The sequence below is a fragment of the Haliotis rufescens genome, unplaced genomic scaffold (assembly GCF_023055435.1).
Source record: "Haliotis rufescens isolate VD_foot unplaced genomic scaffold, xgHalRufe1.0.p SCAF_18, whole genome shotgun sequence".
In the NCBI taxonomy this organism is placed as follows: Eukaryota; Metazoa; Mollusca; class Gastropoda; order Lepetellida; family Haliotidae; genus Haliotis; species Haliotis rufescens.
In genome coordinates this window covers 28713869-28785957 of record NW_025963868.1, presented here as the reverse complement: position 1 = coordinate 28785957, position 72089 = coordinate 28713869, and the positions used below count along the sequence as shown (strand labels likewise).

General features: G+C 41.1%; 3 protein-coding genes across 6 annotated transcripts; 2 read left to right on the top strand and 1 right to left on the bottom strand.

Annotated features, from left to right (window-relative positions):
• The first annotated feature begins 19375 nt into the window (after nucleotides 1-19375).
• LOC124148895 (THAP domain-containing protein 3-like) lies at nucleotides 19376-22050 on the top strand. Its single transcript, XM_046520149.2, has 2 exons — nucleotides 19376-19495; nucleotides 21421-22050. The coding sequence occupies exon 2, from the start codon at nucleotides 21479-21481 to the stop codon at nucleotides 22010-22012; it is 534 nt and encodes a 177-aa protein (XP_046376105.2). The 5' UTR covers nucleotides 19376-19495; nucleotides 21421-21478; the 3' UTR covers nucleotides 22013-22050.
• Nucleotides 22051-22567: 517 nt separating this feature from the next.
• Nucleotides 22568-42886, bottom strand: LOC124148904. 3 transcript variants are annotated; one of them, XM_048398555.1, is made up of 9 exons: nucleotides 42800-42886; nucleotides 42070-42209; nucleotides 39625-39756; nucleotides 32694-35363; nucleotides 31480-31605; nucleotides 26239-26337; nucleotides 25023-25145; nucleotides 23856-23951; nucleotides 22568-22777 (listed from the first exon to the last, which is right to left on the bottom strand). In XM_048398555.1, exons 2-9 carry the CDS (start codon nucleotides 42206-42208, stop codon nucleotides 22614-22616), a joined length of 3549 nt encoding a protein of 1182 aa, XP_048254512.1. In that variant the 5' UTR covers nucleotide 42209; nucleotides 42800-42886; the 3' UTR covers nucleotides 22568-22613. The 3 variants fall into 3 exon arrangements, with proteins under 3 accessions (XP_048254512.1, XP_046376113.2, XP_046376112.2); XM_046520157.2 differs by lacking the exon at nucleotides 42800-42886 and adding an exon at nucleotides 42503-42780 and having other exon boundaries at nucleotides 42070-42230; XM_046520156.2 differs by lacking the exon at nucleotides 42800-42886 and adding an exon at nucleotides 42503-42780.
• Nucleotides 42887-43254: 368 nt separating this feature from the next.
• Nucleotides 43255-71841, top strand: LOC124148905 (retinoblastoma-binding protein 5 homolog). 2 transcript variants are annotated; one of them, XM_048398553.1, is made up of 17 exons: nucleotides 43255-43301; nucleotides 43394-43419; nucleotides 44004-44176; nucleotides 45869-46009; nucleotides 48200-48287; nucleotides 50120-50191; nucleotides 52730-52839; nucleotides 53965-54084; nucleotides 55301-55454; nucleotides 58222-58293; nucleotides 62177-62294; nucleotides 62932-62998; nucleotides 63343-63439; nucleotides 64854-64883; nucleotides 69251-69374; nucleotides 70095-70237; nucleotides 70603-71841. In XM_048398553.1, the coding sequence occupies exons 1-17, from the start codon at nucleotides 43283-43285 to the stop codon at nucleotides 70606-70608; spliced, it is 1560 nt and encodes a 519-aa protein (XP_048254510.1). In that variant the 5' UTR covers nucleotides 43255-43282; the 3' UTR covers nucleotides 70609-71841. The 2 variants fall into 2 exon arrangements, with proteins under 2 accessions (XP_048254510.1, XP_048254511.1); XM_048398554.1 differs by lacking the exon at nucleotides 64854-64883 and having other exon boundaries at nucleotides 43257-43301.
• The last annotated feature ends 248 nt before the right edge of the window (nucleotides 71842-72089 follow it).

Genomic DNA, 72089 nt, shown 5'->3' with positions numbered 1-72089 from the left:
AGAAGAAGGACGACTGATAGCACCACCAAGTAAGTGAATGACTAATACTCGCTTTACAGGGCATCAGCTGTCTTGCAGCAGAGACCACATACCATGGTTTATTATGCCTCAATGTGAGATTGACCAATCAGAGAGCAGAACTACTGACCCCATATGAATACCGTCAGTTAAAACTCAAGACGGTTGGTACTGACCTAATATGAGACCGTATTCGCAGTAACTGCAGAATTGGATTTTCCAACACCCTCCTCACATATTTCACATGAGAATTCTGGTAAAGAAATTCGATATTCTACACTGTTTGTGTTTTAATATAATTAATTTTGATGTAGGAGGTCATTCATATTTATTTAGATCACGTTCGTGACTTTATTGATAAAGATTAAAAAGTTTCACATTTTTCCTGGTCATTTGTATCGCCTATATTTTCTTAGATATGGTGTCTTTACTTGCTGTATGTGCTATCATATGAGGTTAGCAGAAAAATATTGGAAGAGACTGGACCATTGCAAATATTGAAGTGATATTGAACTCATTCACCCATCGATCATAGTGACATCTCAGAGTTTAAAGCCCCACGCAGCGGCTCTTGAATGACCTATGTTTGCAGATTTGAAACTTTGATGCAATTTAACGCATCTCACGGCTGACTGCTCAGTGTCACACAGCATCTTTTCGCATCAATAACTCTGATCTCTTTCTCTTAATTATCTTTCAGACAAGCCCGGGGGGATGATACATGTTGGTGAGTTATAGTGTCAAATGTAGAAAGATTTTGGCTTGCATTAAAGATTACACATTGCTAGTGTCAACACAAAAGATGCAAAAAGATACTTTGTGCAATAAAAGACTTGTATTTTTGCTTTGCTCTTACATCAAACTGAGTGCTCGAACTCAAAAATTGGAGAAAAACAGCATCAAACTAATGTCATGTGTTCACCACAGGTTCTGAAGTTTACCTAGGCCAAGTCTTCATATAATGGGGGGGGGGGGGGGCACGGGTGGCCCAGTTGCCTTAGGCGCCGCGATTCGCTGTGCAGATTTGCATCCCTTGGGCACGCCAGAAACCTATGATTGTGGGTTCGAATCCCGGTTCACCACGATTATGTTTCTAGGTTTGTCAGCACCATACCCGTGCTTTTGGGATTCACCGAAGTGGTTAATGTCTGAGACCTACATCACTTCGGTCTTTCTTCCTACATTAAGCTGATACGCCGCAATATAACTGGAATACTGTTATAAGTGGCATTAAACTCAACTCAACTCACTCACTCTGCATTTATTTAGCATATTACTACGTGATGTATTACAAATAAAAAAGAAATGATCAAAACTGTCTTCCTGGTATCAAAGTTTTTAGCCTTGTACAGATCTTACTCTATTTTAAAGCAAATTCTCGGCAGCATAAAATATCCTGTAGCCTCCTCCTGGCATGTGGTCAAGCAATCCCACTGCTACAACCACGCTGTTTTCCAATTTAAAATGATATTAGTCAAAACATGGTAGTTTTACAAGAACCTGAAACAGCGATCTTCAAGGTTTGGCCTCTAAGGTTTGAAGAGTAGTCTCCCTTTGACCCTATACGCCAACGGTTGTAAGTGTCAAGTTTTCATTTTGACATGACATGTGCAATATTGATACCAGATCGTGTAAACCTTTCGGTATAATAAATTTGTTATGACGCCTCGTCCAATATTTTTCTGCTAACCTAATGTGACACTGTATGCGGCAACTAAAGATACCATTACTTATAATATGGTATCTGCTTGCAGCTATTCGCGTCAACAAGTGAATCATAGATAATATCCTTTAGAGAAGAAAAAGTTTCACATTTTTCCTGGTCATTTGTATTGCCTATATGTTCTTAGTTATGGTGTCTTTACTTGCTGTATGCGGTATCATATGAGGTTAGCAGAAAAATATTGGAAGAGACTGGACCATTCCAAATATTGAAGTGATATTGAACTCGTTCACCCATCGATAATAGTGACATCTCAGAGTTTAAAGCCCCACGCAGGGGCTCTTGAATGACCTATGTTTGCAGATTTGAAACTTTTGATGTAATGTAACGGATCTGACAGCTGACTGCTCAGTGTGACACTGCATATTTTCGCATCAATAACTCTGATCTCTTTCTCTTAATTATCTTTCAGGCAAGAACACAGAGATGATAGGTGAGTTATAGCATGAAAGATTTTGGCTTGCATTAAAGATTACACATTACTGGTGTCACCACAAAAGAAATAATCAGTGTTTCTACTTTGTGCAATAAAAGACTTGTATGTTTGCTTTTTTGCAACATCAAACCAAGTGCTCGAACTCAAATATTGGAGAAAAAAAGCATCAAACTAATGCCGTGTGTTCACCACAGGTTCTGCAGTTTACTTAGGCCAGGTCTGCATATAATGGGGGGCACGGGTGGCCCAGTTGCCTTAGGCGCCGCGATTCGCTGTGCAGATTTGCATCCCTTGGGCACGCCAGAAACCTATGATTGTGGGTTCGAATCCCGGTTCACCACGATTATGTTTCTAGGTTTGTCAGCACCATACCCGTGCTTTTGGGATTCACCGAAGTGGTTAATGTCTGAGACCTACATCACTTCGGTCTTTCTTCCTACATTAAGCTGATACGCCGCAATATAACTGGAATACTGTTATAAGTGGCATTAAACTCAACTCAACTCACTCACTCTGCATTTATTTAGCATATTACTACGTGATGTATTACAAATAAAAAAGAAATGATCAAAACTGTCTTCCTGGTATCAAAGTTTTTAGCCTTGTACAGATCTTACTCTATTTTAAAGCAAATTCTCGGCAGCATAAAATATCCTGTAGCCTCCTCCTGGCATGTGGTCAAGCAATCCCACTGCTACAACCACGCTGTTTTCCAATTTAAAATGATATTAGTCAAAACATGGTAGTTTTACAAGAACCTGAAACAGCGATCTTCAAGGTTTGGCCTCTAAGGTTTGAAGAGTAGTCTCCCTTTGACCCTATACGCCAACGGTTGTAAGTGTCAAGTTTTCATTTTGACATGACATGTGCAATATTGATACCAGATCGTGTAAACCTTTCGGTATAATAAATTTGTTATGACGCCTCGTCCAATATTTTTCTGCTAACCTAATGTGACACTGTATGCGGCAACTAAAGATACCATTACTTATAATATGGTATCTGCTTGCAGCTATTCGCGTCAACAAGTGAATCATAGATAATATCCTTTAGAGAAGAAAAAGTTTCACATTTTTCCTGGTCATTTGTATTGCCTATATGTTCTTAGTTATGGTGTCTTTACTTGCTGTATGCGGTATCATATGAGGTTAGCAGAAAAATATTGGAAGAGACTGGACCATTCCAAATATTGAAGTGATATTGAACTCGTTCACCCATCGATAATAGTGACATCTCAGAGTTTAAAGCCCCACGCAGGGGCTCTTGAATGACCTATGTTTGCAGATTTGAAACTTTTGATGTAATGTAACGGATCTGACAGCTGACTGCTCAGTGTGACACTGCATATTTTCGCATCAATAACTCTGATCTCTTTCTCTTAATTATCTTTCAGGCAAGAACACAGAGATGATAGGTGAGTTATAGCATGAAAGATTTTGGCTTGCATTAAAGATTACACATTACTGGTGTCACCACAAAAGAAATAATCAGTGTTTCTACTTTGTGCAATAAAAGACTTGTATGTTTGCTTTTTTGCAACATCAAACCAAGTGCTCGAACTCAAATATTGGAGAAAAAAAGCATCAAACTAATGCCGTGTGTTCACCACAGGTTCTGCAGTTTACTTAGGCCAGGTCTGCATATAATGGGGGGCACGGGTGGCTCAGTCGCCTGAGGCGCCGCGATTCGCTGTGCAGAGTTAAATCCCTTGTGCACGCCAGAAACCTAAGATTGTGGGTGCGAATCCAGGTTCACCACGATTATGTTTCTAGGTTTGTCAGCACCATACCCGTGCTCTTGGGATTCACCGAAGTGGTAAACGTCTGAGACTTGCATCACTTCGGTCTTTCCTCCCACATTAAGCTGACACGCGACGATATAACTGGAATAGTGTTAAAAGCGGCATTAAACCCAACTCACTCACTCACTCACTCTGCATTTATTTAGCATATTACTACGTGAAGTTTTACAAATCACAAAGAAATGATCAAAACTGTCTTCCTCGTATCAAAGTTTTTAGCCTTGTATAGATCTTACTGTTTTTTAAAGCAAATTCTCGGCAGCATAAAATATCCTGTAGCCTCCTCCTGGCATGTGGTCAAGCAATCCCACTGCTACAACCACGCTGTTATCCCAATTTAAAATGATATTAGTCAAAATATGGTAGCATTACAAGAGCCTGAAACAACGATCTTCAGTTTCTTCCCGAACAAATTTGATGTTGAACACCACAGTATCGACTTGAGAGTATAGTTGGTATTGCTTCAAAACGTCTGGCCAAACCAGAAGCCGATTCCACTAAATAAAAAAAAAGCGCATGTTCCTGAATTTGAAATTTTCAAACACACTTATGTAACATTCTCAGCCAAAATGTCCCACAATATTTCAAATTTCAGGAACCTTCATCAGTTTCATTTTCCTATACGAACACCATTTCATCCAGGTTGTTTAACAATAGGAACGTATTGCAGAACGTGGACTTGGCAACTCCTGATGTAAATACCACTACTTGTGGTTGACAAAACTCATCACACTGCCACCAACCTGTAGGTCATGTAATCATGGGTGACTCTCAGGTGACCTCTCTGTCGTTCACAACTGTCGTCAGTTTTGTAAATATAAACCAAAATATCACTAATAGAAAATTGGCCAAAAGAGAAGATGAACCTGTTGAATGGCTTTCAGCGAATGTCGGTGCGAGACGTTGTCATTGGTAGAATGCAGAAACTGAAAAAGAGGAAACAGAACTGGAATAAAGCCATTCTGTCACAGCCAGCAGTCATTCTGGCTGCCTTTTATTAAGAGTGTGAGGCGGTCGGATAGCCTAGTGGTTAAAGTGTTCGCTCGCCATGTCGAAGACACGGGTTCGATTCCCAACATGGGTACAATGTGTGAAGCCCATTTCTGGTGTCCCCCTGCCTTGATGAAGCAGGAATATTGCTAAAAGCGATGTGAAACCATACTTACTCACGAGTGTACTGCATGCCGCATATGATGCTTGTATGAGACAAATATTTGAGACAAGTGGAAGTAATACCTTGTGGAATCTAAGAAAGCAACCACTTTCAAATATATGAAAACATTTGATTTTTCAACTTTGTACACCACTATCCCACATGACAAACCACACATGATCCATGTTTTTTTTAATCCAAAACGTGGTGACCACAAATACAGTTATGTATGTATATTCAGAGATTCAGGACAATTTGTCAAAAATGAACGCAAATGCCATCTGAGGTTTACTGAGGAAACAATATGTGAAATGCTTGACTTCCTCATTGCTAACATGTATGTGAAATTTGGAGGTAAGACCTTTAGGCAAGAAGTAGGCATCTCTGTGGGCACAAATTGTGCTCCCCTTCTTGCGGAGCTGTTTCTTTTTGCAAATGAGTGGGAATTTTCGGTCGGATTGGCAAAGTCAAAAACAAGGTAATTTGGCCTAGTTTAACTTAAGCTTCAGGTATACATTATCGTTCAATAATGGTCCAAAAGTCATTTCGCTTCCACTAAATTTACCCACTTCAAGTAAAAATACATGTCACAAGTGAAACAGACTCATATGTTTCATGTTTAGATAAATGCATAAATATTCCGAGTGAAAAGAAAATCTCCACCAGACTGTGTGACAAGAAGGATGACTTCAACTTTCCAGTTGTCAACTTTCCCTTTAGGTCGTGAAATATACATGCAGCTCTAGCCCTTGGTGTTCACATTTCACAACTACTGAGGTACAATCGAGCATGCTCTTTCTACCAAGATTTCAAAGAGCGTCATACAATTCTTGCTCAGAAGTTGTTTGATCGGGGTTACAACATTAAATGCTTCAGAAAAGCTTTCAAAATGTTTTATGGTAGACGTGTGGAGGTCATTCCCAAGTATCAGTTACAAAAATGATATCCGATGCAATTCCCTATTTTGACTTGTAGTACATGCTCCCGTGTTTTTTCAGGAGAACAATTTACTTGCCATTGCATGTGTTTGTGACGGGTGCCACCGCTGGGGCAGGGTACGCTCACCTTTTTGGAATAGGTCTTCAGCAACCAATGCTTCCCATTTATCTGTTCTCGTGTCAGTTTATGATCAGACCCGCTGACTTGGTTGATGCAAGTAATCGTATCCCAATTGCGTAGATCGATGCTTATGATATCAATCACTGGAATGACTTGTGGCGTCTACATGTCTCAGTGGCTTAGGTACTTAAGAACCTGTACATTTTATTCCAATTTCATGGTAAGACACATTTCGCTTACGGCAAAGATTATCATCCATTTCACCATCAAAGGTCAGTTTTAGTAGGTATTTGCTAAATATGACACATTGCTTGTCAACATGAGACATTGCTTTCCCACACAATGTCTTTCATGGGGAGTTTTCACTCCTCTTCACTTTCTGCCACTCACTTAAATAGTTTGACTAGTCATGTTTTGGAATTTTGTTGACCTCGTACGCCGGATGACGGGGATCGTTACTCATGATATTAATCACTGGATTGTCCCTACCCAGACTCTATTGCTTGCAGGCTGTCGTTGTATGGCAGGAGTATTGTTGGGTCAAGCGTTTGTCAACAAACAGTTTCTTTCTCATGACAATTCAGTAAGTGGCGGTTGTCACGGGTAGAGCAGGACATGCTAACCACTTTTGCTTGCTCCTGTTTTCACTGATTTTCAGTGATCCATTCAAATAATTGTCGACACTGTTTTGCCTTTTCAACCCCGTGGAATCGGTTCCCGTTGATAATTGAGACTAACTCTTCTTTACTCGCACTCTATTTTGTTTCATGTGTAAAATTGTATTATATATTACCATATGTGTGATTGTAGGCTTCCTTGCAACATGTAATACCTCAGTATTTTGTTTTCGTGGTAGATCATGGAGAAGAAGGACGACTGATAGCACCACCAAGTAAGTGAATGACTAATACTCGCTTTACAGGGCATCAGCTGTCTTGCAGCAGAGACCACATACCATGGTTTATTATGCCTCAATGTGAGATTGACCAATCAGAGAGCAGAACTACTGACCCCATATGAATACCGTCAGTTAAAACTCAAGACGGTTGGTACTGACCTAATATGAGACCGTATTCGCAGTAACTGCAGAATTGGATTTTCCAACACCCTCCTCACATATTTCACATGAGAATTCTGGTAAAGAAATTCGATATTCTACACTGTTTGTGTTTTAATATAATTAATTTTGATGTAGGAGGTCATTCATATTTTTTTAGATCACGTTCGTGAATTTATTGATAAAGATTAAAAAGTTTCACATTTTTCCTGGTCATTTGTATCGCCTATATTTTCTTAGATATGGTGTCTTTACTTGCTGTATGTGCTATCATATGAGGTTAGCAGAAAAATATTGGAAGAGACTGGACCATTGCAAATATTGAAGTGATATTGAACTCATTCACCCATCGATCATAGTGACATCTCAGAGTTTAAAGCCCCACGCAGCGGCTCTTGAATGACCTATGTTTGCAGATTTGAAACTTTGATGCAATTTAACGCATCTCACGGCTGACTGCTCAGTGTCACACAGCATCTTTTCGCATCAATAACTCTGATCTCTTTCTCTTAATTATCTTTCAGACAAGCCCGGGGGGATGATACATGTTGGTGAGTTATAGTGTCAAATGTAGAAAGATTTTGGCTTGCATTAAAGATTAAACATTGCTAGTGTCAACACAAAAGATGCAAAAAGATACTTTGTGCAATAAAAGACTTGTATTTTTGCTTTGCTCTTACATCAAACTGAGTGCTCGAACTCAAAAATTGGAGAAAAACAGCATCAAACTAATGTCATGTGTTCACCACAGGTTCTGAAGTTTACCTAGGCCAAGTCTTCATATAATGGGGGGGGGGGGGGGGGGGGGGGGGGGGCACGGGTGGCCCAGTTGCCTTAGGCGCCGCGATTCGCTGTGCAGATTTGCATCCCTTGGGCACGCCAGAAACCTATGATTGTGGGTTCGAATCCCGGTTCACCACGATTATGTTTCTAGGTTTGTCAGCACCATACCCGTGCTTTTGGGATTCACCGAAGTGGTAAATGTCTGAGACCTACATCACTTCGGTCTTTCTTCCTACATTAAGCTGATACGCCGCAATATAACTGGAATACTGTTATAAGTGGCATTAAACTCAACTCAACTCACTCACTCTGCATTTATTTAGCATATTACTACGTGATGTATTACAAATAAAAAAGAAATGATCAAAACTGTCTTCCTGGTATCAAAGTTTTTAGCCTTGTACAGATCTTACTCTATTTTAAAGCAAATTCTCGGCAGCATAAAATATCCTGTAGCCTCCTCCTGGCATGTGGTCAAGCAATCCCACTGCTACAACCACGCTGTTTTCCAATTTAAAATGATATTAGTCAAAACATGGTAGTATTACAAGAACCTGAAACAGCGATCTTCAAGGTTTGGCCTCTAAGGTTTGAAGAGTAGTCTCCCTTTGACCCTATACGCCAACGGTTGTAAGTGTCAAGTTTTCATTTTGACATGACATGTGCAATATTGATACCAGATCGTGTAAACCTTTCGGTATAATAAATTTGTTATGACGCCTCGTCCAATATTTTTCTGCTAACCTAATGTGACACTGTATGCGGCAACTAAAGATACCATTACTTATAATATGGTATCTGCTTGCAGCTATTCGCGTCAACAAGTGAATCATAGATAATATCCTTTAGAGAAGAAAAAGTTTCACATTTTTCCTGGTCATTTGTATCGCCTATATGTTCTTAGTTATGGTGTCTTTACTTGCTGTATGCGCTATCATATGAGGTTAGCAGAAAAATATTGGAAGAGACTGGACCATTCCAAATATTGAAGTGATATTGAACTCGTTCACCCATCGATAATAGTGACATCTCAGAGTTTAAAGCCCCACGCAGGGGCTCTTGAATGACCTATGTTTGCAGATTTGAAACTTTTGATGTAATGTAACGGATCTGAAAGCTGACTGCTCAGTGTGACACTGCATATTTTCGCATCAATAACTCTGATCTCTTTCTCTTAATTATCTTTCAGGCAAGAACACAGAGATGATAGGTGAGTTATAGCATGAAAGATTTTGGCTTGCATTAAAGATTACACATTACTGGTGTCACCACAAAAGAAATAATCAGTGTTTCTACTTTGTGCAATAAAAGACTTGTATGTTTGCTTTTTTGCAACATCAAACCAAGTGCTCGAACTCAAATATTGGAGAAAAAAAGCATCAAACTAATGCCGTGTGTTCACCACAGGTTCTGCAGTTTACTTAGGCCAGGTCTGCATATAATGGGGGGCACGGGTGGCTCAGTCGCCTGAGGCGCCGCGATTCGCTGTGCAGAGTTAAATCCCTTGTGCACGCCAGAAACCTAAGATTGTGGGTGCGAATCCAGGTTCACCACGATTATGTTTCTAGGTTTGTCAGCACCATACCCGTGCTCTTGGGATTCACCGAAGTGGTAAACGTCTGAGACTTGCATCACTTCGGTCTTTCCTCCCACATTAAGCTGACACGCGACGATATAACTGGAATAGTGTTAAAAGCGGCATTAAACCCAACTCACTCACTCACTCACTCACTCTGCATTTATTTAGCATATTACTACGTGAAGTTTTACAAATCACAAAGAAATGATCAAAACTGTCTTCCTCGTATCAAAGTTTTTAGCCTTGTATAGATCTTACTGTTTTTTAAAGCAAATTCTCGGCAGCATAAAATATCCTGTAGCCTCCTCCTGGCATGTGGTCAAGCAATCCCACTGCTACAACCACGCTGTTATCCCAATTTAAAATGATATTAGTCAAAATATGGTAGCATTACAAGAGCCTGAAACAACGATCTTCAGTTTCTTCCCGAACAAATTTGATGTTGAACACCACAGTATCGACTTGAGAGTATAGTTGGTATTGCTTCAAAACGTCTGGCCAAACCAGAAGCCGATTCCACTAAATAAAAAAAAAGCGCATGTTCCTGAATTTGAAATTTTCAAACACACTTATGTAACATTCTCAGCCAAAATGTCCCACAATATTTCAAATTTCAGGAACCTTCATCAGTTTCATTTTCCTATACGAACACCATTTCATCCAGGTTGTTTAACAATAGGAACGTATTGCAGAACGTGGACTTGGCAACTCCTGATGTAAATACCACTACTTGTGGTTGACAAAACTCATCATACTGCCACCAACCTGTAGGTCATGTAATCATGGGTGACTCTCAGGTGACCTCTCTGTCGTTCACAACTGTCGTCAGTTTTGTAAATATAAACCAAAATATCACTAATAGAAAATTGGCCAAAAGAGAAGATGAACCTGTTGAATGGCTTTCAGCGAATGTCGGTGCGAGACGTTGTCATTGGTAGAATGCAGAAACTGAAAAAGAGGAAACAGAACTGGAATAAAGCCATTCTGTCACAGCCAGCAGTCATTCTGGCTGCCTTTTATTAAGAGTGTGAGGCGGTCGGATAGCCTAGTGGTTAAAGTGTTCGCTCGCCATGTCGAAGACACGGGTTCGATTCCCAACATGGGTACAATGTGTGAAGCCCATTTCTGGTGTCCCCCTGCCTTGATGAAGCAGGAATATTGCTAAAAGCGATGTGAAACCATACTTACTCACGAGTGTACTGCATGCCGCATATGATGCTTGTATGAGACAAATATTTGAGACAAGTGGAAGTAATACCTTGTGGAATCTAAGAAAGCAACCACTTTCAAATATATGAAAACATTTGATTTTTCAACTTTGTACACCACTATCCCACATGACAAACCACACATGATCCATGTTTTTTTTAATCCAAAACGTGGTGACCACAAATACAGTTATGTATGTATATTCAGAGATTCAGGACAATTTGTCAAAAATGAACGCAAATGCCATCTGAGGTTTACTGAGGAAACAATATGTGAAATGCTTGACTTCCTCATTGCTAACATGTATGTGAAATTTGGAGGTAAGACCTTTAGGCAAGAAGTAGGCATCTCTGTGGGCACAAATTGTGCTCCCCTTCTTGCGGAGCTGTTTCTTTTTGCAAATGAGTGGGAATTTTCGGTCGGATTGGCAAAGTCAAAAACAAGGTAATTTGGCCTAGTTTAACTTAAGCTTCAGGTATACATTATCGTTCAATAATGGTCCAAAAGTCATTTCGCTTCCACTAAATTTACCCACTTCAAGTAAAAATACATGTCACAAGTGAAACAGACTCATATGTTTCATGTTTAGATAAATGCATAAATATTCCGAGTGAAAAGAAAATCTCCACCAGACTGTGTGACAAGAAGGATGACTTCAACTTTCCAGTTGTCAACTTTCCCTTTAGGTCGTGAAATATACATGCAGCTCTAGCCCTTGGTGTTCACATTTCACAACTACTGAGGTACAATCGAGCATGCTCTTTCTACCAAGATTTCAAAGAGCGTCATACAATTCTTGCTCAGAAGTTGTTTGATCGGGGTTACAACATTAAATGCTTCAGAAAAGCTTTCAAAATGTTTTATGGTAGACGTGTGGAGGTCATTCCCAAGTATCAGTTACAAAAATGATATCCGATGCAATTCCCTATTTTGACTTGTAGTATATGCTCCCGTGTTTTTTCAGGAGAACAATTTACTTGCCATTGCATGTGTTTGTGACGGGTGCCACCGCTGGGGCAGGGTACGCTCACCTTTTTGGAATAGGTCTTCAGCAACCAATGCTTCCCATTTATCTGTTCTCGTGTCAGTTTATGATCAGACCCGCTGACTTGGTTGATGCAAGTAATCGTATCCCAATTGCGTAGATCGATGCTTATGATATCAATCACTGGAATGACTTGTGGCGTCTACATGTCTCAGTGGCTTAGGTACTTAAGAACCTGTACATTTTATTCCAATTTCATGGTAAGACACATTTCGCTTACGGCAAAGATTATCATCCATTTCACCATCAAAGGTCAGTTTTAGTAGGTATTTGCTAAATATGACACATTGCTTGTCAACATGAGACATTGCTTTCCCACACAATGTCTTTCATGGGGAGTTTTCACTCCTCTTCACTTTCTGCCACTCACTTAAATAGTTTGACTAGTCATGTTTTGGAATTTTGTTGACCTCGTACGCCGGATGACGGGGATCGTTACTCATGATATAAGATTTTATTATATATTTCGATGTGTGTGATTGTAGGATTCCTTGCAACATGAAATACCTCAGTATTTTGTTTTCGGTGTAGATCCTGGGGCAGACGACGGTCTAGTACCAAGTAAGTGAATGAGTAGTTATCCCTTAACATCGCATCAGCTGTCTTGCAGCAGAGACCACATACCATGGTTTAGTATGCCGCAATGTGAGATTGACCAATCAGAGAGCAGAATTACTGACCCCATATGAATCCCGTCTGTTAAAACTCAAGACGGTTGTTACTGACCTAATATGAGACCGTATTCGCAGTAACTGCAGAATTGTTTTTTCCAACACCCACCTCACATATTTCACATGAGAATTCTGGTAAAGAAATTCAATATTCTACACTGTAGTGTTTTAATATAATTAATTTTGATGTGGAAGTTCATTCATATTTTTTTAGATCACGTTCGTGACTTTATTGATAAAGGTTATAATTAAGATTATCAAGGTTTGGCCTCTAAGGTTTGAAGAGTAGTCTCCCTTTGACCCTTTACGCCAACGGTTGTAAGTGTCAAGTTTTCATTTTGACATGACATGTGCAATATTGATACCAGATCGTGTAAACCTTTCGGTATAATAAATTTGTTATGATGCCTCGTCCAATATTTTTCTGCTAACCTAATATGACACCATAGCTAAAGATACCATAACGAATTTATTATGCCGAAAAGTTTACACTATGTGGTATCCGTATCGCACTACTCATCTAAGCTTTGTACGAGGACGTTAAAGGTCAAAGGGAGACTACTCTTCAAACCTTGTTGACAATTTTAACTATAATCTTTTTCAATCTTTGCACATCACAATTAATAAAATTAAAACACAAAACAATGTCGAATAACGAATTTCTGTCCACGGATTTGTATATGAAATATGTGAAGAGGGTGATGGAAAATCCAAGATGGCTGTTACTGGCGGTGTACGTCACATATTAGGTTTGTAACAACCATCTTGGATTTTTACTGACGGTATATGGGTATATGGTTCTGCTCCATGTTTAGTCGATCTCACTTTGAGGCATAATAAATATTTGTATGAAGCTCATCTCTCAGGTATAAGTAAACTGACGCGTAAAATAAACTTCTCGCTGAAGAATAGTTCTTCTATTAAAATCGATAAGAGTCTCTCAAACGCAACCAGGCCGAAAACATTCGCCCAAACACTACCTCAACTTGTAGAGGTGAGGTGAGGTGAAATTGGGTTTAACGTCGCGTCCAAGATTATTGCACTTATATAGCGACGTGCATGCACGTGCATGTGTGTGTGTGGCTGCTTGTACTAGTCCGGACTGATGCCGATTTATAGTGCTAGCTCACTGAGATACCATGCCGCAGTTTAACATGAATACCCCACTCAGACACAGTATACTGACTCCGAGCCGACCAGTCCTTGTTTTAGCCCCTTAATGCCGAGCGCCAGACAGGGTAACAACAAGTACAATCTTTTAACGTCTTTTGGTATGACGCGGCCCGGGATCGAACCCAGGACCTTCCGCTCTCCGGGCGGACGCTCTACCACAAGACCACGGAGGCGGTCATCTCCTGTAGAGACAATATTTGGTTGAAAAGCATGTGTAATTTATTTCCAGTGCCCTTCAAGTAACTTACATCCTATCACCACCTCCTTTACATAAACTGGAAGAAAGAGGAGACAGTGTCGCGGCCATTGGAACGTCACTAGAATAAACGGTTTAAATAAGCAGTTTTGTTGTTTGTTGTGTTCTATTTACTAATGTTCTGACTGAAGATCCTGGGTAGAATAGGTCTTCAGCAGCCCATGCTTGCCGTAAAAGGCGACTTTGCTTGTCGTAGGAGGCGACTAACGGGATCGGGAGGTTAGGCTCGCTGACTTGGTTGATGCATGCCATGATGCATTGCGTAGATCGTTGCTCATGATGTCAATCACTGGATTGGCTGGTGCAGATTCGATCTACAGACCCCTGTCATATGGCTGGAATATTGCTAAATCCAGCGTTGAACAATAAAAAAGGTGTTTATTACTTTTAATCTTTTACGGGATATATCAATACCTAGGGACTCTATAAACTGACGTCCAAAAGAAACTTTACCAGAGTTTGAAATCACTCTTGCTCAAAAACAACAAAACATACATGCATGAAGTAAAGTGTATTGAGAAGATCAATATATCAACATAATCAACACTGAAAATGACAATCATACCGCGACCGAGAATGACGTCAGAGCCCCCCAAAGTTGGCTGTGGTACAAAACTCGAGCCTTCAGATTCATGGACAATAGGCAGAGTACATAAACAATCGCTCACGTTCAATAACAAGTCACTAGTAGCGTGTGTGACCACCAAATGCCTTAATAGACGCTCTTCGACGCACAGAAAAAGTCAGTCGTCTGATGAGGTCACGTGGGATTTGACGCCATTCTTCTTGGAGGGCCAAGATCAGTTCTTGCCGGTTGGCTGGAGAGTGTGGTCGTTGTCGAACACGACGATCCATCAAGTTGGTAAAGTTTCTTTTGGACGTCAGTATATAAAGAGGATATGGAATAAGTATTCGAATTTCAATACAAGCTAGTTGTCATCTTGATGCTTCAGTTGCTATTTGCACTGTGTCACTATGTCGAATATGTCACCATGTCTGATGGGGGCATTTACGGATAAATACCATATTCGACATTATAAGCGCACGGGGCGCTCTCAAAATTAGAAATAGGGGGCGCTTATTAGATAATTATTTTGGTGAGAAAAAAAAGAGTTGAAAGATCGTAAATTTCGTGGTTAATGCTGACAGCCTGAAATGTTTATATACGACAGATGTATTTTTGCAAGAATTTTAATTTCCCATAATTAAAGATTCATATAAGACACGTATTACACGTGAATAAATAAGTCTTGTGTACATTGATCAAACGGAAGGGGTGCTAATTGGGATTGTTCACTAGCCAATATATTAGAAGATATCGCCGTGGGCGCTTATTAGAGAGGGCGCTTATTACGTCGAATACGGTTCTCAATTTTCAGTGATCCATTCATGCAATGATCGTCACCAATGTGTCTTCTATGCGCACATTCGTCACCACTCGCCCCTTTCCGTAACCTGCAAGAAGACTCGTCCCCCTATCGATGAATGTTATGTGCGAAAATACGACAAACCAATCATGATTTCAAGTTCTTCGTCAAAGAATCCCTCAGAAATAATTTTGATTTTACATATGTCTTGCATCTAAAAATATACCAAAGACACAGTTAAATGTGTTCAATCATACTGTATAATTCGGGAAAGCCCGATGTGCTGTAAATTGCATCTGAAATATATATAATATATGGGGAAAATGTGTGAACCATTACGCAACGAGTTGACAATTGTTTTAGGTATGCCCGTTTGCGCAAAGACGGAACCCGGTCGCAAAAATGGCCACGAGGGGCACGTGTCGCTTTTCGGCTTGTCCCGGAATAACACTAGTTGGTCACGAATGGAATGCTACGCGCAGTGCAATCGTCTTGGGTAGATAATCGTGACCGATTATACTCTAGCGTTGACCTTTACCTCTTTCTCAAATGCAAACCATTGATTGTTGAATATCACAGACACCAATTCGTGTACATTTATTCGTGTATGATACGCACTCGTGTGTTATATGCACCTTTAATTACGGGCAATTAAATTCTGGAAAAATATATCTGTCGTTTATAATACGCACAGACTTTTCTTTTGTATCATTTCAGGCTGTCAGCAGAAATCATAAAATTTACCCTCTTTCGACTCTTTCACCAAAATTATATTCTAATAAGAGGCCCTATTTCTAATTTTGATAGCGCCCTGGGCGCTTATTACGTCGAATACGGTATGATGCTTGTGATGGTATAACTAAATCATAACGACACGGCCAATAAATCCTTTTTTGACAAACCCCTTTTATCAGTGAGCTGTCATGAGAAACGTGTATTTGGCTGTTCTAAGACAGAATAAATACTTCAGAAATATATTAAAAATGTTTGACAATACTCGTGCTCGTGGGTTTCGCAGAAGTGGTAAACGTCTGAGATCTGCATCACTTCGGGCTTTCCTCCCACATTAAGCTGACACGCCGTGATATAACTGGAATACTGTTAAAAGCGGCGTTAAACCCAAATCACTCACTCACTCACTGACTCACTGATAAAAACATCAAGGTAAGCTACAGACCCAAATAAATAAATATTATTTTACGCAAAATCATCAATTTTACAGCACGAGATCAGGTTGATACTAAAATTTGAAATGCAATAAGTGCAGTCAAATATCACAGAAACGAAAAAAGTTTGAACTGTTGAGGGGGGGGGGGGGTCGTCTAGGGGGGCACGGGTGGCCCAGTCATCGCCCGGTTCGCCCCGCCGATAATGTGTCTAGGTTTGTCAGCACCATACCCGTGCTCGTGGGTTTCACCAAAGTGGTAAACGTCTGAGACCTGAATTCACTTCGGGCTTTATTTACACGTCATGATATAACTGGAATTGTTATAAGCGGCGCTAAACCCAACCCACTCACTCACCAAGTCGTGTTAGGCGCCGCAATTCTATATACAGAATTGCGTCCCACAAAGCCACATGAGGAAGTTCACCATGAGATACGGGATAGAATAGGTCTTCAGCAACCCATGCGTGCCGTAAGAGGCGACAATGATTATCGCCAGAAGCGACTAAATGGATATGGCGGTCAGGCTCGCTGACTGGTTGATGCATGTCATCGTATCCCAATCGCGTGGATCGATGCTCATGATGTCAGTCGCTGGATTGTCTGGTCCAGACTCGATTATATACAGACCGCCGTCATAAAGCTGGAATATTGCTAAGTGTGTGGTGTGGTGTGGTGTGGTGTGGTTTTGGTGTGGTGTAGTGTGGTGTGGTGGGGTGGGGTGGGGTGGGGTGGGGTGGGGTGGTTGGTGGTTGGAGGAGGGGTTTGTAGCCTTCGCTACACGAGTTCGCTCGTCACGCCGAAGACCCGGGTTCGATTCCCATCATGGGTACATTGTGTGAAGCCCATTTCTGGTGTCTCCCGCCGTGATATTGCTGGAAAATTGCTAAAAGCGGCATTTGACAATTATCAGTCGGCTCCACCGGAACAATTTGAAGAAGATATGGCAGATATCATACTTATGTGTCGACATCTGGTGTAGTCAAAACACCTTTTTTGAAAATAAATTTGATTCCATTTCCAAGTACATGTTTACAAATATATAAAGTGGGAGAATACATTTACATTCAAGGTAGAAGACATAATTAAAACAAACTAGCGGCGGAAGGCCTGTCCACAGGGTTTGAGGTGAGGTGAGGTGAAATTGAGTTTAACGTCGCGTCCAAGATTATTGCACTCATATAGCGATGTGCATGCACGTGTATGTGTGTGTGTGGCTGCTTGTACTAGTCCGGACTGATGCCGATTTATAGTGCTAGCTCACTGAGATACCATGCCGCAGTTTAACATGAATACCCCACTCAGACACAGTATACTGACTCCGAGCCGACCAGTCCTTGTTTAAGCCCCTTAATGCCGAGCGCCAGACAGGGTAACAACAAGTACAATCTTTTAACGTCTTTTTGTATGACGCGGCCCGGGATCGAACCCTGGACCTTCCGCTCGACGGGCGGACGCTCTACCACAAGACCACGGAGGCGGTCCCCACAGGGTTTGAAGTGGACAGGGGGCGGTTGTGTAGCCTAGTGGTTAAAGCGTTCGCTCGTCACGGCGAAGACCCTGGTTCGATTCCCGACATGGGTACAATGTGTAAAGCCCATTTCTGGTGTCCCCCGCCGTGATATTGCTGGAATATTGCGCAAAGCGGCGTACAAACATACTCACTTTACTTGAAGTGGACTGGACTTATATTATATTATATAAAATATTTTATGAACGCTTCGCTGGTTATCGTGACCATGATGAGGTGAGGTGAAATGGTGTTTGACGTCGCGTCAGAGATTATTGCACTTATAAAAACGACCTGCATGTTCGCGCGCGCGCACGTGTGTGTGTCAGATTGTACGAATCTGGACTGAAGCCGTTTTATTAGTGCTAGCCCACTGAGATACCATGCCGCAGTTAACGTGAATAGGTGAGATGAGGTGAAATTGGGTTTAACGTCGCGTCCAAGATTATTGCACTTATATAGCGACGTGCATACACGTGCGTGTGTGTGTGGCTGCTTGTACAAGTCCGGTCTGATGCCGATTTATAGTGATAGCACACTGAGATACCATACCGCAGTTTAACATGAATACCCCACTCAGACACAGTATACTGACTCCGAGCTGACCAGTTCTTGTTTTAGCCCCTTAATGCTGAGCGCCAGACAGGGTAACAACAAGTACCACCTTTAAACGTCTTTTGGTGTGACGCGGTCGGGAATCGAATCCCGGGCCTTCCGCTCTCCGGGCGGACGCTCTACCACTAGATCACAGAGGCGGTCTGTTAACATGAATACCCCACACGGACCGGGCGAAAACGGCACCGATTGGCGAAAACGGCACCTCGACTCAAGCGAAAACGGCTACGATTGCCTGGCGAAAACGGCACCTTATTTTTTTTTTACCTTGGTCAAAAAAGTGCTATTAAACTTATATGGTAACTTGCAAACACCAATATAATTGTGAGATGCTAAAACAAGTTTACATTAGCCTCTACTCCAACTATAATCCAACTTAGCTTATACACAACACAACATATTGTGAAAACATGACATGCTTTGAAGAAAAATAATAGAAATTAAACTCACGTCGTCTTTACAAACACAAATAACTGTGAAATTGTGAAATAAAACAAGTAAGAAATTAGACCCCTACTCCAATTTACTCGCCGACTGATTGGGAGGCGCAGTTAACTTAATGTGAAAACACTATACGCTTTATCGATTATGTTGATGTTGTTTTCAGAAACATTCCGAATAAACTTTAAGTTTCTTAAGTTTACAGATTGATGAGAAAAAGAAAAAGACTAAGCTTTTCAGGGATTCGATACCTAAACGCTAACTGCCAAGAGCAGAATATTGCCAACGCATCGAGGATCGCCAAGATTTATGCCCCTTTGCTCCGCGCGCGCTGTATCAAAACGAGGCTAAAAAGGCAAATTCTTTCTCTTTGAAATAATTGTTGAAAGTAATTGTGAAGCTTGATTCATTGAAGACATGAATAAGCACATGATGTAAGTATTACGGTGATCATGTAGCGTCCTTAATTACACCAGATTTCATCAGGGAAAAGAGACGGAAATGCTGAAATGCGGAACTTCGCGTCTTGTTCAGTTTTCGATCACCTTACATGCTTAAAATTTGGTTTACTCGTACTGATATGTAACTTGAATGGTAACAGGGGTATGTTGGTGATTGCATATTGGCAGATTGGTCACGCAACCTAGCTGTATGTTGGTGATTACATATTTGAAGATTGGTCACGCAACCTAGCTGAATAATTGAGACTTCCAAAAACGTAAATCACACTCATTAATCAACATGGATGTGGAGACAGTGTTAGAAATTGGCACTGGTCCTATAGTCGTTGCCAAACAGCTCAATAGTTAAGGACCATTAGAAATTTGCCTTTTTTTAGGGTTTTGCTATATATGTTATCATTATAAGGACTTGTGTATCAAACCTGTAGTTTCTACTGCTGAAATTATCCTATTCATGCACCAGTGCAACACGCGGCTCTGGGTTTTTTAAAAGGGGTCTGGAGTGTCACTTTTTGAATTGTAACTTTGGGGAGAATGTCATATATTGAATATTTCATCCAGTTTTTGTATTTTTAGTAGATTTGACATGAACCATATGATTTATGTGAACATTTAGAAGAACTGACTCCGAGACATGAATGTAAAGCATATTTACTTTCATTACAGTTTGGGGCAGTAAAACATATATAGTAACACGATTCAAGCATATAGAAGAGAAAGTAGGAGAGGTTGATGCATGTCATCATATCAGATAGGTCTTCACCAACCCATGCTTGCTGTAAAAGGCGACTATGGTCGTCCTAAGAGGCAATGGGATCGGGAGTTCAGGCTTGCAGACTTGGTTGATGCATGACATCGTATCCCAAATGCGTAGATCGATGCTTATGATGTCAATCACTGGATTGTCCGGTCCAGAATCGATTACTTACAGACCTCCGTCATATAGCTGGAAAATAATATTGTTAATCCTTTTGCTGAGAGCGTTAAACAACAATAAAAAAAACCAAACTTTTCTGAACATATAGGTAAGTTGTTCATCTGACAAATATTAATATTTCATAACAGTCAATTTTACTCTTCATATTTAAATAAATATTTTCCTATCTAATGAAACCAAGCAAAATTCTGAACTCATTTCATTCAAACGATAAAAGTTGTCGATAATGGATTATTTTGAATGTTTAGACAATTTGTTTCCTATGATGCTTTTAATTCATGATGATGTGGTGTCTGCTATAACTGGTTGCCATGGCAGCCATTATCTGTATGTTACCGATTCCACAACTCACAATTATCACTAGGAATACCTTGCTGAAACCCATATACCGTATTCGACGAAATAAGCGCCCAGAGTGCTCTCAAAATTAGAAATAGGGGGCTCTTATTAGAATATATTTTTGGTGAAAGAGTTGAGAGATCTTAAATTTCATGGTTTATGCTGACAGCCTGAAATGATACAAAAGAAAAGTCAGTGAGTATTATACACGACAGATATATTTTTTACAGAATTAAATTGCCAGTAAGTTAGGGTGCATATAACACACGAGTGCGTATTATACACGAATAAATAAGTCTTGTGTAAGGGGTGCTAATTGGGAATGTTCACTTGCCAATATATTAGCAAATATCTCAATGGGCACAAGTATCGTGCAATGGATGAAAATATTTACGTTTTAACTACTCATTTTCACTAGTAATTAGTGTTTGGTGTAACATTTATTAATGAATACATTTAACGTAAGGCTCGATACTTTTCACTATGTGTGCGATTGTGATCGATACTTGTATCAAGAAGTAAAAATCGCGATGGATCGGTGCATCGTTCCACCACTAGATATTACCATGTTGAATTAACTATAATTTAGGTGAATAATTTCGTTTTATTTTATTTATTTCAGATATGCTAAACCCATGGAATATAGTGATCTAGTGTTGCTTGAGGTTAACATGTGAAAGATGGTGATCTATTGCGTAGCCTATGGATGCTACAACTGTGAAAATAGGAAAAAGCCAAAACCAGGCAAACGAGTCTCCTTCCACCGACTTCCATTCAGTGACCCTGACCTTCTCACAAGATGGATCAAGGCCATCAACAGAGCGGATCTCCCTCTCAGCAATAGTACACTCCTCTGTAGCGAACACTTTGAGCCGTCATGCCTCACTCGGAGCCTCGGCGGGACACGGCGCCGACTGAGACCCGGATCGGTCCCATCCAGATTTAACTTTGACAGGAAGCTGTCCAAACCTACCACGAAGAAGCTTGCATTCGTGGAGGGGGAGAGTGAGTGTGGGTTCAACGTGGCCTGTGGACATGGAGGCGGGTGTGTGTGCGGCAATCAGAGGACTCAGTCCGAGGAGGACTATGCTGTGTATAAGTGTGGACAGATCATTAGTGAGCTGAAGGAGAAGATTGAAGGATTAAAGAAAGACAAAAGGCGTGTTCTGTACTTGAAACAAAAAGCCGAAGCGATGCTGCAAATATATTTCTGATACATGCTTTGAAATGAAAATAAACCTTTGTCATGTTTTATGAGGTGTCAGAATATCCTTGTCAGGGTTAGAAACTAACAGTTTTCGTCCACTAGTCCTTATAATGATAACATGTAGAAAAACCCTTAAAAATGGCAAATTTCAACTAGTCCTTATGATACCTTTGCCATTGGGCAGTTTGGCAAGGACTATAGGACTAGTGCCAATTTCTAACGCTGCTTGTGTGTGCACAGGACAGGGTTTACACTTTAACACTTTTTTAGTAAAGTACAGATTCTCATACTTTTTTGGGTTGAGTTCCATCCGGGATTCGAACCCACACTGCCAGAGTGAGGCACCTAATCGCCAGCACACAAAGTCAGCGATCTAACCCACTCAGCCACCGAGGCTTCCACTAAAATGAAACTCTGACAACTGATAGTCTAGATCACATACTTTGTGTTCCCCTCTGACAAGTGTAAATTGGCACATTGAATACACAATGCCATTTAGAAAGTGGTCAAATGTAACAAATGTTATTACTTCTTTTGGCTAGTATGGAATACAACTCATGACTAGAAATTGAACATTTATTAACAAGTGTCAAATATAATGTGAAGAATCATTTTCCAATTTGATTGCGAGACTTAAGTCTTCTGGAGGGATGTTCACACGTATATCTGTCCCGAGCTAGAGTCAGCCCCGGAGGACACGAACAATGATAGCCGCCATATTTGTTGTGGCACGTGTGACTGCATCGGTGCCTACCTGAACACTCGTTCACATCTGAAATTAAAAGGAATTGTGAAATGAGTGAGAGCATTGTTGCAGTCTGATTAATAATTTGTTTGTTTGTTGTTAAATGCCGCACTCAGCAATATTCCAGCTTTATGACAGGGGCCTGTAAATAATTGAGTCTGGACCAGACAATCCAGAGATTGACATAATGAGCATCGATCTAGGCAAGTGGGATACGATGACATGCATCAACCAAGTCAGCGAGCCTGACCACCCAATCCCGTTAGTCGCCTGTTACGACAAGCATAGTCGCCTTTTAACGCCTATTTACAGATGTGCATTTTATTGCAATGATTTGTGCAGAATCATTCACGCAAAGTGTTGACAGCTGTCAGATGCACATCTGCGTGTTGACATCACGTGACAGTCACGCGATGCAAAATCATGCCTCTAAAACTGAAGAGTGCTAATTCACTTTACTAAGCTAAACATATGACATGATAATGTGTAATTGGCAAAGAGACATATAGCAGACCTTTCAATGACAGATATATGTGTTATCCTTGTGTCTTCAGTAAACAGGACTGGTTGATTATTACGTATAGAACTGGTATTGCGCTTGTGCTAAGGTCTGACATACCCTATTCAATGTAATAAGGGCCCAGGGAGCTCTCAAAATTAGGGGGCTCTTATAAGAATATAATTTTGGTGAGAAAAAAAAAAGAGTTGAAAGATCGTAAATTTTGTGGTTTATGCTGACAGCCTGAAATGATACAAAAGAAAAGTCTGTGCATATTATACATGACAGATATAGTTTCCAGAATTTGATTGCCCATAATTAAGGGTGCATATAACACACGAGTGTGTATCATACGCAAATAAATAAGTCTTGTGTACATTGATCAATCGAAAGCGTGCTAATTGGGATTTTTCGCTAGCCAATATATTAGCAAATATCGCCGTGGGCGCTTAATACGTCGAATACGGTATGTCAGATCTTATTGAGAGAGAACAAGCGCAATACCAATATAAGCATATTACATGACGTGACATTGTTAGAACGGTGGACATTTAATAACCTTGCCCCCTCCCCCCCAGCTGTGTTTATAATAATGTCGTGTCTCACCTAGCTGGCAGATGACCCCCTGAAACTGGGAGGGACACACACATCGGTGGTTCTCGCAGTGACCCCCGTTCCGACACTCGGGCTGACACGTGGTATCTGAGGGAGGAAGCAGATTGTACAGAAACTCCCCATCCTCATCCATGACTGGAGCAAAAATGTCACCTAATATTTATTGTTTAGTTCAATAATATGTTTGTTTGTCTGTTTGTCTGTTTAATGTTTGCAATATTCCAGCTGAGTGAGGGTGGCATGTACAGACAATCCAGTGATTGTTAAAATGTTAGTGTGACCAACGATCCACGTCGTCAGGGTAAGATGACACACTATGAGGTGAGGTGAAGTGAGGTGAGGTGAGGTGAGGTGAAATGGGGTTTAACGTCGCGTCCAAGATTATTGCACTTATATAGCGACGTGCATGTACGTGTGTGTGTTTGTGTGGCTGCTTGTACTAGTCCGGACTGATGGCGATTTATAGTGCTAGCTCACTGAGATACCATGCCACAGTTTAACATGAATACCCCACTCAGACACAGAATACTGACTCCGAGCCGACCAGTCCTTGTTTTAGCCCCTTAATGCCGAGCGCCAGACAGGGTAACAACAAGTACCATCTTTTAACGTCTTTTGGTATGACGCGGCCGGGGATCGAACCCCGGACCTTCCGCTCTCAGGGTGGACGCTCTACCACTAGACCACGGAGGCGGTCGACACACTACGAATGAGTCACCAAACCTGACCCCAAATCAGTAAGTCAACCAGCATAGGTTGTGGGGAACAAATTTTATCCAGCATCCCCATGAAATATTTTGTTTGTTTGTTGTTTAATGCTGCACTCGGCAATATTCCAGCTATATGACAGCGGTCTGTAAATAATCGAGTCTGGACCAGACAATCCTGTGATTGACATCATGGGATTTGATTCGGATTTGATGACATCCATCAACCAAGTCAGCGAGTCTGACCACCCATCCCGTGAGTTGCCTATTACGACAAGCGTAGTCACCTCTTACAGCAAGCTTGGGTTGCTGAAGACCTATTCTAACTCCGAGACAGACACAGGTCCCATGGGGGAGTGAGGGTAGGATACCTGATATTGCTAAAAGCGGCGTAAAACCATACTCACTCACTCACTACAACAGCCTTGACTCAAGAAGATGCTACACTTACTCATGCAGGACCTGTTGTCCCCCCTCAGTCGAGAGCCTGGGGGACAGATACATGCGTAGCCTCCGTAAGTGTTGCGACAGTAGAACTCACACAGGCCACGCCCACCAGCGCACTCATCTATATCTGGGGAAACAAGGTCATATTAAACTACAAATAGGCTTTGCAATTGTTTATTACATAATTTTGAAAAAATAATTATTATAATGTTGATTTCAATTTACAAGTTTTTTTCTATAAATTAAATGCACATATTCCGCAGGGTCGGCCAGATCATACCGAAACATGTTAAAAGATTGTACCGTATTCAATGTAATAAGCGCCCTGCTCTAATAAGCGCCCACTGAGATATTTGCTAATATATTGGCTAGTGAACAATCCCAATTAGCACCCCTTCCGATTGATCAATGCACACAAGACTTATTTATTCGTGTATAATTTGCACCCGGTTGTTATATGCACCCTTAATTATGGGCAATTAAATTCTAGAAAATATATCTCGCGTGTATAATACGCACAGACTTTTCTTTTGAATCATTTCAGGCTGTCAGCATAAACCACAAAATTTACGATCTTTCAACTCTGTTTTTTTTTCTCACCAAAATTATATTCTGATAAGGCCCCCTTCCACCACCCCCCTCCCCCCCTCATCTATTTTTGAGAGCGCCCTGGGTGCTACATTGAATACAGTATTTGTTGTTTTGCTGCTTGGTGCTTGGCATTTAAGGGTGGAAACAAGGAATGGTCACCTCCGAGTCGACATACTTTGAGTGGAGGGTATCTAAGTTAAACTGCAGCATGGTATCTCAGTGGGCTAGCACTATAGAACTGGCAATAGTCGGACTTGTACAAGCAGCCACACACAAAGATACATGTACTTTACTAAATAAAAGCAATAATCTTGAATGTGGCATGAAACCCCATTTCTCACATCATCATCATCATCATCATCATCATCATCATCATCATCATTTGATCCTTACTTTGTTAGCTGATTGGTTGGTGATTGAAATACAAATCTGAAATGTCTTTTTAAGAATTGATCTCTTGAAAGTAGAAAGACAGTCGTGTGAAAAAATGAGAAATTTGGAGTAAGAAGACATACTGACATTCTGATAATAATCCACTTCAATTTTTTCCTAGAAGAAGATAAAAGACAAACACAAAATTTCTGCTTGAATTCATGAAACTCACTAAGATAACTTTGTAGGAAACTTACCACTCTCACATAAATCTCCCGTAAAGCCAGAGGGACACACGCACACGCCGCTGTTGCTGCATCTACCGCCGTTCAGGCAGTCGGGCACACATCTCAACACTGAAACCAGATGCCATGGTATCTATTGTCCAAAAAATAAAGATTCAAACAAAATCTTTGCCGTTTATATACTGAACAAACAAGTCCATTTGCATAATATTATCTTTTAATTCTGCACTGATGAGGATGGTAGTTTACTGTTCAGTGTTGTGCCAGGGCTATTAAACTGATTGTGTATACCTACCCTGCACTGATGAGGATGGTAGTTTACCTGGCTCACCTAAGCATGTTCTCTTGTCACTGTTCAGTGTTGTGCCAGGGCTATTAAACTGATTGTGTAAACCTACCCTGCACTGATGAGGATGGTAGTTTACCTGGCTCACCTAAGCATGTTCTCTTGTCACTGTTCAGTGTTGTGCCAGGGCTATTAAACTGATTGTGTATACCTACCCTGCACTGATGAGGATGGTAGTTTACCTGGCTCACCTAAGCATGTTCTCTTGTCACTGTTCAGTGTTGTGCCAGGGCTATGGGCGATCTTTTTGTTCCAAAGGACGATAACTCTCCTTTTGAAATGATATAAGCGACGGTCCAACCTGTCGCTTCCGGTCTGGTTCCCGGATCAATAAGCGCTGCGACAACTACTGACATGTAGAGACGGAGCCAAGCTAAAGAGTTATCCTGTTGCACCTTCGTTCAAAAACGGTCGTTTACAACTGAATATTTTTAACTAGCACATATTTTGTAGTGATTATTAGTTTATATTATCAACATGTGTTGAGTCTTCAACTACAAGACGAATTGTCACTTTGGAATATAGCGGGGAAAACGTCATGAAAAATGGTATATTGCCACGGTATTTTCTACGTCAGAAAAGAGCGAGGCATTAATCGGTCTGGGCTAACATATTGCATCGATGAAATAATGCAAACTCATTTTATTTATCAGCCTTTGTGTTATTACCCACAACAATTCAAGCATTCAAATCTCAACAAATACTACCATGGACTTCAATGTAATAAAATTAGAGATACGCCAACATTTGCAGCACACAGACATCTTTGACAGGCCTTTACCAATGATCTATATAGTAAGTATACATCCCTGCCTTTACAAATATTTTAAGAAGAAATAACGTTCAAAATAATAAAACAACTGATTTTAAATGTTACTTTTTTTATATCAAAGTTAAAGTTGCATCTGAATATTTAAATTTATATTATTTTTGTAGAAATAGGCCTCATGAACATCTACCATGCAGCTATTAAGCACTCAGTTACTCAGTTGCAATATGCATACTAGTCATCATACTTTGAAATAAGAGATTTACCCATATTATTCTGCCCCTTATAACATGTGTCCCATCATTAAGTGCTCTGAGTCATCACAGGTGTTAATTCATTGATCCATCATTTCTTACAGAATTCTGATACTCATGCTCTTAAAATAGTAGTTAATTACAGAGATTTGTCCCAACAAACAACAAATCATACTGAATACCCCACAAAATGTGTATGATGCATAAATAGATCTAAATCAAAGTTTTATCTTCTTGTTTTAGTAACATTATATTTTTTTTAATGTTGACAAATTTCCCATACAAACCCACACACTATCCTGCTGTATCTAAGTATCCTGATTTTCATTCAACAGTACTTCAAGACACCTGTATTTTAAAGTATATTTTGTAGTTATTATTATCATATAGCAAATATGAATTTTATATGAAAATATGAATATGAAAGTTTATCATCAAATCTTCTGATAGTTAAATAAATGGAAATTGAACCCCACACTCATTCCATGTAGATAAATGGATTTATTTATGTTATTTGTTTTTGCATATACCAGATTATACTTACATATGTTACTGTCAGTGTCTATAATCAGGCCCAATATGTATTTTGACTGAACATTTCAGTCAATATGCATATTTACTGATTCACTCAGGTAAGGTATATTTTTTCTTAAATTTTCATTCATTTATTATTGACTAAAAATAGGACCGGATTTTAGACAGACTGGCTGAAATGTATAGACTGCATAATTTAATCTTCTCAAATTAATTTGGATCTAGTTTGATCTTATCAAGATCAAAGTAACTTATGTAAGAAATTAAAAATGTTTTCACAATGAATTGATTGATTCTCCAAACCTGAAAGAATACAAGAGTCCCAATACTAGTACACATGCACAAGTGTGCCAAGATATTAAATAAAATAATAAGAGTCATTGTGCAATGCAGATATCTTTTGGTGTGAAGTGAAAAAAGAAAAACATTAATAATTTGTTTGTTGGAATTTGAAACATCAGTTTAGAACAAGGAAACATAAAAAGCAAGGCCTAATGAAGTTAAGAATGAGCTTTATCTGTGTCACAATCATATGATTATTGTCAATGCAAACTGGATGTAGACACTGCATTGTTAATACACAAACAACATTATAGAGATTGGCAATTAGTATGAATATATTGTTTTATTTTATAAAAATTGTAGTTGGTACAAATACTCTTGAATATGTATTTTAACTAATTTATAGGGTCCCCTGTGTCTGAATTGGTTTTTTTCTGCTTTGTAAAATTAAAAAAAGCTAAAATAATATATATCTTTCATTGATCATATTGAAATATAATCATTGTAGTATTTGGCAACAAACAGCTACCATTCATATACATAAAATCCTTGTATACAACATGCACCATTTAACCCTTAAATATCAAAACAGATTTCAGTGATTTCCATTTCTTTTATTTTGAAGATTGTATCATGATATCTAGTTGATGACGTAATTTTTCAGAGCCTGTTACTCTTACAATTTCTTGAGAACATTTCTCATTGCTCTCAGTTATATATCTGACAAATACTTACATGTGTTGCTGTCAATATTCACAACATTGAGCCTACGGGCAACGTTGCATGAGACCTTCACATTTCGTGTAACGTATCGCCTCACAGTTTAACATAAGGAAATGCATGCATATGATGTGGCCTGCTCGGCGATGCTACAACATAGATATAGGAACGTATACAAAATCTACTTAATTTTCATAATCATACATCAAGGGCAACACTTTCAGTACCAATTGCAAAACGTCAACAAAGCGACCTGGGAGGAACGATCAGCTGATTTCACCGCATCGCTTCGAACGCCTATCTAGTGGTTAACTATACAATACAATCAGTCGTGGTCATCCCTGATGTATCATTAAATCAAGGAACATTTATTTCCGGACATGGCAATAGATAAATAATTGTTTAGGCGAAAAGATATACTGTCCGCACACAAGTGTGACCGTTGCCGACAGAGGTGAAGGTTGTACTAGTTAACTGTCTATAGACGTCATAGTAACATGTAGTGCTTGTATCGCGCATACCACATGCGCCGTCAGTTTAAGGTTGGACCGTCCGGGTCAGCGCACCTAGCGGGTTAGTGAAGGGAAGATAAATTGAAAAAGATCGCCCATTAAACCGATTGTGTAAACCTACCCTGCACTGATGAGGATGGTAGTTTACCTGGCTCACCTAAGCATGTTCTCTTGTCACTGTTCAGTGTTGTGCCAGGGCTATTAAACTGATTGTGTAAACCTACCCTGCACTGATGAGGATGGTAGTTTACCTGGCTCACCTGTGAATGTTCTCTTGTCACTGTTCAGTGTTGTGCCAAGGCTGTTAAACCTATTGTGTAAACCAACCCTGCACTGATGAGGATGGTAGTTTACCTGGCTCACCTAAGCATGTTCTCTTGTCACTGTTCAGTGTTGTGCCAGGGCTATTAAACTGATTGTGTAAACCTACCCTGCACTGATGAGGATGGTAGTTTACCTGGCTCACCTGTGAATGTTCTCTTGTCACTATTCAGAGTTGTGCCAAGGCTGTTAAACCGATTGTGAAAACCAACCCTGCACTGATGAGGATGGAAGCTCACCTGTGCATGTTCTCTTGTCACTGTTCATAGTTGTGCCAAGGCTGTTAAACCGATTGTGAAAACCAACCCTGCACTGATGAGGATGGAAGCTCACCTGTGCATGTTCTCTTGTCACTGTTCATAGTTGTGCCAAGGCTGTTAAACCGATTGTGAAAACCAACCCTGCACTGATGAGGATGGAAGCTCACCTTTGCATGTTCTCTTGTCACTGTTCAGTGTTGTGCCAGGGCTATTAAACCGATTGTGAAAACCTACCCTGCACTGATGAGGATGGAAGCTCACCTGTGCATGTTCTCTTGTCACTGTTCAGTGTTGTGCCAAGGCTGTTAAACCGATTGTGAAAACCAACCCTGCACTGATGAGGATGGAAGCTCACCTGTGCATGTTCTCTTGTCACTGTTCAGTGTTGTGCCAGGGGTATTAAACCGATTGTGAAAACCTACCCTGCACTGATGAGGATGGTAGTACACTTTGCTCACCTGTGCATGTTCTCTTGTCACTGTTCAGTGTTGTGCCAGGGCTATTAAACCGATTGTGAAAACCTACCCTGCACTGATGCGGATGGTAATTTACCTGGCTCACCTAAGCATGTTTTCTTGTCACTGTTCAGTGTTGTGCCAGGGCTATTAAACCGATTGTGAAAACCTACCCTGCACTGATGCGGATGGTAATTTACCTGGCTCACCTAAGCATGTTTTCTTGTCACTGTTCCGTGTTGTGCCAGGGCTATTAAACCGATTGTGAAAACCTACCCTGCACTGATGAGGATTATAGTTCACTTTGCTCACCTGTGCATGTTCTCTTGTCACTGTTCAGTGTTGTGCCAAGGCTGTTAAACCGATTGTGAAAACCTACCCTGCACTGATGAGGATAGAAGCTCACCTGTGCATGTTCTCTTGTCACTGTTCAGTGTTGTGCCAGGGCTGTTAAACTGATTGTGAAAACCTACCCTGCACTGATGAGGATTATAGTTCACTTTGCTCACCTGTGCATGTTCTCTTGTCACTGTTAAGTGTTGTGCCAAGGCTGTTAAACCGATTGTGAAAACCTACCCTGCACTGATGAGGATGGTAGTTTACCTGGCTCACCTAAGCATGTTCTCTTGTCACTGTTCCCTGTTGTGCTAGGGCTATTAAACTGATTGTGAAAACCTACCCTGCACTGATGAGGATGGAAGCTCACCTGTGCATGTTCTCTTGTCACTGTTCAGTGTTGTGCCAGGGCTATTAAACCGATTGTGAAAACCTACCCTGCACTGATGAGGATGGAAGCTCACCTGTGCATGTTCTCTTGTCACTGTTCAGTGTTGTGCCAGGGGGGCACTCACACTCGAAGTGGCCGAATGTGTTCTTGCAGCGATACTGACAGAAACCAGGTGGCAGCTCTTGACACTCATCAATATCTGTCAACATCAACATATACATTTGTCATCATCATCATCATCATCATCTGTAAACAGCAACACCAGTCAACATCATCATGACACATCAACATTGTCAATATCAGTAAACATACACACATCAATATCTGACAAAACCAACATAATCAATCTGCCTCAGTATCAATATCAGAAATATCAGTCCTCATCAAACACACGTCACACATTATTTACTGATTGAATGCAGTCATCACACACACACACATGAACTTTTATAAAGTGAACAATGCCTAAAAGTGTTACGCCTCATTAATGGTAAAATATACTAATTAGACGTGCCCCTTTCATTTTAAGAAGAATTATTTTGAAACAGACCAAGTCATTGGTTTTAACCATGTTAACATACCCAATAGGTGAGGTGAGGTGAAATGGGGTTTAACATCGCGTCCAAGATTATTGCACTTCTTTTGCAACGTGCGTGCGTGCGTGCGTGCGTGCGTGCGTGCGTGCGTGCGTGCGTGCGTGCGTGCGTGCGTGTGGCTGCTTGTACTAGCCTGGACTGAAGTCTGAGACACCCAAAATGGGCTTCACACATTATACCCATGTTGGGAATCTAACCACTGTTGTCGGCGTGACTACGAACGCTTTAACCACTAGGCTACCCTATCGCCCCTATGTCACTTTGAAGGTCATTCGCTTATGAAATGACTTCAATAATGGTTGCGCTCAAAAATATTTCAGCTATATGACAGCGGTCGGTAAATAATCAAGTCTGACCAGTCAATCCAGTGATTGACATCATGAGCCTCAATCCACTCAATTGGAATGCGATGACACGCATCAACCAAGTCTGTGAGCCTGGACAACCGATCCTGTTAGTCGCCTCTTACGACAAGCATAGTCGCCTCTTACGAAGAGCATAGTCGCCTCTTACGACGAGCATAGTCGCCTCTTACGACGAGCATAGTCGCCTCTTACGACGAGCTTAGTTGCCTCTTACGATGAGCATAGTCGCCTCTTACGACAAGCAAGAATGGGTTGCTGAAGACCGGTCTGAACAAACACTACCCTGATAGCTATGTCAAGACCCTTTCTATAACTGATCATCTTACCTTCCTGGCAGGTACTCCCCATGACTCCCGCGGGGCAGACACACGTCCCGTTTAGACACGTTCCTCCGTTGGCACACTGTGGGTTACATCCCCTGAGGAAGCCACGCAGAAGGTCCTTACAGCTCCGTCGCTTGTGTCGGTCCACCCGATCTATCTTACAGTTCTCCACAATTTCTGTCCGGCATGTGAAGTCATCGCAGATGACCTCAATAAACTCCTCCAGCTGACACACCAGCCCGAATGTGGTATTAACGAGTCCGTAGCCCTGTTCACATGGCGACAGTGGACCCCCGCGAGGAGGACATGGTTCTGTGTCGCAGTCGTATTCCGCTGCGAGGGGGTGGCACTTGGGGGGTGAGGAGGACAGATGGTACCCTACGGGACAGTCCAGGTCCAGGGTGAAGGACCTGCACACAACCCCATCTTCAGTTTCTACGGGGCGGGAGTCCTCGTCACAGAGATTGGTATTCTTGTCCAGCGTCCTACACACTGGTCTCGAATCGGCAGCGATGAGGATCTGCCCAACAGGACACCTCAGTCTCGAGTTAATCTGTACCTTCTCGCAGAAGAACCCGCTCCCGATCCTCACCATCCTCTGTCCCTTATGACAGCTCAAGGTCACTTGCGATTTTTTCACGCACTCAAACCCATGATGCATTTGGACAGGAATCATATTACGAGGGCAGTCGGGAAGCAGGTCAACCTCTGACACCTTTAGATCCCGACAAACAAATCCACCAGGTGTCGCTGTCCTTATCTGACCTTCAGGGCATGAGCTGCCGACCTTTCCAGCAAGGGTCACTTCAGACGTCTTCCGCGTTGTCCGCCGGTACTTACATTCCAGCCCTTTGTTCGTCCTCACTAACTCCAGCCCAGAGGCACAGGGGAGGCCTGTCAGTGTGGCTCGGTTTGTTTTCTTACACCTTAGACCCTTTGGCCCTTCCTCCAGTCTTTGTCCAAAAGGACACTTAACTTTTGTGACGTCTTTCTTTGGGGGCAACCCACACGCTTGGCCTCTTGGTGTGTCAATGATGATCTGTGGGGGTCTGCAGACCAGGGGAGGTCTGGTTGTCATGGTGAAGGCCGGACCAACATACTGGCACACAATTCCTATTGATGTCTGAACTCGCTGTAAGCCAACAGGACATGGTGGGAATGTCGTTGTGGGCGTTGGAGTTGTTCTCAGGACACAGATAGCACCGGAAACTGCCATAACAAGGTCTTCATTGTCTTGACAAGTCAAAGGAGTTGTAGTAGTAGTAGTAGTAGTAGTAGTAGTAGTTGTAGTAGTAGTAGTAGTAGTAGTAGTAGTTGGTGTTGGAGTAGTAGTAGTAGTTGTAGTAGTTGTAGTTGTAGGAATATCCTCACATACAAATTCCCCCTGCACCTTTACAAGCGTCTGTCCTGTGAGACAGGATGGTGGAGCTGGCGTTGTTACAGCGACACACTTCCTCCCCATCTTCGTCTCAACAAGCACCTGCCTTGGACCACATGCCAAACTGTCTTCATCAAACACACACTCAGCACCAGTCTTACCCATCACAGCCTTATAACCAGGGGGACAGTTCTTCGACTCAAGTTCTTTACGAGCACTCTCGCGCAATGGTCGACACACAACGATGCCATCAAACAGACCCTTCTGGTAGCCAGTTGGACACTTGACCCGTGTAGCATCCACCAGAGTGCTTGGTTGAGTTGTCTGCAGGTTACCTAGTCGGTTCTTCTGGTTGCAGAGATCCCCGCGACATGTCCATTCTCCATCTTGCTGCATGTCTTCAAACACAGTTTCCTCCATCTTATTACTTTTCAACTCATTTTTGTTCTTTGGCTTCATCTGATAAGGAAGTTGCACAGATGCTTTTGACTTTCTGAGTTTAGAATACGACGGATGATTTCTTTGCCTGTTGACAACATTTATAAATTGGTGTTTGCTTGTAATTGGAAACCCGGATTTCATCCTTGTATGTTCTCTTTGGCTTTTTAAATCTCTTTTCTTATGTTTTTTTGTTTTTGGAATAATTTCAGCTTTCTTTCCAGAAGAGTTTACATGCTGTTTTGAATTCAGCACATTTGAATGTTTATTCTGGGCATCGTGATAAGCATCCTTCAAGTCATCAGTGTTTATCAAATAGTCCCTCTCAGTGGGGAACACCCCCCAGGATTTTCTCCCATCATAACCATCCTGGCACACCCTCCCATGACAACCATCCCCCCTAAGTGCCCCTCTCATTGCCCCCTCACTTGGGATCCCATCTTCCTTAGGGTCAGCTTGACCACATGGGGGATGCAAGCATGATACAATGTGGCCTTGACCTTTTGTTATTTTCTTTCCTCCACAGCCTCCATTATCACAGGGAGACAACTCCGTCCTTCTCCTTCCTTGATACACTGGCTTGTACCTTTTACACTTATTACCTACACAGGGGAGGAACATTGGCGGTGAGATTGTTCTTGTCAATGATTCAGCACTGCTGTATCCATGGCGACGACGCTGTCTGGCAGGAGTGGATGTATCACAACCTTGACCCCTGCAGGGAACTGTCCTTGACCCTGAGATAGGTCTGGTTCCGCGTGTATGAAACAGTCTTTTACTTGAAAATGGCCTGCGGATCCTATGATGACTGAGTTGTCTCCCATGGCTACAACTCCTGCCACTGCACTGAGTATTTTCTGAAGACAAACAAATAACAACAAATAAAACTAAATGAGGTAAATTCTTCTGTTTTGGTTTATAGAAGAGTTAGTGAAATTAAACCCCAAATAGGAAAAAAAAATGAGCGTGGCTCACTAATACCCCCGACCCGCCTAGCGTGTCAGTAGTTTCAAATCGAATAGCGAGGATAGGGTTAGGGTTTGAAAAATTCATAAAAAAAATGGAAAAATAATAAAATCAAGTTTTTTCTTTTGACTGCACCTCTCCATATGACACAGATTATATGTACTAAGTTTGAGATAAATCCACTGAATAGTTTAAGAGAAATCGATGTCCCTAACTTATGTTAAATTACGTGGTCTCCTACACAAGCACTTGCTTGATAAAGGTGTTAGGATCTACACCGAAACGTCGCACAAATTGTAATAAAGAAGTTGTTCATCCATAGAACTTGTCTTTCTTCATCACACAAACTTCTAAATGCCACTGAAAGTTATGGATAATGTACCTGAGAACACCACAGACTAGATAGAGATCCACCTTCAGTTAGTGAATATTGTGTCTCGTATAACTGATAATTACAGATATACCAATCAGGACTCTGTATTTTGTAATAAGATGTCTACTGATGTTTCTACATGGCCAATTTGCGCTCTGTGTACATGCCCTGTGGTCATAGTGTTTATTCACCACTCAAAGGTTTAAGGCAAGTGTCAGAAATGAATTGATTGCACAATCAACCCTTTAATCTGGTGTACAACACAGCTGGTGCTAATTAACAAACATCCTCAGCACTGATGGTTTATAACAACAGTCAATTGTTTGCTAGGCATTACTTAGAAGTTGACGGATGACAAGGAAGACACAATTTTATGGATTACAACTTCTTTAATACTGTAAATACTGATGGTCTATGACAACAGTCAATTGTTTGATAGGCATTACTTAGAAGTTGACGGATGACAAGGTAGACACAATTTTATGGATAACAACTTCTTTAATACTGTAAAAAGCGACGTTTCGGTATAGATCCTTATACCGTTGTCATCCGTCATCCGTCAACTTCTAAGTAATGCCCATCAAACAATTGACTGTTGTTATAGACCATCAGTATTTACAGTATTAAAGAAAATGTAATCCATAAAATTGTGCCTACCTTATAACAGGGTATGAAACTCCCAAAAATTTCAGCCAGACCACAGGACTGGCTAGCTGAAATACTTGCCAGCAATGACCAAAACCTGCCTGCCCACCATAATCATATGTTTGTCAGGATAATTTAATTAAAACTTTAAATCGAATTCATTGAACATGAAGTAATGCAAGAAAAGAAATAGCAAACACTTTTTAGGTCAGATTTGTATTTAATATCCTAGAATACATCATGTAAATAATGCTTATCATCGGGAAATATTTAGAATATTTTTACATATGAAATATAACCCGACCGTCGGGCAGGGGGATTTGAAAATCTGGCAGCCCGAGTTGAAATCAACCCGTCTCGGACGATCGGGCAGGCAGGTATTTCGAACACTGATATAGATCGATGCATTTAGAGCATGTAGATCTCTCCTTGAATACATTATTTGTTAGAATGTAAACACAGAGCTAAAGGCTCAAAGTCTTACTTACAAACTGACTTTTCTCGAGACTCACAAATTATTTTTCAGGGGTATTACAGTAAATATAAATGAAGGGAGCCTATGGCAGTGTTCGAAATACCTGCCTGCCCGACCGTCCGAGACGGGTTGATTTCAACTCGGGCTGCCAGATTTTCAAATCCCCCTGCCCTTTTTTCTTTCAAGGATCCGGGAGTAGGGATAGAGTTTTTGGTAACTTGGGCAGGGACTAGTCCAAATTTACTACCCGGGTACCCAAATCCCTATTACCCGACCCAACCCTAAGCGGGTAACCAACCGCTTTTGGTGTCAAGAGATAGGTACAAAATGTCCGATTGGGAATAGTTTGACAGTAGCCCTGGCAAAATGTATTTAGTTACACCTATAAAATAATGTGGTCATGCATACACTGAAGTTGAGTGAAGTTTTAGCTTTGTTCAAACATATATAAGTCAGAAGGAATGCGTTCATAGTCATGAAGAAAAGCGAACATTAGAGACCTAAAGTTGTTGGGTAACCATGTAGTTATAGTCAAATCCCAGAAGACACCTGTTGAGTTCAACGTCCTTATCAAGAATGAAGATCATTGCAAACATCACAACACAATGTCTTGTACACAAACAATTAGTGGATGTAGGCATTAGTGGATGCCGCCCAAACAATGGATGTTTATCTGATTCTTCTACCAGATACTGCCCACCCTACCATGACACTGAAGAATGCTTGTTTGGAATACAAACTACTCTGGAAAACCTCCCCTTGTCTAGCTGATCACTGAACTTATAAACCTCCGGTGATGTCATCCTATTGTTCTCTGGTCGGGTTAAATCTCATAAACAGGGATGTAGTAATGTCCCTGGGATTTTATATAATATCCCTGGGAATTTATAGGATATTCAAGCCATATTTGCTATATATAGTGTTTTAATATCCCAGGGATTTTATACAATGTCCTGGGTATTTTATTTATACAACTTCCGTTCAGATCGTTACATGTAAATGTAAAATCAAATGACAAATGTTTTCTTTATATTCCCGAGGATCGAACTCGCAACCTTCATATCTGTAGCCAGTGAGTGTACCACGAGGCTACAGAGTTGTTGATAAGCCACACTGTTTTTTAGAATGTCCTTTTCAAGATCCGTACGCCAGCAACAGATATTTTACGCGCGTTTCCTAAGGTTCATGGAAAGTATGTTCGAAACATAAAAATGTTGATAAATGTTGTTTAAAGTTTCTTTTTTCGGTTCATAAGTTAGATAAAACACTTCCCTCGGGTTTTTAGGATATCTAAAACCGTTATCCTTAGGATGCGTGTTTTAAATGTGATAAACACCCTCGGACGTGCCTTATCATACACATAACACACTGATAACCCAAGCAATACCATTGCCTAGTAACAAAGACACAATCAGCAGATCCTGCAGATAGCGTTGCATGTTTACAATCAACTTGTGTACCCAAGTGAGACGTGTTTTATCTTCTTATATCAGTTTGATGGTGCCATCACAAATCTCTTCTTTTCAGAGGAATCGAACCACTGACCTTCCTGCTTGCTGGACAGACGCTCTATCCACTACACCACGGAGGCAGTCAAACAAAAACACCCTCTCTATCCACTACACCTAGGAGGCAGTCAAACAAAAACACCCTCTCTATCCAATACACCTAGGAGGCAGTCAAACAAAAACACCCTCTCTATCCACTACACCACGGAGGCAGTCAAACAAAAACACCCTCTCTATCTGCTACACCACAGAGGTAGTCAAACAAAAACACCATCTTTATCCACTACACCACGGAGGCAGTCAAACAAAAACACCCTCTTTATCCACTACACCACGGAGGCAGTCAAACAAAAACACCATCTTTATCCACTACACCACGGAGGCAGTCAAACAAAAACACCCTCTTTATCCACTTCACCACGGAGGCAGTCAAACAAAAACACCCTCTTTATCCACTACACCACGGAGGCAGTCAAACAAAAACACCCTCTTTATCCACTACACCACGGAGGCAGTCAAACAAAAACACCCTCTTTATCCACTACACCACGGAGGCAGTCAAACAAAAACACCCTCTTTATCCACTACACCACGGAGGCAGTCAAACAAAAACACCATCTTTATCCACTACACCACAGAGGCAGTCAAACAAAAACACCCTCTTTATCCACTTCACCACGGAGGCAGTCAAACAAAAACACCCTCTTTATCCACTACACCACGGAGGCAGTCAAACAAAAACACCCTCTTTATCCACTACACCACGGAGGCAGTCAAACAAAAACACCCTCTCTATCCACTACACCACGGAGGCAGTCAAACAAAAACACCCTCTCTACTGTAGACACTTTTACACACATTTTGTTCTATTGCAGATGTTTTTTTAGCAGACCCTGAAAGCGACTGGGCCACCTAGAAACCTAGAAACATAATCGGGGCGGACCGGAATTCGAACCCAAAATCATAGGTTTCTGGCGTGCCCAAGGGACGCAACTCTGCACAGCGAAATGCGGCGCCTTAGACGACTGGGCCACCGTCGCCTCTTACGACAAGCATAGTTGCCTTTTACGGCAAGCATGGGTTGCTGAAGACCTATTCTAAATGGGATCTTCATGGGACGAAGAGGACATGGTATTCTGGTAGATACTCACTGTTGTGTGGTGTACAACTGCGGCCGTTCACTGCCAGGACAAAGCCTGGGTGGCAGGTACAGACATAGCTCCCCGGAGTGTTGACACATTTGTGTTGGCAGATGGACGAGAACAGATAACATTCGTCCAGGTCTGAAACAACAACAATTACATCTTCCTTATCTAGTTAATATGTCTCTATTTCTTTATTTATTTGGTTAATATATCTCTTTTTAATTATTTATTTATTTATTAATTTATTTATTAATTTATTAATTTATTTATTTATTTATTTTTTTAAATATTTTTTTATTTATTTATTTTTAATATATATAAACAATTTTTTACACAACCAATTTGTAAGGATTTAGCTTCACACTTAGTTGATAAATATGGCAAATATTTGCCCGTTTTCACCATTTGTAAACTTTGATGGACACCTGTAGCGAACTTAAACTTGCTGACCTGCTGTCTGCTGTATAAGTAACCTATACCTAACAAGTATGCCACAAGACGTGCTACTCCATGTATAACTCTGTAATGTCATATACTGAATTGAATAAAAAATATTAAAAAAACCCTAAAAAACCCAATTACATCTTTGTCCATAAGAGCTGACATATTTACATGTAAAGAGAGGGACATGACATGTTTTCAAGTTTTCAAAACTATATTTCAGTTGATATCTAATGGAAAGACAAAAAATCGAATACTCATTTTTGAAAAATTAATTCAGGAGCAAATATTTAAAATATAATCATAAGTCAACATTAATCAAGAAATTAGAGTATACTTAGGCCCATGTTTGTGTTTCCGGTTTAGTCACTTGTTTTTATACAAAAATCCTGGTCGGAAGGTGGGAAAAAACATAATAAAAAATACATTTCAGATTTTAATTTTTTTTTGCGAATATGTGACCAAGCATGCAGTGTTAGCAAACCTTGTCTTGTCCAGCCCTTGTAACATAAGGTCTTGCAGTTTAAACCTTTGTACGCATAAGTATTTGTAATGGACACTTGTAAGTTTAATCAATGTAAAAACATAGTGTGTTTTTTAACACTTTTTTCATTATTTCTTTTATTTTCTTTAAACTCTTCAATTTTTTAGGGATGGTGAGATCTGTATTCCAGTTATGTTGACATCATCTCGCTTCAAGTTTCAATTTTTTATATATAATAGATTTATATGGAAAAAATAAATCATAGATGGAGAGGTCACTCAAACACTATATACATATTGGCTTCTAGAGTTACCATGGTTACCTCAATGAGAGCAATTACATCTTAACCATGGAAGAACAAAGAGATGATCAGCTGAGTGTGTTTCATATCATACATAATGAAATATAGTATTATGCCAGGCTTCGCATTAGGCTCCAAATACAAGATATACATAAAATACATATACCGTATTCGACAAAATAAGCGCCCAGGGCGCTCTCAAAATTAGAAATAGGGGGCACTTATTGGAATATTATTTTAGTGGAAAAAAACAGAGTTGAAAGATACATTTCGTGGTTTATGCTGATGGCCTGAACTGTTTATATACGTCAGAAATATTTTTCCAGAATTTAACTGCCCATAATTGGGTGCATATAACACACGAGTGCGTATTATACACGAACAAACAAGTCTTGTGTACATTGATCAATCTGAAGGGGTGCTAATTGGGAACGTTCACTAGCCAATACATTAGCAAATATCGCCGTGGGCGCTTATTAGAGCAGGGCGCTTATTACGTCAAATACGGTATTCAATGTTTCAACCCCAATCAAAAGGAGAACAAATATTGTTTTAAATCGACAGGAGCTTGCAAGGAGTGTCAACAGTCAAGCGGCTTGAGGCAAGTCCACCTTTACCTTAGCTACCTCTCATGATTCATATTACCTTATTATTTTTTTAGAAGAATCAGTGTTCCCGTCTACCGGTAATTACCAGTTTTTTACCGGTAAATTTAGGCTTGGACTGGTAATTCAAGTGACTGCCAGTCCCTCTGAACTGGCAAATAAAGATCCTTATAAATCTTTGATGTAGAACAAAACATCAGTGATATTGATAGAAATATATTTTTTTAAAGAAGTCAGCTTAATTGTCTGTTAACATCAGGTCATCCCCTTGTCTATTTTTAGTGCACGGAAATAACATTTCACTTTTTCTCGAAATATTAAAAAAAGTGAGAGAAAATTGTGACTGAAGTTTGTGTGAATGACATGTAAATCTAACTAAGTTATTTCAGAGATGACTCATTGCACTGAACATGATGCTGAAAGAATTAAACCAGCTAATTTTCATACATTTTTTATTTGTTGAAAGTTGTGACTGACAAAAATTAGGGGGACTGGTAATTTTTATAGTTGCCAGTCCACCAGGTTTGGCAGTTTCAAAAGCCAGTGGGAAAAATTCTGAACACTAAAGAATTCCAATAAAAAAATAGTTCAGGTATTCACTGGATGGATAAGACTCAAACCTTTGCAAGATTTCCTGTCCTGCTGCAGTGAGAATCCTTTCCAGCAAGTGCATCTTGGGAAACGCGGACTCTCGGTGCAGCTGTGTTCACAAGACAGTTGTTGACAACTCACAGATGACAGGCTGGGGGGGTGAGACATTCTGTTGTTGACAAATAATACACTGGTGATAAACATGGGGACATTTATGAATAAACGAACAGAGATGATTAAATGAGATAAAAATACAAAGCTAGGATAAGAACATCACAAGCAATAAAATTGTGCTTCATTTATTTTGTTATTGTTTATTTATAATTGTTTTGACCATAATCCAAAACACCATAAGGGTCAGATCTATCCAGTCGTACTGAAATATCATTTGAAATACATGAATAAACCAAAGAATTTCTTGCTATTTCGAGGTAAAACAAACAATTTAACTTCAAGACTTACCTTTTCCTCAATCGCATTTCAATTTCACGAGAGTTTGCAATTGCTATTAAAATCACAAAAACAATAAATGTCGCTTCCATGTTAACAGATGTGGTTGTTCCAAAACAAACGTCTAAAGTCCAAAATCAGTGAAGATTTACGTCTGAATTCCACTACATTCCATGTTCAGAGTAACACTGAAGCTCATCCATGTTGCAAACTATCTACTGGCAAACGATCTGATAAGACAAAGATATAAACTTCCCGCTGTGAATGGACCGAGTGACTCTAGCTTAGGTTCATGAGGTCATTCCTTACCAGCTCTTAGCTTCTTCCATCTGGTTCTCGTCTACGCTTCCATCAGTCGGTTAATTGCAACTTGTAACTTGATAGTCCCGGCTGGACAACTTCCGGTCTTTGATAAACCGGTTTATATCGCTTATACTATAAACACCTGTTTTTTTATATCCGTAAAATACACTTGACGAATTTTGCCTGTTTCTTCAAACATTCATAACTCAACGATTAAAACAACATTTTTTTACAAGAAAACTCATATATTTCATTGTTTTCTTGAATTTATATTTCTCCAGGACCAATTCCTTAGAGAACACGTGTTTCTGATTATTTTCATCACAAACCATTCGGGAATGGAAAAGCTTTGATGCTATTGGTCAATTTTGGCATTGTCCAATCAGTGGCGAGAATAAGCAAACGGGGTTGTACGTAAAAAACAACGATTTCCACGCAAGCGCACTGGGGTTCGAGACATGTTTACTTCCGGTTTTTGGCGCGGTCACAATGAATCTCGACCTGCTTGGTACGTTTCTGTGTGCAATGTCTATTTTCGATGTCTTTTCGAGTTTCTAATCATTTAGATATATTCATACAATCTTTCATCTTATTTTGCAGAGACATTTGGCCAGAATTATCCAGAGGTGAGTGTATAATATACGTTATTTACTGTCAGTCGGTCGTGCAGGATAACCTGGATCTACATTCAAACTATGGACAACGACGCTTTTAGAATAAATGTTCAGCACGATCTTATGACCTAGTAAATCAACACCATCTTTTCCTCGTCTGCTATTTCATTTATGTAAGATTCGTACCCAACGCAATAACAGTAGTTCTATTCCAAAATGTAGTCAAAACATAGTTTGTAATGTAAGCAGTGTGATTTTGAAACATTCGAAATTTAAACCAAAACACAGACTTCATTTAACATGTTTTAATAAGGGCGCATGATAATATACTAGATCTTGCTTGAAGCACTTGGAGTTGTAGTTTCGAAAATATATATAATATTGTGCAAAATGTTTATGCTCCCATGATACAAAGCCATGATTTATGATTAATACAGCCAAACCTTCCTTTGGAAATTGACACTTTTTGCAGGTTCATAACTTTGGCAAAGTACATTTTGCAATCAAAATATTTGGTACACTTAACATACTGAAGGATAGATATTTAATCTTCTCATGCTACGCTGATAGAATTTGTCCAATTCCTTGTTTTCTAGGACTTTGATGGTGCTCTGGACTGTGTGAGCATTGCTGTGACCTGCTCCTTCAACAGACAAGGAACACTCCTAGCTGTTGGCTGCAATGATGGCAGGATTGTTATCTGGGATTTCCTCACTCGGGGAATAGCCAAGGTTATCAATGCTCATGTCCATCCAGTCTGCTCCATCAGGTATGTGTTTCTACAGCTTCTTATGGTGATGGTTTATGTTGTGTGACCATACGACAATGTTAGAAAATCAACAGTTATATTTGTTTTGGTGAGAAAACAGGAGCTTTATATGTGCTGGTCATCATGTTTAGGGATATTTAGGGATGGTTTTAACTATTTTAGTTAATTTACGCAATGTTTTACGCAAAATGTTCCTGTCCTTTCCTTTTTAATGTATCTTAATTCGAAGAATCTTCTACATGTTCTATATATTATGAGTGAAGTGTCTGTCTGTCCTTGTTAAATGTAATACATTTTGTTCCACAGAATACATATCAGTATTATCTAACTTATCAATGTCATACTATCTACATGGTCCTACAAATCTTTCAATTGTTATGAAACAGACACATGACAGATGTATCATTAAATTGAGAATTGTCAGACACATTGTGAATCAGAAACTGCCTGTCACATTGTACGGTGTTGACATGGTTGAGTAATGTGTTTTGGGAACACTTGTTAATTTACATCTTCTTAATGCCACACAGGGTTATGATAAACTTGATGATTATTACGTATAGGATAAAACATGCCTCTGAGGTTTTTTGTTGAAAATGTCCGAGGGAAAAACCTGGGGGCCGAACGCCCGAGAGCTCTTCTTAAGCTGAAGGTTTTACATTTTCAACTGGAAATGAGGAGGCATGTTTTATCCAATTTATCATGCTAATGAACCGTCTAAATCCAAGAAATACCAGAAAAAATAAGAAAACATTGACATACCTTTTAGTGAAACAATACAGTGTATCGCTGTATAAAAGGAATTCACTCAAAGCGTGTGAAAGAAAAAACATGTGCAGCATGGACTAGGTGGAGTCATGGCATGATAAATTTAACAACTGCTCATCACCTGCCTCGGTAGCTCAGTGGATAAAACAGTGGGTTACAGATCATAACGTGATATGTGAGGTTGGAGGTTGGATTCACATCATTAAATTTTCATTTGTGACTTTTAGCCAATCATGAGACAGAATTGTGTTCACATCAAGAAGCAAGTTTATAAAACATTAATTGTAAAAGCTTGGTATTACAATTGAAATGTAAACCGCAAATAGGTTTAGAAGTGATCTATTTCAAAACCAAGGTTTGGAAGAGAACCCCTTCAAAACCTGGGCTTGGAAGATGAGCTGGTTACTAGGTTTACCCTAAGTTGTCAGGAACCTAATGCAATATAGGGTAATAGGTTTATAAACACAGTTACCGTATTCAAGGTAATAAGCGCCCCGCTCTAATAAGCGCCCATGGCGATATTTGCTAATATATTGGCTAGTGAACAGTCCCAATTAGCACTCCTTCCGATTGATCAATGTACACATTGTATTATTTATTCATGTATAATCCGCCCTCATGTGTTATATGTACCCTTAATTATGGCCAATTAAATTCTGGAAAATACATCTGTCGTGTATGATACACACATACTTTTCTTTTGTATCATTTCAGGCTGTCAGCATAAACTACGAAATTTACAATCTTTCAACTCTGTTTTTTTTTCCACCAAAAAAAGAGACCCCAATTTCTAATTTTGAGAGCGCCCCGGGCGCTTATTACGTCGAATACGGTATGTCTCTTATTTAATAATAATAAACTGGCAGTGCTGTGTTGTTCATGCTGATGGTGATATGTGTGTGATGTGTGTGTGATGTGTTCCAGCTACAACAGGAATGGTCGGAAGCTGCTGAGTGCCGCCACAGACAACACTGTCAGTGTGTGGAACGTGCTGACCGGGGAGTGTGACAGGGTCTTCCGCTTCCCGTCCCCCGTCATCAAAGTACAGTTCCATCCCAGAAACAGGTGCTTGTTTAACTTCACTTATAAAAATAAAAGAATTGGTTCTCAGGCAATGACTTTTGAAAATATAGTGCAGGTAGGCGGTGGTTTTCTTTTTTTTTGCTTCTTCAAACTAGTATGTAGCCAAATTAACGGTTGTGTACCATCAAACTGGGAAAGGGCCTCCCTACATAAACAAGCATACACATTCCTATTGCCGCCATCACCATAAGACGAGATGCGCAGTAAAGCAGTGCCCATGTAAACATGGTAAAGGGAAGTAACTGTGTACTATATTGGATCGCATTATTTTTTAGTATTTGCATTTTTTTATACTTTTAAAAAAAATGGAAATAAAACCGAAACCTGCAGCAAACTGTATGATGCTGTGGGCGGTGCCTGAGGACCAAGACTTTTTTATATATTTTAGGCTTAACTTATGACATGCAAGACTCGTATATGTAACAGGCCAAGAGGGACTAGCCTCAAATCAAAATAGTAGTCCATTCAAGTTATTGATGGGTTTATTATCTAGAGTCAGTTTGGCGACACTCTACCTTCAGCATTTTCTTCATAAAAATTGTCAAATTTGTGTTAGGTAGAGAGCGACTCACAGCTGAGACATGCATTCTTTTGAAAATATCTTTGCCATATTCACCGTCCAATGCTGTTCTGGAAAATTTGTATTTGTTTCGCTGCTTGATGAGCTCCTTGTATTGCCTTTCACAATTCAAGTGTTTGTGACCTTTTTCATAATATTTACAGGGCGGTTGGGTAGCCTAGTGGTTAAAGCGGTTGCTCGTCACGCTGAAAATCCGGGTTTGATTCCCAACATGGGTACAATTTGTGAAGCCCATTTCTGGTGTCCCCTGTTGGGATATTGCTAGAATATTGCTAAAAAGCGGCGTAAAACCATACTCACTCACTCTCTCATAATAATATTTTCTGATCTCTTTTGTAAATGTCATGATAAACTAGTAAATTCCTTCTTGACATGTTAACCATGACGACATGTTAAATCTTGAAACTATGTGTGAGTTTCAATCAAGTTTGTTCCTTTCTGAGAAATTTATTTTCAGCATTAAAATATGTGTGTATTTGTTGTTAAATGCTGCACTCAGCAATATTTCACCTAGAAGAAGGTGGCCTGTAAATAATAAATCTGGACCAGACAATCCTGTGATTGATATTATGAGCAACAATCCACCGCGTTAACCAAGTCACCAGGTCTTACCACGCAATCCATTTAGTTGCCTCTTACAGTCAGCATAGGTTGCTGGGGACCAATTCTAACCCCAATCCCACCAGGGTGACCTTGAATACATACGTGTCATGTTACCGTGGTTACACGTGATACACAATCCTGGCACCTTTTAAACACTTTTGAGCATGTAAGGCAATTTTCTAGTACCCATGTAGATCTGGGTTGGAATAGGTCTCCAGCATCCCTAGGTTGCCATAAAAGACAGCTATGCTTGTCTTCAGAGGCGAATAACGGGATCGGGTGGTCAGGCTCGCTGACTTGAGAGATACATGTCATCGTACAGAGCTCCAGATAAGCTTTTGGTGTTGTAGGTATTTTACCCATGCATTTTAAAATCATTGGGTATCAGTAATTCTATCTGCGTATTCAAATTTCTGTTACCCACTAGTTTTTACACATGTGGGTATTTAAGTTAATTATTTAAATACACTATTCATCTAGTCCCTGCAAACTGGTGTCATGTGGGTTTGAGAGCTTTATAGGACTCAAAAATACCACGATACTTCCACAAGAAAGTGTGATGCCAAATGATCATGATGTAACTGTCATCGTGGAGTTTGGCAAGGTTGACGGAATGCCCGTTTATAATTTCAAAATAAGTTGCTGATTTGCTAATCGAATACGCAGGGTTACTTCACAATATTTTGATGGTACACACAAGTTTTATTTTAATGTTCGTTGCGTACTTGATATGCTTGGATTATATTTTACTGCGTATTTCTGCATTTCTGATGCGTATTTCACGCAGATACGCAGCTTATCTGGAGCTCTGTCGTATCCCAATTGCGTGGATCGATGCTCATGATGTCAATCAGTGGATTGTCTGGTCCAGATTCGATTGTTTACAGGCTGTCATCATATAGCTGGAATATTGCTGAGTGCGGCGTTAAACAACAAACAAGAACAATTGTTTCGTGTTGGAGTATAAATTGTGTTTTTGTGTGTTCCAGTGACCAGTTCCTGGTTTGTCCGCTCAAGCATGCAGCCGTGTTGATGACTGTTGAGGGCTCGCATGAACTCCTTCCTCTAGATGAAGATGTAAGTACCTCATTGGTTTGTACTCACGATGTTCCTGTTCACCCGGGGGGCACGGGGCGCCCATTCGTCTAAGGCGCCACGATTCGCTGTGCAGAGTTGCGTCCCTTTGGCTCGCCAGAAACTTATGATTGTGGGTTCGAATCACGGTTCACCCCAATTATGTTTCTAGGTTTGTCAGCACCATACCTGTGCTCGCGGGTTTCACCGAAGTTGTTAATGTCCGAGACCTGCATCACTTCGAGCTTTCCTCCCACATTAAGCTGACACGCCGTGATATAACTGGAATACTGTTAAAAGCGGCATTAAACCCAACTCACTCACTCACTCACTCCTGTTCACTCGTGAAAACATATGGCTACTTTATCATGTATATGGTGTTGATAAAATGAATCAAAGTTTAAAATTTTCCTTTTGTAATACCAACAGATGTACAGCCAAGTTCCGTTAATCCGACATGTTTGGTTGCATATGATTTTGTCGGATAAACAAGTGCAGTAAACTACGGTTATAACAAACTCAAAGGGACCACTTATTTTAGTTTGTTTTAACCATAGTTCGTAATAAGCATATATACATCATATATTCACAGCAAATGGTCGGGACAAAAAACAGTTTGTTATATCCGTCAGTTTGTTATAATGCGTGTTCGCTATAAAACAAAGTTTACACTATGTCGGATGAACAAAATTAAGTAGTATCAATGTTTGTGATCGAAAATTGGACAACTACATGATGGATAACAATACAAACACATTGTCATTAAAAAATGAAAAATGAAATATTCATATTGTTATGTTACATTGTTAGCGGAATATGTTTTCTAATCATGCAACCTAATAAGCACTCCAGCCGACTCGTCTCGCATCAAAACACGGGGATGTGTACTCGCGGGCAGATGACCACTGAGTACGTTGGTCACTGTGACTGGGGCGGTGGGGTAGCCTAGTGGTTAAAGTGTTCGCTCGTCACGCCAAAGACCCGGATTCGATTCCCGACATGGGTACAATGTGTGAAGCCCATTTCTGGTGTCCCCCGCCGTAATATTGCTGGAATATTGCTAAAAGTGGCGTAAAACCATACTCACTCACTCACTGTGACTGATCAATGAATGATTTCGGTAATTTGTTGTAAATTAGGTTTGTCGGAGTTGGAGTGCGAGACTGTTGGATTAATGGGTCTAATTAATTGGTTCCCATCATTAGTGTCGGATAAAGCCAATTGTCAGATTAACGAGACTTGATTGAATATTGGTCACCCAACTGATGAAAGCTATCTTCTGTTTTCTGTTAAATTTTACATTTGTGTCATTGAGTTGTCATGAAGTTCCTCATAAGGACCACGATTATTTGAAATATTAATGATTTAATCCCAATTTCTCCGCTTTTGGATTTTGGTCTTCAGAACTTATGAAATACTGCGTTTTGATAAAGAAGGTAATAATTTACACATGTGAGGGAAAATGAAGCTAAAATCTGAATTGTGTTCTAGTGGGGGCTCTTATTAGAATATTATTTTGGTGAAAAACAACAGAGTTGAAAGATCGTAAATTTCAAGGTTTAGGCTGACAGCATGAAATGTTTATATATGACCGATATATATTTCCAGAATTTAATTTCCCGTAATTAAGGATGCATATAACACACATATTATATACAAATAAATAAGTCTTGTGTACATTGCTAATTAGGATTGTTCACTAGCCAACATATTAGCAAATATTGCCGTGGGCGCTTATTAGAGCGGGGCGGTTATTACGTCGAATACGGTAACTGAAACACCGTTCTAAGTGGCGTTAAACCAAACTCACTCACTGCACCATTTGTTCATTTCAGTCTGACTTGAACATCGTGGCATCGTTTGACAGGAGAGGCAAGTACATCTACACCGGCAATGCCAAGGGGAGGGTGAGTGCGACATCTTCAACAATAAACTGGAAAACAGGACATGCTGGATTTGTCATCGTCTTCATTCTTTGTCAAATTTGATTACCATATTCGATGTAATAAGCGTCCAGGGCGCTCTCAAAATTAGAAATAGGGGGCTGTTATTAGAATAGTATTTTCGTCAAAAAAAGAGAGTTGAAAGATAAATTTCGTGGTTTATGCTGACAGCCTGAAATGTTTATATATATGACAGATATATTTTTCTAGAATTTAATTGGCCATAATTAAGGGTGCATATAACATACGAGTGCGTATTATATGCGAATAAGTAAGTCTTTTGTACATTGATCAATCGAAAGGGGTGCTAATTGGGATCGTTCACTAGCCAATATGTTAGCAAATGTCGCCGTGGGCGCTTACTAGAGTGGGGCGCTTATTACGTCGAATACGGTAATTGAGTTTTTTCACAAGTGCTTCATTGTTGGTAGTACTTTATTGAATTCTTTCATCGTAAAAGTTTCCAGCTTTCTCTGGTACTGTACCTTACCAAGTTTGCTGTGAAGGTACAAGGCTACTCGGAGACAAAAGGTTTCTACAACACACTATGTATTGATACTAAGGGTTTCCCCTTCAGAGTTAACATGATTACAAACTGTTGCTATACTTCCGAATTGCTTACAAAAGAACTGGGAGAAGACGCACCCTTTATACTGCCCAAGTGTGTATCAGAACATTATAAAACATGTCTAATGTCAAGTTTAATGGACATGTGGTGTAAAGGGGACATGTGGTCTAGAGGGGACATGTGGTCTAGAGGGGACATGTGGTCAAGAGGGGACATGTGGTCAAGAGGGGACATGTGGTCTAGAGGGGACATGTGGTGTAGAGGGGACATGTGGTCTAGAGGGGACATGTGGTCTAGAGGGGACATGTGGTCTAGAGGGGACATGTGGTGTAGAGGGGACATGTGGTCTAGAGCGGACATGTGGTCTAGAGGGGACATGTGGTCTAGAGGGGACATGTGGTGTAGAGGGGACATGTGGTGTAGAGGGGACATGTGGTCTAGAGGGGACATGTGGTCTTGAGGGGACATATGGTGTAAAGGGGACATTGGTCAAGAGTGGACATGTGGTCTAGAGAGGACATGTGGTCTAGAGGGGACATGTTGTCTAGAGGAGACATGTGGTCTAGAGGGGACATGTGGTCTAGAGGGGACATTGGTCTGGAGTGGACATTGGTCTAGAGGGGACATGTGGTCTAGAAGGGACATGTGGTCTAGAGTGGACATTTGGGTTAGAGGGGACATGTGGTCTAGAGGGGACATGTGGTCTAGAGAGGACATGTGGTCTAGAAGGGACATGTAGTCTAGAGCGGACATGTGGTCTAGTGGGGACATGTGGTCTAGAGAGGACATGTTAGTCTAGTGAGGACAGGTGGTCTAGAGTGGACATGTTAGTCTAGAGGGGACATGTTAGTCTAGTGGGGTTAGGTGGTCTAGAGAGGACATATGGTCTACCGGGGACATGTGGTCTAGAGAGGACATGTGGTCTAGTGAGGACATGTGGTCTAGAGAGGACATGTGGTCTAGTGGGGACATGTGGTCTAGAGAGGACATGTTGGTCTAGTGGGGACATGTGGTCTAGTGTGGACATGTGGTCTAGAGGGGACATGTGGCCAAGAGGGGACATGTAGTCTAGATGGGACGTTGTCTAGAGAGCACATGTTGGTCTAGTCGGGACATGTGGTCTAGAGAGGACATGTTGGTCTAGAGGGGACATGTGGTCTAGTGGAGACATGTGGTCTAGTGGAGACATGTGGTCTAGAGGGGACATGTGGTCTAGAGGGGACATGTGGTCTAGAGGGGACATGTGGTCTAGAGTGGACATGTGGTCTAGAGCGGACATGTGGTCTAGAGAGGACATGTGGTCTAGAGGGGACATGTGGCCAAGAGGGGACATGTAGTCTAGATGGGACGTTGTCTAGAGAGCACATGTTGGTCTAGTCGGGACATGTGGTCTAGAGAGGACATGTTGGTCTAGAGGGGACATGTGGTCTAGTGGAGACATGTGGTCTAGTGGAGACATGTGGTCTAGAGGGGACATGTGGTCTAGAGGGGACATGTGGTCTAGAGGGGACATGTGGTCTAGAGTGGACATGTGGTCTAGAGCGGACATGTGGTCTAGAGAGGACATGTTGGTCTAGAGAGCACATGTTGGTCTAGTCGGGACATGTGGTCTAGGGAGGACATGTGGTCTAGAGGGGACATGTGGTCTAGAGGGGACATGTGGTCTAGAGAGGACATGTGGTCTAGAGAGGACATGTGGTCTAGAGGGGACATGTGGTCTAGAGTGGACATGTGGTCTAGAGCGGACATGTGGTCTAGAGAGGACATGTTGGTCTAGAGGGGACATGTTGGTCTTGTTGGGACATGTGGTCTAGAGGGGACATGTGGTCTAGAGGGGACAGAATAAATACCAGGGTCGTCCTCCCAGCATATCAGTGTCACAGCTCTATAACAGTGATGGTCTGTGTTGTGATGTTTGTTGTGTGATGTTTCAGATTCTGGTTTTCACAGCTGGTAAGCTGGAACTGTTGGCTTCATTCCGAGTGACGACAGGGACACTTAACACCACCGCAATCAAGTCCATTGAGTTTGCCAGGAGAGGAGAGTGAGTTCCTCAACTAAACTGAACATTCTTACAGGGCTTTACACGATCCAGATGTTGTGCGTCTCGTACTCACAAATGTACGGAATGGACACAAAAAACAAAACCTGTGAAGATCTGTGTTAGAATAGGCAGGGTTAGAAACTAACAGTTTTTGTCCACTAGTCCTTATAATGATAGCATATAGCAAAACCCTTAAAATGGGCAAATTTCTACTAGTCCTTAGGATACCTTTACTATTGGGCAGTTTGGTAAGGACTATAGGACGAGTGCCAATTTCTAAAGCTGATAGGTCTTCAGCAACCCATTCTTGCTGAGCTAATAGTAAAAGGCAATCTATTTAGTTGCCTCTTACAGCCGGCATAGGTTGCTGGGGACCAATTGTAACCCGGAATCCCATCAGGGTGATCTTGAATACATATCTGGGTTGGAATAGGTCTTCAGCAGTCCTAGGTTGCCATATAAAAGGCGACTATGCTTGTCGTAAGAGCCGACTAACGGGATCGGGTGGTCAGACTCGCTGACTTGGTTTATGCATGTCATCGTATCCCAATTATGTGGATCGATGCTCATGATGTCAATCACTGGATTGTCTGGTCCTGACTTGATTATTTACAAGCCACCGTCATACAGCAGGAATATTGTTTCCAGACTAACAGCTCCAAACACTAATCGCCCTGATGGCTGTTTCCAGACTAACAGCTCCAAACACTAATCGCCCTGATGGCTGTTTCCAGACTAACAGCTCCAAACACTAATCGCCCTGATGGCTGTTTCCAGACTAACAGCTCCAAACACTAATCGCCCTGATGGCTGTTTCCAGACTAACAGCTCAAAACACTAATCGCCCTGATGGCTGTTTCCAGACTAACAGCTCAAAACACTAATCGCCCTGATGGCTGTTTCCAGACTAACAGCTCAAAACACTAATCCCCCTAAAGGCTGTGTTTCCAGACTGACAGCTCAAAACACTAATCGCCCTGATGGCTGTTTCCAGACTAACAGCTCAAAACACTAATCGCCCTGATGGCTGTTTCCAGACTAACAGCTCAAAACACTAATCCCCCTAAAGGCTGTGTTTCCAGACTGACAGAGTTTCATTGTACTCAAGATTGTTTCTATTTTCAGGTGTTTCTTGGTGAACTCTGCTGACAGGATTATTCGTGTGTATGAGAGTGGGGAGGTGTTGGCGTGTGGGAAGGACGGCGAACCCGAGCCCATCCAGAAGCTTCAGGACCTGGTCAACAAGTCAGTGCTCTTCTCACCAGCTGTCATAGAATCTCAATAGCCCAGATATTTGCTGTTCGCTATGCAGAGTTGTGTCCCTTAATGTGATCTAGTGGTAGAGCGTCCACCCGGAGAGCGGAAGGTCCGGGGTTTGATCCCCGGCCGCATCATACCAAAAGACGTTAAAAGATGGTACTTGTTGTTACCCTGTCTGGCGCTCGGCATTAAGAGGCTAAAACAAGGACTGGTTGGTCGACTGTGTCTGAGTGGGGTATTCATGTAAACTGCGGCATGGTATCTCAGTGTGCTAGCACTATAAATCGGCATCAGTCTGGACTAGTACAAGCAGCCACACAAACACACAGGTACATGCACGTCGCTATATAAGTGCAATAATCTTGGACGCGACGTTAAACCCCATTTCACCTCACCTCTGTTTGATGATGACCGGCCTTGAGGTGTCAGGGCTCGATTTAGCTATATATAACTTGCACAAGTGCAACCTATTATTGAAGAATGCAACCTAATATCTATGTCTACATGCATAAAGTGGAAGAAGTGTTGTTTCTCTGGGTGTCTTACAGTAATGATCTTGTGTTGTAGGATGCTGTGGAAGAAGTGTTGTTTCTCCAGGTGTCTTACAGTAACGATATTGTGTTGTAGGACGCTGCGGAAGAAGTGTTGTTTCTCTGGGTGTCTTACAGTAACGATATTGTGTTGTAGGATGCTGTGGAAGAAGTGTTGTCCCATTGATGTCTTACAGTAACGATATTGTGTTGTAGGACGCTGTGGAAGACAGTAACGATATTGTGTTGTAGGACGCTGTGGAAGAAGTGTTGTTTCTCCGGGTGTCTTACAGTAATGATATTGTATTGTAGGACGCTGTGGAAGAAGTGTTGTTTCTCCGGGTGTCTTACAGTAATGATATTGTGTTGTAGGACGCTGTGGAAGAAGTGTTGTTTCTCTAGGTGTCTTACAGTAACGATATTGTGTTGTAGGACACTGTGGTAGAAGTGTTGTTTCTCCGGGTGTCTTACAGTAATGATATTGTGTTGTAGGACACTGTGGTAGAAGTGTTGTTTCTCCGGGTGTCTTACAGTAACGATATTGTGTTGTAGGACGCTGTGGAAGAAGTGTTGTCCCATTGATGTCTTACAGTAACGATATTGTATTGTAGGACGCTGTGGAAGAAGTGTTGTTTCTCCGGGTGTCTTACAGTAACGATCTTGTGTTGTAGGACGCTGTGGAAGAAGTGTTGTTTCTCCGGGGATGGGGAGTACATCGTGGCTGGCTCGGCCCGACAACACTCCCTCTACATCTGGGAGAAGGGTGTCGGCAACCTTGTCAAGATTCTACACGGCACCAAGGGGGAGCTGCTTCTGGACGTCGTTGTGAGTTCGTTATTCTATGTCAAAAAAGTAGAAGTATTTGTCGTCATTATCATTTATTGGTTACTGAAAATTAATCAGTGATATGGTGGTATTGACTGTATGGCTACAGATTCATTAGTCTTGTGAGTACGCAACAAACCACCTCTCAAGACAGCCCAAGTTAATTATAATAATAAGTGCATTTATAATGCACCAGATTCCATTCACCAAGTGGATGCTCATAGCGCTACACTATTATTACCCCGGTCAATGGATCAGTGAGCACTCGATTTTCATTCTCAGCTCCCTGGGGAGTATACAACCCAAGCTGCCTGTGGGGCGCTAGAAGGTTAACAGCCACATTACCACCTCATCCTACCACATCATCCCGAGGCAAGAGAGTAAACTGACTATAAAAGTCCAGTTTCCACCCTTGCCGAACTGGGCTGGTATTATGGAGTTACATTTTGGCTGGACTAACGTCCAATCAAATCAAAATCGCGCACTGAAATCAAAATCCGGTTCATAAACTGTCGTGCAGCTTTCGGTTGGTTGCAGGATTTGCAAAGCATGTGCACCGCCAACTCGTCAGCAGATATTTTCCAAATCTCATCATGTTTTTAAAGGTTCTCATGTGATTTGAGCATCCGCCCGGAGAGCGGAAGGTCCAGGGTTCGATCCCGGGCCGCGTCATACAAAAAGACGTTAAAAGATTGTACTTGTTGTTACCCTGTCTGGCGCTCAGCATTAAGGGGCTAAAACAAGGACTGGTCGGCTCGGAGTCAGTATACTGTGTCTGAGTGGGGTATTCATGTTAAACTGCGGCATGGTATCTCAGTGAGCTAGCACTATAAATTGGCATCAGTCCGGACCAGTACAAGCAGCCACACACACACATACACGTGCATGCACGTCGCTATATAAGTGCAATAATCTTGGACGCGACGTTCAACCCAATTTCACCTCACCTCACCTCATGTGATTTGATGCATTTGGAGATGTAAGACCCGTTATATCACAATATAGATATTGATTATCGATCAGATCATCCTGACTGGGCCCCACCATTTTGTGTGAAGCAAGTGCAAGTGATACGAGAGGTGGAATCTGATTGGTCCATAGGAGAGGCATAGAAAGGACATAACTCGTAATAGCCACTGGTGGCGCTACGATCGAGCCCAGTAATTCCAGCCTAGTTCGGCAAGGGTGGAAACTGGACTTTTAAAGTCAGTTAACTCTCTTGCCTCGGGAAGATGTGGGTGACATGGCAAGAAACTGGAATGGACTTCCCTCGGGAAGATGTGTCACACAAGGGTGATTCTTGGTTAGAGTAGGGCTCCCTAACTCATGCTCAGGTGTTCAGGCTTGGTGACTGGGTTGACTGTCTGTCAATGTGCCCCAACGACATGGATTGATGCTCACAATATCAATCTGTATTGCCTGGTCCAGATTTGATCATTTACAGGCTGACATCGTATAGCTGGAGTGTAGATGAGTGCATTGTTTGACAACAAAGTAAAAGAATCTTGCCGTTTCAATGCATGTTGTATTCAAAAGAAAGGAAAGACTTTCCTCAACTTTTCACATCTCTGTTTGGGAATAAATATAATCAGCTATTTCATCATAACCTTTGTGAAAAGCACAAGACTTCCTAGGCAGCAAATGATTTTGAATTTGAATTTGAAATAATTATGTATCCTTAAGTCGTGTAAATCCTGTGGGGTCCATCGCCAGTACTGGTTCACTGTAAACCTTGAATTGTGTGTTTCTCCAGTACTGGTTCACTATAAACCTTGAACTGGTGTGTTTCTTCAGTACTGGGTCACTGTAAACCTTGAACTGGTGTGTTTCTTCAGTACTGGATCACTGTAAACCTTGAACTGTGTGTTTCTTCAGTACTGGCTCACTGTAAACCTTGAACTGTGCGTTTCTTCAGTACTGGCTCACTGTAAACCTTGAACTGTGTGTTTCGCCAGTACTGGCACACTGTAAACCTTGAACTGTGTGTTTCGCCAGTACTGGCTCACTGTAAACCTTGAACTGTGTGTTTCGCCAGTACTGGCTCACTGTAAACCTTGAACTGTGTGTTTCGCCAGTACTGGCTCACTGTAAACCTTGAACTGTGTGTTTCTTCAGTACTGGCTCACTGTAAACCTTGAACTGGTGTGTTTCTCCAGGACTGGCTCACTGTAAACCTTGAACTGTGTGTTTCGCCAGTACTGGCTCACTGTAAACCTTGAACTGTGTGTTTCGCCAGTACTGGCTCACTGTAAACCTTGAACTGTGTGTTTCTCCAGTACTGGCTCACTGTAAACCTTGAACTGTGCGTTTCTTCAGTACTGGCTCACTGTTAACCTTGAACTGTGTGTTTCGCCAGTACTGGCTCACTGTAAACCTTGAACTGTGTGTCTCTTCAGTACTGGCTCACTGTAAACCTTGAACTGTGTGTTTCTCCAGTACTGGCTCACTGTAAACCTTGAACTAGTGTGTTTCTTCAGTACTGGCTCACTGTAAACCTTGAACTGGTGTGTTTCTTCAGTACTTGCTCACTGTTAACCTTGAACTAGTGTGTTTCTTCAGTACTGGCTCACTGTAAACCTTGAACTGTGTGTTTCTTCAGTACTGGCTCACTGTAAACCTTGAACTGTGTGTCTCTTCAGTACTGGTTCATTTTTAACCTTAAACTTATAAAATTTGACATCTTAAATATTATATCATGTTATACGTATTTTTTATTGTATTTTCTGTATTGTATTGTAACAGTAAACCTGTGTCCTTGTTTTCCCAGTGGCATCCAGTGAGGCCTATCATAGCCTCGATATCCAGCGGGTTGGTCTCCATCTGGGCACAGAACCAAGTGGTTAGTACACATACTGGTGATATACACAATGTAAACTGACACAACCAAGTGGTTAGTACACATACTGGTGATATACACAATGTAAACTGACACAACCAAGTGGTTAGTACACATACTGGTGATATACACAATGTAAACTGACACAACCAAGTGATTAGTACACATATTGGTGATGTACACAATGTAAACTGACACAACCAAGTGGTAAGTACACATACTGGTGATGTACACAATGTAAACTGACACAACCAAGTGGTTAGTACACATACTGGTGATGTACACAATGTAAACTGACACAACCAAGTGGTAAGTACACATACTGGTGATGTACACAATGTAAACTGACACAACCAAGTGGTTAGTACACATACTGGTGATGTACACAATGTAAACTGACACAACCAAGTGGTAAGTACACATACTGGTGATGTACACAATGTAAACTGACACAACCAAGTGGTTAGTACACATACTGGTGATGTACACAATGTAAACTGACACAACCAAGTGGTTAGTACACATATTGGTGATGTACACAATGTAAACTGACACAACCAAGTGGTTAGTACACATATTGGTGATGTACACAATGTAAACTGACACAACCAAGTGGTTAGTACACATACTGGTGATGTACACAATGTAAACTGACACAACCAAGTGGTTAGTACACATACTGGTGATGTACACAATGTAAACTGACACATCCAAGTGGTTAGTACACATACTGGTGATATACACAATGTAAACTGACACAACCAAGTGGTTAGTACACATATTAGTGATGTACACAATGTAAACTGACACAACCAAGTGGTTAGTACACATACTGGTGATGTACACAATGTAAACTGACACAACCAAGTGGTTAGTACACATATTGGTGATGTACACAATGTAAACTGACAGAACCAAGTGGTTAGTACACATACTGGTGATGTACACAATGTAAACTGACACAACCAAGTGGTTAGTACACATATTGGTGATGTACACAATGTAAACTGACACAACCAAGTGGTTAGTACACATATTGGTGATGTACACAATGTAAACTGACACAACCAAGTGGTTAGTACACATACTGGTGATGTACACAATGTAAACTGACACAACCAAGTGGTTAGTACACATACTGGTGATGTACACAATGTAAACTGACACATCCAAGTGATTAGTACACATACTGGTGATATACACAATGTAAACTGACACAACCAAGTGGTTAGTACACATATTAGTGATGTACACAATGTAAACTGACACAACCAAGTGGTTAGTACACATACTGGTGATGTACACAATGTAAACTGACACAACCAAGTGGTTAGTACACATATTGGTGATGTACACAATGTAAACTGACAGAACCAAGTGGTTAGTACACATACTGGTGATGTACACAATGTAAACTGACACAACCAAGTGGTTAGTACACATACTGGTGATGTACACAATGTAAACTGACACAACCAAGTGGTTAGTACACATATTGGTGATGTACACAATGTAAACTGACACAACCAAGTGGTTAGTACACATACTGGTGATGTACACAATGTAAACTGACACAACCAAGTGGTTAGTACACATACTGGTGATGTACACAATGTAAACTGACACAACCAAGTGGTTAGTACACATACTGGTGATGTACACAATGTAAACTGACACAACCAAGTGGTTAGTACACATATTGGTGATGTACACAATGTAAACTGACACAACCAAGTGGTTAGTACACATACTGGTGATGTACACAATGTAAACTGACACAACCAAGTGATTAGTACACATATTGGTGATGTACACAATGTAAACTGACACAACCAAGTGGTTAGTACACATACTGGTGATGTACACAATGTAAACTGACAGAACCAAGTGGTTAGTACACATACTGGTGATGTACACAATGTAAACTGACACAACCAAGTGGTTAGTACACATATTGGTGATGTACACAATGTAAACTGACACAACCAAGTGGTTAGTACACATACTGGTGATGTACACAATGTAAACTGACACAACCAAGTGGTTAGTACACATACTGGTGATGTACACAATGTAAACTGACACAACCAAGTGGTTAGTACACATATTGGTGATGTACACAATGTAAACTGACACAACCAAGTGGTTAGTACACATACTGGTGATATACACAATGTAAACTGACACAACCAAGTGGTTAGTACACATACTGGTGATGTACACAATGTAAACTGACACAACCAAGTGGTTTGTACACATACTGGTGATGTACACAATGTAAACTGACACAACCAAGTGGTTAGTACACATATTGGTGATATACACAATGTAAACTGACACAACCAAGTGATTAGTACACATACTGGTGATGTACACAATGTAAACTGACACAACCAAGTGGTTAGTACACATATTGGTGATGTACACAATGTAAACTGACACAACCAAGTGGTTAGTACATATACTGGTGATGTACACAATGTAAACTGACACAACCAAGTGATTAGTACACATACTGGTGATGTACACAATGTAAACTGACACAACCAAGTGGTTAGTACACATATTGGTGATGTACACAATGTAAACTGACACAACCAAGTGGTTAGTACACATACTGGTGATGTACACAATGTAAACTGACACAGCCAAGTGGTTAGTACACATACTGGTGATGTACACAATGTAAACTGACACAACCAAGTGGTTAGTACACATACTGGTGATGTACACAATGTAAACTGACACAACCAAGTGATTAGTACACATATTGGTGATGTACACAATGTAAACTGACACAACCAAGTGATTAGTAGAAATATTGGTGATGTACACAATGTAAACTGACACAACCAAGTGGTTAGTACACATACTGGTGATGTACACAATGTAAACTGACACAACCAAGTGGTTAGTACACATATTGGTGATGTACACAATGTAAACTGACACAACCAAGTGATTAGTACACATACTGGTGATGTACACAATGTAAACTGACACAGCCAAGTGGTTAGTACACATACTGGTGATGTACACAATGTAAACTGACACAGCCAAGTGGTTAGTACACATACTGGTGATGTACACAATGTAAACTGACACAACCAAGTGGTTAGTACACATACTGGTGATGTACACAATGTAAACTGACACAACCAAGTGATTAGTACACATATTGGTGATGTACACAATGTAAACTGACACAACCAAGTGATTAGTACACATATTGGTGATGTACACAATGTAAACTGACACAACCAAGTCGTTAGTACACATACTGGTGATGTACACAATGTAAACTGACACAACCAAGTGGTTAGTACACATATTGGTGATGTACACAATGTAAACTGACACAACCAAGTGATTAGTACACATACTGGTGATGTACACAATGTAAACTGACACAGCCAAGTGGTTAGTACACATACTGGTGATGTACACAACGTAAACTGACACAGCCAAGTGGTTAGTACACATACTGGTGATGTACACAATGTAAACTGACACAACCAAGTGGTCAGTAAACAAGCCTGTCGTTCAACACCTGCATCCACTCACAACAATTCTGTTGTTAAACCCTGCATCCACTCACAACAATTCTGTTGTTAAACCCTGCATCCACTCACAACAATTCTGTTGTTAAACCATGCATCCACTCACAACAATTCTGTTGTTAAACCCTGCGTCCACTCACAACAATTCTGTTGTTAAACCCTGCATCCACTCACACCATTTCTGTCATTAAACCCTACATCCACTTACAATAATACTGCCGACAACCCTGTTCCTGCATCAGGTTCAGTAGACATTATTTGAGTTGACTAAACCAGACAGGGTTCTACTGGACTTGGACTGATGTCGAAATTTGATTTGTTTCCAGGAAAACTGGAGTGCTTTTGCTCCAGACTTCAAGGAGCTTGATGAGAATGTGGAGTATGAGGAGCACGAGTCCGAGTTTGACATCGATGATGAAGACAAGGAGAAGGAAGAGGCTAAAGGTAGCTGTGTGGGTGGTGGTGGTGGTGAGTGTGTGGATGTGGGAGTGTGGTGTGTGTGTGGTGCGTGTGTGGTGTGTGTTTGTTTGTTTGCGGGAGTGTGTGAATGTGGGAGTGTGTGTGGGTGGGTTTGTGTGTGATGTGTGTGTAGGGTGTGTGTGTTGGTTTGCGGGAGTGTGTGGATGTGGGAGTGTGTGTGTGGGTTTGTGGGAGTGGAGGTGTGACTGTGTGTGTGTGTGACTGTGTGTGGGTGGGTGTGTGTGGGTGGGTGTGTGTGGCTGTGCGTGCGGGGGTGTGGGAGTGGAGGTGGGTGTGGGTGTGTTGCTGTGTGGCTGTGGCTGCGGGCGGGCGTGCAGGAGTGTGTGAGAGCGTGTGTGGGTTTTCAGGGAGTGGAGGTGTGTGTGTGTTGCTGTGTGGCTGTGCGGGCGTGCGTGTTGGAGTGTGGGAGAGTGAGTTTGTGGTAGGGTAACGAGACTACTCCATGTTGCAGGGCCTGATGCGGAGGACACTGAGGTGTGTATGGCCGTAGGTGTGTGTGTGTTGCTGTGTGGCTGTGTGTGGGTGGGACTGTGTGGCTGTGCGTGCGGGGGGGTGGGAGAGTGAGTATGTGGTAGGGTAACGAGACTACTCCATGTTGCAGGGCCTGATGCGGAGGACACTGAGGTGGATGTGACAACCGTGGAAGCCATCCAGGCATTTGTCAGCAGGTGAGTGACACAATGTGACAGCATCATTGTGACCGATGAAGAATGTGGAATGTTGTATTAAGTCAGCAATCATCAAGCAACATTTCAAAAAAAAAATTAACAGCAACTGTGGTTGCAAGATGCATGTTGTTGATTGTTTGTTATTTAATGCTGCAATATTCCAGCTAAATCATGACGACCTGGAAATAATCAAGGATGGACCAGACAAACCAGTGATTGATATTATGAGCAACGTCCAACACTATGAGACTACGATGACAGTTTTGTTATGTTTAGAAATAATGTTCTCAGTTTGAAAGGACTCAGTATATCTGTGTGTTTATTTCCTGTTTGTGTTTATTCAGTGATGAAGATGATGAGGACTACACAGCGCTTCTGTATCTGCCAGTGTCCCCGGAGATCGATGAGCCGGAGGAGGGGTGGCAGGCTTTGGCTGAAGCTGTGAGTAGCATCCTCCCTGAGAACTGTCACTAACACTTCAACACCACCCTAAACCTCCAGACAGCGACACCCTAAACCTGCAGACATTGACACCCTAAACCTGCAGACACTGACACCCTAAACCTCCAGACTCCGACACCCTAAACCTCCAGACACTGACACCCTAGACATCCAGACACTGACACCCTAAACCTCCAGACACTGACTCCCTAAACCTCCAGACACCGACACCCTATACCTCCAGACACTGACACCCTAAACCTCCAGACACTGACACCCTAAACCTCCAGACACTGACACCCTATACCTCCAGACACTGACACCATAAACCTCGTGACATTGACACCCTATACCTCCAGACACCAACACCCTAAACCTCCAGACACTGACACCCTAAACCTCCAGAGACCAACACCCTAAACCTCCAGACACTGACACCCTAAATCTCCAGACACCAACACCCTAAACCTCCAGACACTGACACCCTAAATCTCCAGACACCGACACCCTAAACCTCCAGACACTGACACCCTAAACCTCCAGACACCGACACCCTAAATCTCCAGACACTGACACCCTAAACCTCCAGAGACCAACACCCTAAACCTCCAGACACTGACACCCTAAACCTCCAGACACCGACACCCTAAATCTCCAGATACCGACACCCTAAATCTCCAGACACCGACACCCTATACCTCCAGACACCGACACCCTATATCTCCAGACACTGACACCTTATATCTCCAGACACTGACACCCTGAACCTCCAGACACCGACACCCTAAACCTCCAGACACCGACACCCTAACCTCCAGACACCGACACCCTAAACCTCCAGACATTGACACCCTAAATCTCCAGACACTGACACCCTGAATCTGCACTGCCTGTGTGGCCTAGTGGTTAGAGCATCTGCCTGGAGTGTGGATGGTACTTGTTGTTACTTTGCCTGGTGCTTGGCATTGAGGGGATAAAACATGGACTGGTTATCCTGGAGTCAGTGTACTGTGTCTGAGAGGGGTATCCATGTTAAACTGCGGCATGGCATCTCCGTGGGCTAGCACTAAAAAAATGGCATTAAAATCAACTCACTCAGTAAATGTACTGTCTGACTTACAGACCCATGAAGATCTGGGGTAGAATAGGTCTTCAGCAACCCATGCTTGCTGAAAAAGGCGACTATGCTTGTAGTGAGGGGCGACTAACGGGATCGGGTGGTCAGACTCACTGACTTGGTTGATGCATGTCATCGTATCCCAATTGCGTGGATCGACACTCATGATGTCAATCACTGGATTGTCTGGTCCAGACTCGATTATTTACAGACCGCCGTCATATAGCTGAAATATTGCTGAGCGCGGCGTTAAACAGCAAACCAACAAAATCTGACTTACAATGGTTTCTATGACAGTGGAAGTCGGGCCAAGAGACAGTCAGCCAGGTAAACCTCCTATCATCACCACACTCACTGATACATCCAGCTTCCTCCTTCCTCTGACACCAGCTTATTAACGTACGATCATACGATCGTTCTGTCACAGCTGAAACACTTATTGGACTCGATCGCTTATCAACCAGAATATTTGACTTGCTGTATGAATCTGTATCTTTGAACTCATAAACAAGGCGGTTGGGTAGCCTAGTGGTTAAAGCGTTTGCTCGCCACGCCGAAGACCTGGGTTTGATTCCCGACATGGGTACAATGTGTGAAGCCCATTTCTGGTGTCCCCCGCCGTGATATTGCTGGAATATTGCTAAAAAGCGGCGTTAAACCAAACTCACTCACTCACAAACCCGAGGCTAACACAGTCATTATTCTGGTTGACTGGCCACAACTGCAATTTTGTTTTGCTTTTTGTAATTTATTGATGATCCTATTACTGGTAATCACAGTTTGTTCACGCTAATAAAAACTTTTTCAAAAAGTACAACCAGAAAACAAATTCACTATTTTTCCGTTTTTGTGCATTTTGTGCACTTATTGTAAAGTGAAGCAAATACATGTCCTCAGTTTTGTGTAGAATCCCAATATAGTATTAAACCAAATACAACTGAAATATTCTTTTAGTACAGAAACTATCGATTACATGTTGTTCATAGATCTGATCATCATGCTAGCAGACAAGCCTTGAAATTGCTTAACCTAATTTTCCCCGTCTCCCGCCACCTTTTACATGACACAACCTCACTCTGTACACAATGGTTGTAAGCTGGGATTGCCCAGGGACTCCACGACAGTTGTAAGTCTATGTTAAAATATGAGAGTTACGACTTCATAAGTCTATGTTAAAATATGAGAGTTGCGACTTTGTAAGTCTATGTTAAAGTATGAGAGTTATGACTTCATAAGTCTATGTTAAAGTATGAGAGTTACGACTTTGTAGGTCTGTGTTAAAGTATGAGAGTTACGACTTTGTAAGTCTATGTTAAAGTATGAGAGTTACGACTTCGTAGGTCTGTGTTAAAGTATGAGAGTTACGACTTTGTAAGTCTATGTTAAAGTATGAGAGTTATGACTATATTTAAAGTCTATGTTAAAGTATGAGAGTTATGACTATATTTAAAGTCTATGTTAAAGTCTTGGAGTTACGACTTTGTAAGTCTATGTTAAAGTATGAGAGTTACGACTTCGTAGGTCTGTGTTAAAGTATGAGAGTTACGACTTTGTAAGTCTATGTTAAAGTATGAGAGTTACGACTTCGTAGGTCTGTGTTAAAGTATGAGAGTTACGACTTTGTAAGTCTATGTTAAAGTATGAGAGTTACGACTTCGTAAGACTGCGTTAAAGTATGAGAGTTATGACTATATTTAAAGTCTATGTTAAAGTCTTGGAGTTACGACTTTGTAAGTCTATGTTAAAGTATGAGAGTTACGACTTCGTAGGTCTGTGTTAAAGTATGAGAGTTACGACTTTGTAAGTCTATGTTAAAGTATGAGAGTTACGACTTCGTAGGTCTGTGTTAAAGTATGAGAGTTACGACTTCGTAGGTCTGTGTTTAAGTATGAGAGTATGAGTATATTTAAAGTCTATCTTAAAGTCTGGGAGTTACGACTTCGTAAGTCTATATTAAAGTATGTGAGTTACGACTTCATAGGTCTGTGTTAAAGTATGAGAGTTATGACTATATTTAAAGTCTATGTTAAAGTCTTGGAGTTACGACTTTGTAAGTCTGTGTTAAAGTATGAGAGTTACAACTTCGTAGGTCTGTGTTAAAGTATGAGAGTATGAGTATATTTAAAGTCTATCTTAAAGTCAGCGAGTTACGACTGCCTTAAGTCTGTGTTATAGTTTTGAAGTTACAGCTATTGTAGGTCTGTGTAAAAGCATGAAAGTTATGATAATATTTAAAGTCTATCTTAAAGTCTGGGAGTTACGACTTGGTAAGTCTGTGTTAAAGCATGAAAGTTATGACTATATTGAAAGTCTTTCTTAAAGTCTGGGAGTTACGACTGTCGTAAGTCTATGTTATAGTTTTGAAGTTACGGCTATCGTAAGTCTATGTTAGAGTATGGGAAAAAAAGGGAGTGGTATTTGTTCGCATTAATAAAACTTTGCATTTATGTCTCCAAAATGACTATCAACAATAAGATGGCCTCACTGCACGCATTGGATTGTGGAAATACCAACTTTGATATAAACACAAACATGGTGGTTTATTGAGCAGCAGTTGTAACAAGCATATAACCATGTCATTTAAAGAATAGGAATTACCTAAGCATCTGGTGAGTTATCACTGCTGGGGTCAAGAGTTCTACCAACTTGTGTCAAACTAGGCATCATTGACCACTCCAGCAGTCCATACTGACGCCACCCATGCAACACTCCGTCAAAGGCTGATGTAGGCACAACAAAAGGGCATTGATTCTTGTACTCGTGATTTACTTCCTTTTGACATTTGTGTTTACACCGCAGTGTTTTACACGTGTACATTGTACATATTCCATGATTAGTCGTCGGTTCAAGCTAAAACAAATAAAATGTTTCCACTCAATCTAGATATTCAAATATCATTAAATATGCAAGATATTGACAGCTTTACCTTGAATGTAATTACCTAATAATTATAATAATATTACCCACAGTGAACTGAGGTGCTTCTTAGGTAAAACTAACGAAAACATGTAACCCCATTTCAGGCTAACCCACGTGGTCTAGACATGTGAGCACGGTTAGATATAACTGCACATTATTGGTGAATTTGGCAATGTCAGGTTTATATTATACAATGGTTGGATAGATGAACATTTTGTTCACTTAACATAATTATACTTACAAAATTTCTGACCCCCAAAATGCCTACAAGGCGGTTACTTCACCGCAGCGAAGCACACCGGTCACCTCGAACCACCGTTCCAACTTCGGAGTTACCTCCCTTCCCCGTGAAGTCTTAAAACATAGATCGCAATCCGAAATAATCAAATCTTTCAGTAACAGCCGACATGACCCAATGCGCACCCATAGGCTTCATCTCCCTTATCTTCAGATCTGCAGCGGGGGGCGGTCGGGTAGCCTAGTGGTTAAAGCGTTCGCTCGTCACGCCAAAGACCCGAGTTCGATTCCTGACATGGGTACAATGTGTGAAGCCCATTTCTGGTGTCCCCCGCCGTGATATAGCTGGAATATTGCTAAAAGCGGCGTAAAACATACTCACTCACTCAGATCTGCAGCCTTTGTCTTGTACCTGCCTTCAAGTTTGTTGACACCTTCTCCGCATACCAATCAGTGACCTGTTGGTTTAACTTTTTTATTGTCTTACAACAGAATAAAAATATTAACTATTGTTGTTTTTAGGAAAACGTTTATTGTTTTTTTACGGAAGTGCTCTTCTCAGCGCTAATAAGCGGTGCTATTTGCTGTTAAGGTAAGGTTGGATTAAGGTAAGGTGGATTAAGGTAAGGTTGGATTAAGGTAAGGTGGATTAAGGTAAGATTGGATTAAGGTAAGGTTGGATTAAGGTAAGGTTGGATTAAGGTAAGGTGGATTAAGGTAAGGTTGGATTAAGGTAAGGTTGGATTAAGGTAAGGTGGATTAAGGTTAGATTGGATTAAGGTAAGGTGGATTAAGGTAAGGTTGGATTAAGGTAAGGTGGATTAAGGTAAGGTTGGATTAAGGTAAGGTTGGGTTAAGGTAAGGTGGATTAAGGTAAGGTTGGATTAAGGTAAGGTGGATTAAGGTAAGATTGGATTAAGGTAAGATTGGATTAAGGTAAGGTTGGATTAAGGTAAGGTTGGATTAAGGTAAGGTGGATTAAGGTAAGGTTGGATTAAGGTAAGGTTGGATTAAGGTAAGGTGGATTAAGGTAAGGTTGGATTAAGGTAAGGTGGATTAAGGTAAGATTGGATTAAGGTAAGATTGGATTAAGGTAAGGTTGGATTAAGGTAAGGTTGGATTAAGGTAAGGTGGATTAAGGTAAGGTTGGATTAAGGTAAGGTTGGATTAAGGTAAGGTGGATTAAGGTAAGGTGGATTAAGGTAAGGTTGGATTAAGGTAAGGTGGATTAAGGTAAGGTGGATTAAGGTAAGGTGGATTAAGGTAAGGTTGGGTTAAGGTAAGGTGGATTAAGGTAAGGTTGGATTAAGGTAAGGTGGATTAAGGTAAGGTTGGATTAAGGTAAGGATATGTATCATTCCACTGGGGATGGGATGGGGGGAGTCACATTGATATTAAGTCACATTTTTAGCTAGGTTTAGCTTAATTTCAAGATTTACAGTATATACATGTAGGGTTATTTTGTGAGAACAAATTTTATTTGCGTGAAATAGAAGATCTGCTGGGACAGAATATTAACAGTGTCACACTGTTTGCAGGGGGAAGAACCACCCGTAGTCCAGGAGAAGAAGAGGAATCTACCGCTGGCTGACACTACACCACCTCCTAAAAAGAAGAAGACGAAACCACTTGAGATTGACCTGCCTGATGCACCGTTTGATGGTAACCTTCTCGTTTTCACACTTTGCAAAGGGGATCCTGGAATCTTGAAATTAAGGACCCCTTTAGCCTTGATATTTAGCTCACCTGCTTGAAAGTCATCAATCTCATTATAATCAGACCTCAGTTCTTCTCGCTACCGCCAAACAAAGGACATCCCATTAGGGGTCACGTTAGAACGACCTTTCATCTGACCAATCAGAGAATCGCTTACCAGCATATGAAAGTGGCAGTCGGAATGTGATTTCTAATATGCAACCTCGAAAACTTTAACTCCGAACGATAGTTACGGTTTTAACGACTGAATCGATACAATATAGACCATCTTTTAGCCATTCCAGAATGTTCTTTTGTTCAGGTTTAAAATTTGTAATCGAGAATTTGTCAAAATATGTTTTGAAGCGTAGTCGCCAATTTTAAATTAGTGCCGTAAAGCACGAGAAAGCTGCCTTCTGATTAGTCATTCCATTAGTCGGTCAAAGTTCGCGCAAGGTCAGTCTGACGTGGTGGGGAGGTCACCAATATTTGTCTCAACTATATTGGGGGTGGGCTGGGGGATGGCATGAAAAAATGACACAGTTCGACATTTCTATCCCTGTAGCTTCATGACACAATAGGCTTTAGTGAGAGCCTACCTGTTGATGTCATGCTGTTCCATGTTGGACAAGCTAAAATGTTGTGTGTAGTTTCATTGTGTTTCTATCTCAAAACCTTCATCACCAGAAATTCATCCACTGCTGAATGTGAAGAAACCTCAAGAAAAATCTCAACAGCGGAAACAGACGCGGCCGCCCAAACCACGAACATCCAAACCTGAGAAATCGCGACACAAGACGAGGGACGAGAGTTACAGCTTGAAGGAAAATGTAAGCATTGGAAACATTTGTACAGCTAATCTTCTGGTTGTTGTGGGGCGGTCGGGTAGCCTAGTGGTTAAAGCGTTCGCTCGTCACGCCGAAGAACCGGGTTCGATTCCCGACATGGGTACAATGTGTGAAGCCCATTTCTGGTGTCCCCCGCCGTGATATTGCTGGAATATTGCTAAAAGCGGCGTTAAACCATACTCACTCACTCACTCACTCACTCTGGTTGTTGTACTAACCAATATAGTCTATGACTAAACCATTGGAGTCCACTTTCAGGAATTGTCTGTGGAATCATTTTCAGGAGTCTTTGGAGTTAATTAAAGTTAACAAATGATGATAAGAATTTGTCCCCTTATTTATTTCAGGTATGAAGAAAATCATGGCAGTATTTCAAGAAAACCAGATCCTCAGGATGATCGCCATGGCAACAAGTGTGGATGATGGATGAAGATGTTGGGAGATGCGCGGCCATGATGGAAATGGACCCTACTTCAATCAACCACTTGGATGAGGTGGAAGACTTTAGATTCTGTGTGGACAGATACATGCTTGCCAGAATGTTAAATGGAATTGCAGTTGGACCAGTGATGGATGGATAGAAGTTCACGTTAGTGTTGTGGGATTATTGCAGACTTTGCTGGATCCAGGGCTGAGGAACTGCTCATATTTTGCATACTGAAACTGCTATTGGTGCAAGGCACTGATGCTAGAGATAGGTTTGCTTCTGAGGAAGTCTTGGAGATTTCTCGGTAGAGTTAGTGTCGGCCGTCAAAGATGTCTGTCATAGACTGGACGACTGAAGTGGAAATTGACTAAATATGGCCTGGCTGATTGTGAGTCGTCAGAAAAGGTCATATTGTTGACCACCAGTTTGCCTGGTCCAGAATTCATTGATTAGACTGCTGTGAAATAGCTGAAATATTGCTGACTTCAGCATTCACTCACTACCCCTGGATAGTGGAGTGAACGAATGACATGGACAGAAGCTCATACTGTTGAAAACAGATTGTCCAGAAGGAATTATTTACAGAGTGTGAAATAGCTGAAATATTGCTGACTTCAAGATAAACAACATTCACTCACTACCTCTGGATAGTGGAGTGAATGAATGGTATGGACAGAAGCTCATACTGTTGAAAACAGATTGTCCAGAAGGAATTATTTAGTCTGCGAAATAGCTGAAATATTGCTGACTTCAAGATGATCAACATTCACTCACTACCCCTGGATAGTGGAGTGAGCGAATGGCATGGACAGAAGCTCATACTGTTGAAAACATATTGTCCAGAATGAATTATTTAGTCTGCGAAATAGCTGAAATATTGCTGACTTCAAGATAAACAACATTCACTCACTCACTCTGGGTGATGAAGTGACCCAGGATCATGGACAGATGTTCATGTTGTCAACCATTGGTTGACCTATGCATGGCTATGTACAGGATATCATCAATAATAGTACACAACTTATGAAGCTCAAGACTCCACACCTTGCCCGGCGTGTGGAGGCAGCTGAAAGCCTTAACTTGTAAATACAGTATTACATGATAGCTGCTATACACAAGGTGTACATAGTGCTGCTGAAATAAACTATACAAACATAGAGTCTGTCTTCGTCTCTCACAAGACCGCCTCCGTGGTCTAGTGGTAGAGCGTCCACCCAGAGAGCGGAAGGTCCGGGGTTCGATCCCCAGCCGCGTCATACCAAAAGACGTTAAAAGATGGTACTTGTTGTTGCCCTGTCTGGCGCTCGGCATTAAGGGGCTAAAACAAGGACTGGTCGGCTTGGAGTCAGTATACTGTGTTAAGTGGGGTATTCATGTTAAACTGCGGCATGGTATTTCAGTGTGCTA

Coding starts and splice junctions, on each gene's coding strand:
- LOC124148895 (XM_046520149.2), top strand. CDS start 21,479: ATGGTGATCTATTGCGTAGCCTATGGATGCTACAACTGTGAAAATAGG.
- LOC124148904 (XM_046520157.2), bottom strand. CDS start 42,582: ATGGAAGCGACATTTATTGTTTTTGTGATTTTAATAGCAATTGCAAAC. Junction 25,146..26,238: donor GGGAGATTTATGTGAGAGTG/GTAAGTTTCCTA, acceptor TTGTTTCCCCAG/ATATAGATGAGTGCGCTGGT. Junction 22,778..23,855: donor GGGGGTCATCTGCCAGCTAG/GTGAGACACGAC, acceptor TTTTAATTTCAG/ATGTGAACGAGTGTTCAGGT.
- LOC124148905 (XM_048398553.1), top strand. Junction 54,085..55,300: donor CTTCAGGACCTGGTCAACAA/GTCAGTGCTCTT, acceptor CTTGTGTTGTAG/GACGCTGTGGAAGAAGTGTT. Junction 55,455..58,221: donor AGCTGCTTCTGGACGTCGTT/GTGAGTTCGTTA, acceptor TTGTTTTCCCAG/TGGCATCCAGTGAGGCCTAT.